Source organism: Mesoplodon mirus, assembly GCF_964341445.2.
Source record: "Mesoplodon mirus genome assembly, chromosome: 7".
In the NCBI taxonomy this organism is placed as follows: domain Eukaryota; kingdom Metazoa; phylum Chordata; class Mammalia; order Artiodactyla; family Ziphiidae; genus Mesoplodon; species Mesoplodon mirus.
In genome coordinates, this window is record NC_138983.1 from 22,653,671 (window position 1) to 22,725,759 (window position 72,089).

A 72,089-nucleotide genomic window follows, 5' to 3' on the forward strand; every position below is an offset into this window, starting at 1 on the left:
GAAGCTTGGCTTGGCTCAAAACTGGTACACTCACTCTCTCCTTCCACATTCCATTGACCAAAGTAAGCCCCTAGCCAAGACAAATATCGGTGGGGTGAACTGACCCATGAAAATGGATGAGAAAAAAGAAAGAATCGTGAGCAAATAATTCACCCCATCACTTGTGCAGGGACAAGAGCTGTTTTAGTGGAATGGTGGAAGCAAATGCCAGATTTGAGTGTGTCTTAGAAAGAATGGGAGGAGAGAAAGTAGAAAATGTTTTCAAGGAGTTTGTCTTAAAAGACAGCAAAGAAAGAGGGTAGGAGCAGGAACAGGTAGTAGTTTTGTTTGGAGGAGTGTCTTATTGTTTTATAAAGTGGAAAAAAATCAGCTTCTTCTGTACTGATGGAAATGATCTTAAAGATAGAGAAAACTGATTACTTAGGAGAGATGATGAAGGAATTTCCTGTGTGATGTTCTTGACTAAGCAAGAAAGTAAAAGGACTGGCAGGAAACAGGTTAGCCATAGAAGAAAGGATGAGGATTTTATCTATGATAGTAAGAAGAAAATATGTTCCATTACAGACAGTTGATTCAAAGTGATGATGAAAACTTATGAAAGTTCTCTTCCAATTGCTTCAGTTTTCCTCAGTGAAATTGAAGCAAAGGTCATTAGCTGAAAATAAGGATGAGATACAAAATGTTGAAAGTTTGAGCAGGCAAGAAAGCATACAAAATTTTCATTGTAAAGAATTGGCAAATGAAGGAATAGAGAAATATAATAGGATTGTCAATGTCTTTTGTAAGTGAAGAATCATAAATAACCTAAATATACACCTATAAGTTACTGTTGAAATAAAAATTACGAGGGGTTTTAGCTCTAACATGTAAAGAACCTGGAAGTTGTCACTCTCAGCCTTAACACAAGAAATGATTGCACAAACCAAAATTCAACAAATTTTCTTGGACTCATCAGAGAATTGAGGTCATATGGAAAACTGAACCCCAATATCTGGAGAGACAGGCAAATACAGAGAAACATAGTATTCTATAAACATACAGTGTTCATAAACTAAGCCAGAGCTATACACTGACAGGAACACTTAAATGGTAATTTTGACAAACTGCTGGAAGTTGAGTGTAGATTACTTTGAGAACGAGAACTCTTAGGGACTAGTATTACAGATTCCCATACATTTAGAGGTTTATTCCTCAAATGGTTGAAGGAACAAGGGACCTCTCTGGGGCCTCTTTTCTAAGGGCACTAATCCCATTCATGAGGACTCTGCGATCATGATCTAATTACCTCCCAAAAGCCCCATCTCCAAATACCATCACATTGGAGATTGGATCTCAACATGAATTTTGGGAGGACATAAATATTCAGTCTATAAAACACTCCTAATTATACACCCCAAAGAACTGAAAACAGGTTCTCAAGCAGATACATGTACATGCATGTTCACAGCAGCGCTATTCACAATAGTCAAAAGGTAGAAACAACCCAAATGTTCATGGATAAACTGTGATATATACATAAAGTAGAATATCATTCAGCCATAGAAAGGAATTAAGAACTCATATGTGCTACAATGTGGAAGAATCTCAAAAATGTGCAATGTGAAAGAAGCTGGAGACAAATGGATTTTATAATTCCATTTATCCAAAATAGGTAAATCTGTAAATACAGAAAACAGATTGGTGGTTGCCAGAGGACAGGGATATAGGGATAATGATGGAGTAACTGATTAACAGATGGGGTTTCCTTTGTGGTGATGAAAACATTTTGAAACTAGATGGTGGTGGTTGCACAATATTGTGAATGTACTAAATGCCACTGAATTGTTCACATTAAAATGGTTAACTGTATGTTATGTGAATTTCACTTCAATTTTTAAAAAGACACATTTGGAAAAAGAAGTAATTATTTTAGGTGAATTGTTCAGGGAGGAAAGTGCTGGGCTAGGGTAGAGTTGATGACTTAATACTTGGGACTGATGAGCACATCCAGGTGAGGTCCCTGAGTGAGTGCTCTTAAGTAAATTATTCTACTTCATTCAAGTTCTTATCTTCCGGGTGCAAGTACTTCCTGCAGGAAGCAGCTGAGATTTTTTTTCCTGCCTGGTCCCAATATTGTTTCACGTGGGGAAGGTAAAGTATGTCTGGATTCACTGTTGTTTAATGCATGGCTTAGTATAGGAAATGTTCTTGGCTCCTGTACTCTGCAGGTAGGATAGGTAGGCAGATGAGGTTTAAAGAAACCAAAGATAAAATTTTAAGGCAAACTAGACTTCCCAAATGGGGCAGTTTCATGGGCAATTCCTACCCACCCCAAAGTACCCTGAGGGGGCATATCATGCTATCTGTTCATCCTCTGAAAAAGGCCTGTGGCAGGCTGAATATTGATTTCCAAATCTATCTAGGTCGTAAGCCCTGGAACCTTCAAATGCTACCTTATATATGAAAAGAGACTTTGCAAATGTGATTAAGTTGAGAATCTTGAGATGGGGAGATTTTCCTGGATTATCCGAGTGGGTTCTAAATGTAATCACATGTGTCCTTTTAAGAGCAAGGCAGAGGGAGATTGACCAGAAAGATAGAACGCATGATAAGTGAAGCAAGATGTTGTGTGGATGGATTTGAAGATAGAGGAAAGGACCATGAGCCAACTTGCAGCTCTAGATGCTAGAAAAGGCAAGGAAATTGATTCTCCCCTAGAGCCTCTGGAGGGAGCACAGTCTTGCTGACACCTTGACTGTGACCCAGTGAAACTCATCTTGAACTTCTGACCTGCAGATTAAGAGAATCAATGTTGGTTATTTAATGCTACCAAGTTTGTGGTAATTTCCTATAGCAGCAATAGGAAACAAGCACAGAGCCCACTGCTGATAATAGGTGAACTGCAAATATGAAAGACTACTCACCAATCCCAGTCACATGGTCAGCTCTTTCTCTACCATCCCACCTCACCACCCACCTCTTTCTATTCTCTTGGCTCAAAATGAAGACTTGAGAGAGGAAATGTAAAATATATATGTGTATTTTTAGGAATCCAATAAGCCTCAGAGTTTGTTAAATCAAATAGTTTGTTAATACAAAAGAACTCGGTTAATTGACCAGCTTTCTGAAACAGGGGCCAGTAGTTTTTATTAGTAGGGGTAACCAACAGGGCCAATGCCAGAGAATTTAGCCTATTACCTCCAGGAAGGTAGGATGCAAGCTAACTAGTCCTATAAGGCTCATTCCCTGGGGCTAGTTTTAAACTTCAGTGCCTGAATAGGGCATCTGCTCATATAATAAACATCATGCAGGAATTCATTTTTAGGGACAAATATAGAATTTTTTTCAGAATTTAGCCCTATTATGCCTCCCTCTTGCTCCTTTCTCATTGTTTTTGGAGGAAGCCCCTTTCCTCTCAGAGATGCATTTCCAAAAAAACATGGAAAAATTAAAAACAAATAAACATCTTTTCCTTACATCCCTTACATTAAAAAGTTGAGATTTTCCTCTAACAATCACTTACTCTTGAAAATTAATCCACTTATAAGTATAATAAAGTAATTTTTTCTCACATTTATGATGCCAATAATCCAATCTGGTGTTATGTTGGTAGACCAGCTCACTGGAAAAACAGAGGAGGAGGATTTCTGATTTACAGTAATTTTCAGTTTCCATGCTGATGGAAATACTTCTCCCATGGCCAATTTCAACTTATTAATAGTTTAACAGCCAGCTCATGAAATTCCTGAATATTTATTAGCCAGCCCTTATGGGCCAGTCAGTTCTAACACACCACTGCAAAATGTTAAATTATATGTAATTATTAATGGTACTAAGATTGGTCTCTCTCAGTTGCTTTTTGGATATCAGAAGACAAAGAATAAAAATGAGAAAAATATTAGTGAACTATTAAATCCATCTTTATTTTATTTTTGGCTTAGTGTTTTCCAATATAAACAGAAAAGGAGAGAGCAGAGACAAGATACCAGATTAGGTCTCTAAATAAAACTTGAGAATGAAAGAACAACTTTAACTACCCTTATTAGGCTAATCTCTACCTACGATCCAAGAACCAAATGCATCACCTATCCTAACAAGAAATTAAAGAACTAGAAGAGAGAATGAAATATAAATAACTGAGAGGAGCTGATGAAGTTGGGTCCTAATTCATCACACAGAGAAAAAAAGAGTCCTCTTAGGGTATATTGAGAAAGAACTCAGATGGTACAAACTGCTGTTTAAACTATTTCATTTTTAGTATGAAGAGTTTATAATTCTTGAAAAAACCTATAGCTACCTTGGACAGAATCAAATCCTTATCCTCCAAGGATGGCAATTTAGAAAAGATCTTCAGATGGCAAGGGGCAGTTAGATCTTACAGTCCCTACTCTTGCCTAGGGACAAGATTGTTATCTCCGGTGTTCACCTTCCCCTGCGTTAATTGATCCTTTACCTAAATCCCAGTGTCATAGTTGGCTGAGCTTTCGCATTTAAACCAGACTTTACTAATGAGTTAGGCTAATGGAAACAATTTCAGAAAGGCAAATATACCTAACTGATCTGACCACAAGATGGTCCTTCCCCCAGGAGCCCACTCAGCCCAGCCCACTCTCATGAGGTCCAGCTGAGAGCAAACTTTATATGGCAGAGACCATCTTTTCCCCACCACCAGAGTCCATTCTTGAACATACAATAAATCCTTAGAGTCCAAATCCAAGAAAGGATTGCTCTCAAAGTACTCCTTCTCTTTCCTGTTTGAGACTTTCCTTCCAAATCTGTATTTTTTGTTGTAGGATGTGCCTCTTCCCAAGATGACTGACATCAGAAATATCTCCTGCTCTCTGGCAAGGCTTCCCACTATCCACAGGGATGTGGCCCAGACCTGGTTTTTACCATAGCAACCACATCAGAAAGCTGTAAGATGTCATTTTACTGTGCATCTCAATGATTGCATCAATGATTTTGAGATCCTCTTTGTTCTTTGTGGCTACTTCCTTTTGGAGATTCCTGTCCTTGTTTTGGATTATCTCCAAATCCTTTAAAAGACACTTACTTAATGTGTTCTCTAAGAAACCTTTCTCACCCAGACGGCTGTTTGAGAAATACAGGATAACACCTTGGTCTCATTACTGTCGAAGAAGATTGACGTTCTATTAGTAGTACTGAAAGCCAGAAACAGGTATGGGGTAGATGGAGGGCTCCTGTAAAGATTCATAGAAAGCTCTGCATTCTCAATTTCTATTTCAAAGAGAAAATGACTGGAAATTGGTTTAGGGTTGGGGAAGAGGATTATAGATTCAGTTTGTTTGTTTTTTTAATTATAAGCTCTTTCGGGGGTGCTCTCCTCTTAAAGTAATACTAAGTAAGTTAGTTTGATATTATTTTTCTCTGATACCTTATAAACAGTAAAATATCAATTCTGACTTCAACTAAAGGAACAACATTAGAATCACACCATGAAGACATTTACAGAAGGATAGAAGAAGCATAAGAACCATAAGAAAAAATTAAGTCTTTTCAAAGCTAAGGGGAAAAAAGGTAATGCCAGGGCCAAGGAAGATAAATAATATATAAACTCGGGAACCCTAATGGTAAATTGAGGAGTAAAATATGACTATTCCAACACAGGCATCATTTCTTATATTTGCCTTGTAGGACAGAGTGGAGAAACAGCTTACCTCATCGATATGAAACTGCTCAGAATCTCAAAAGCCACAACCAAAATGAATATTTTTATGGAATGTAAAAATCCTTACTGCCTACACTATCAAGGCTACAGCTGCACTTGGCATCACCAACTGCCAATTTGCATGGAAACCTACTCCTCTGCTGTTGAAAAAGAAGCCCTGTTTATTTTCCATCTGTATCTGGGCTATCTCCTTGCAGTCAATCAAATTAAAATAAGTATATGGACCACAATCCAAAAATATACAGCTTTTAAATGATTTTGCAATATGGTGACATGCAATACTTGGTAAGTTCTTAGTGACAGCATTCCCAAGGAACTTTGTTAGAAGATCTGGATGGGCTCACTACTATTTAAAATCAACATCCACTTTTATACAGATACCTAAAACCTGTCTTTTTATGATTAAAACCTCCTTCAGTCATTAAATGCATTGATCTATACAATACATCCATTGTTGAACTGACCTCATAGTAAGTGTTGACTAAATGCCAGCACCTCTTATGTGGACTTTGGGAGTAGATGCTGGGATGTCTTGGGATAAATGATGTGCTGAGACAGGAATCCTAAACTTTTCAAATAAAGTTCATTTTACTCTAAGTTTCTTACAAGGGAAGTTACAGGGAAAATATCTTGGCAGAACTGAGCAGTGATACACTTGCATTTCCTAATAGCAGTTCTAGAACATTAGGTAGGAAGTCTCATCCTCATTATGAGCACAACCTCCTATAATCTTTTATCAGCCTAAGAAACCTACACTAGTGTGATGGCTGAATAATGTAATGCTACATCCTTTTGGCCAGTGAAACTCATTCTCGTGGCTCTTAAATATTCATTTTACACTCTATACTTAAAAACCAAAGTTAAAGTTTGATTTGAAAGTTAACAGAAAGCTCTGTGAGTGTATGTGTGTGTGTTTTCGATGGATATATAGAGACAGATAGTTAGATATATGTGATTGATTGATAGATATATACATACAAACATACGTACATAGGCATGCAAATATTTATCAGAGCAACCTTACAAGGTTATCTGACCCAGCACCATGACTTTGAATTGGTTAGATATTATCACCTGTTTTCAGAGTTGAAACACCTAAAATTTATAGATTTTAACTGTTTGCTCAAGGTAATAATGCTAGTAGAGAGATGCAGAAGAGCAGTAGGAACTCAGATCTCCTGCTTCTTGATACAGTTTGACACAATTTGTTTTCATTATTAATAAATTTTATTTTCTGTATTTTAAACATTTAAAAAATTTTAAATGTTATATGTACAGAAAAGTTGCAAAAATGGTACAGAGAGTTCGCATATACCCTTCACCAAGCTTTTGTTAACGTTAACATCTTTCATAACCACCACACAATTATCAAAACTATGAATTAGCATTGGAGCAATTCTATGAAATAAACTATGGATATCATCAACTTTCCACTAATGTCTTTTTCTGCTCCTGAACCTAACCAAGATTCCACACTGTATTTGGTTCTCACTTCTACGTCTTTTTTTTTTTTTTTTGGTGTTTGATTGATATTTTATTTGATATATAAATATGTTTTGTATAGATGTTTTTTATTAGAGTATAGTTGATTTACAATATTATCTTAGTTTCAGGTATACAGCACAGTGATTCAATATTTTTATAGATTATACTCTTTTAAATTATTATGAAATATTGCCTATATTCCCGCTCCTGGGTCTTTTCAATCTGTGTGATGCCGGAACTACTTAGTAAAGGAAATCTGATTTCTTGCAAGGAATGATTACCAAACGTAGTGCCCCAAGAAGCATCAATTAGTGATAATATTGTGAAGTCTTCATACTCATTTGCATCTTATACTTCATAATGGCCATTATATCTTTTTTTTCTTTCTATATCCTGAACCAGGAGTATCTGAAACTTACTTGTCCCTTTTCCTTCCATAATTTGTCCATTTTTACAACTGCAAATGTAAGATGCAGAAGCTCTCTCTCTATGTCAAAAGAAGGATCAGAATGGACAACATAGTAAAGAAGAAAAAGTTGATCATTTACTATCCACATAACTGTAGGGAAATCACTTAAGCTCTCTGGATCTCCATTTCTTCATCTGTAAAACTGAAACCAGTAATGCCCGCTTCTTACGGTTATTTTAAGGAGTGAATGTAAAGCTCCAAGCCCAGCATATAGGATATAATTATGCTCCCCTTCCCACCCAGGGGATATTTGACAGGGTCTAGAGACATTTTGGGCTCTCACAACTTTGAGGAGGTGCTACTGGCATCTGGTTGGATAGAGACCATGGATGACATCCAACAATGCACAGCTCAGTCCCCCCAGATCAAATGATTATACAGCCCCAAATTTCTGTAGTGCCAAGGTTGAGAAACTGTGTTCTAAATGATGAGATCCATTTTTGTCATCCGGACCCTGGAACATAGGTAAATTGAAATTCATAGTGGAGCAAAACAGATTTCATAAAGTCCAATCCTTTCAAATATCAATGAACCAAAGGTTTATCTTTACATTTTAAAAGTGATGTAAAGAATGGAAGCCAAAAGCTAAAAACACTGTCTCTGGAAACCAAGGTCTTAACAGTCAATATTGCTCTGTCACAAATGTCTTCTACCCCTGGCTTTACCTAATCTCAGAAAACAACCCAAAGAGAGTGAATGAAAACAACACATACTAACATTTCCTTAAATTAAGGGCAGGAAATGTTTGTTTTCAATCTCACTTAACTGCATCAGAGAGCTGAGGGTAGAGGTTGGCCAACACTTTCATACTTCCATCATACTTTTCATTTAAGAAACTCTTAACACTATTATTACCTTTTCCAGCTACCTTTCTTCAGGAATATCTGTTTGGAGCTCAATTCAGTTTTCTCCTTGTTAAAAAGCTACATCCTTGATAATTGGTTCAAGATGGCAGAGTGGAAGGACGTGCTCTCACTCCCACTTGAAAGAACACTGGAATCACAACTAACTGCTAAACAATCATCAATAGGAAGACACTGGAACTCACCAAAAAAGATACCCCACACCCAAAGAAAAAGGAGAATCCACAATGAGATGGTAGGAGGTGTGAAAACACAATAAAATCAAATCCCATAACTGCTGGGTGGGTGACTCACAAACTTGAGAACACTTATACCACAGGAGTCCACCCACTGGAATGAAGGTTCTGAGCCCCACATCAGGCTTCCCATGTCAGGACCTGGGGGTCTGGCAATGGGAGGAGGAATTCCTAGAGAATCAGACTGTGAAGGCTACTGGGATTTGATTGCAGGACTTAGACAGGACTGGGGGAAACAGAGACTCCATTCTTGGAGGGCACACACAAAGTTGTGTGTGCATCAGGACCCAGGGGAAGGAGCAGTGACCCCATGGGAGGCTGAACCAGATCTACCTGCTAGTGTTGGAGGGTCTCCTGCAGAGGCAGGAGGTGGCTGTGTCTCATGGTGAGGACAAGGACACTGGCAAGAGAAGTTCTGGGAAGTACTCCTTGGCGTGACCACTCCCAGAGTCCGCCATTAGCCTCACCAAAGAGCCCAGGTAGCCTCCAGTGTTGGGTCACCTCAGGCTAAACAGCCAACAGGGAGGGAACCCAGCCCCACCCATCAGCAGACAAGTGCATTAAAGTTTTAAGACCTCTGCCCACCAAAGCAACAGCCAGCTCTACCCACCACCAGTCCCTCCCATCAGGAAACTTGCACAAGCCTCTTAGATAGCCTCATCCACCAGAGGGCAGACAGCAGAAGCAAGAAGAACTACAATCCTGCAGCCTGTGGAACAAAAACCACATTCACAGAAAGAGAGACAAGATGAAAAGGCAGAGGGCTATGTACCAGATGAAGGAACAAGATAAAACCCCAGAAAAACAACTAAATGAAGTGCAGATAGGCAACCTTCCAGAAAAAGAATTCACAATAATGATAGTGAAGATAATCCAGGACCTCACAAAAAGAATGGAGGCAAAGATCGAGAAGATGCAAGAAATGTTTAACAAAGATCTAGAAGAATTAAAGAACAAACAAACAGATGAACAACACAATAACTGAAATGAAAAGTACACCAGAAGGAATCAATAGCAGAATAACTGAAGCAGAACAACGGATAAGTCACCTGGAAGACCAAATGGTGGAATTCACTGCTGCAGAACAGAATAAAGAAAAAAGAATGAAAAGAAATGCAGACAACCTAAGAGACCTCTGGGACAACATTAAACATGACGGCATTTGCATTATAGGGGTCCCAGAAGGAGAAGAGAGAGAAAGGACCCGAGAAAATATTTGATGAGACTAGTCGAAAACTTCCCTAAAATGGGAAAGGAAATAGCCACCCAAGTCCAGGAAGTGCAGAGAGTACCATACAGGATAAACCCAAGGAGAAACACACCAAGCCACATAGTAATCAAATTGGGAAAAATTAAAGACAAAGAAAAATTATTGAAAGCAGCAAGGGATAAATGACAAACAACATACAAGGGAAGGCCCATAAGGTTAACAGCTGATTTCTCAGCAGAAACTCTACAAGCCAGAAGGGAGTGGCATGATATACTTAAAGTGATGAAAGGGAAGAACCTACAACCAAGATGACTCTACCCAGCAAGAATCTGATTCAGATTTGATGGAGAAATCAAAAGCTTTACACACAAGCAATAGCTAAGAGAATTCAGCACCAACAAACCAGCTCTACAACAAATGCTAAAGGAACTTCTCTAAGTGGGAAACACAAGAGGAGAAAAGGACCTACAAAAACAAACACAAACCAATTAATAAAATGGTTATAGGAACATACATATCGATAATTACCTTACACATGAACGGATTAAACACTCCAATCAAAAGACACAGGCTTGGGGCCTCCCTGGTGGCGCAGTGGTTGAGAGTCCGCCTGCCGATGCAGGGGATACGGGTTCGTGCCCCGGTCTGGGAGGATCCCATATGCCGCGGAGCGGCTGGGCCCGTGAGCCATGGCCGCTGGGCCTGCGCGTCCGGAGCCTGTGCTCCGCAACGGGAGAGGCCACAACAGTGAGAGGCCCGCATACCGCAAAAAGAAAAAAAAAAAAAAAGACACAGGCTTGCTGAATGGATACAAAAACAAGACCCATATATATGCTGTCTACAAGAGACCCACTGCAGACTTGGGAAAAATACAGACTGAAAGTGAGGGGATGGAGAAAGATATTCCATGCAAATGGAAATCAAAAGAAAGCTGGAGTAGCAACACTCATATCAGATAAAATAGACTTTAAAATAAAGAACGTTATAAGCGACAAGGGAGGATACTATGGAATGATCAAGGATCAATCCAAGAAGAAGATATAACAATTATAAATATATATGCACCCAACATAGGAGCACCTCAATACAGAAGGTAACTGCTAACAGCTATAAAAGAGGAAACTGACAGTAACACAATAATAGTGGGGGACTTTAACACCTCACACCAATGGAAAGATTATCCAAACAGAAAATTACTAAGGAAACAGAAGCTTTAAATGACACAATAGACAAAATAGATTTAATTGATATTTATAGGACATTCCATCCAAAAACAGCAGATTACACTTTCTTCTCAAGTGAGCACGGAACATTCTCTAGGATAGATCACATCTTGGGTCACAAATCAGGCCTCAGTAAATATAAGAAAACTGAAATCATATCAAGCATCTTTTCTGACCGTAATGTTATGAGATTAGAAATCAATTACAGAAAAAAAAACATAAAAAACACAAACACATGGAGGCTAAACAATACGTTACTAAATAACCAAGAGATCACTGAAGAAATCAAAGAGGAAATAAAAAAATACCTAGAGACAAATGACAATGAAAACACAATGATCCAAAACCTATAGGATGCAGCAAAAGCAGTTCTAAGCGGGAAGTTTATCGCTATACAAGCCTACCTCAAGAAACAAGAAAAATCTCAAATAAACAATCTAACCTTACACCTAAAGGAACTAGAGAAAGAAGAACAAACAAAACCCAAAGTTAGCAGAAGAAGAGAAATCATAAAGATCAGAACAGACATAAATGAAATAGAAACAAAGAAATCAATAGCAAAGATCAATAAAACTAAAAGCTGGTTCTTTGAGAAGATAAACAAAATTGATAAACCATTAGCCAGACTCATCAAGAAAAAGAGGGAGAGGACTCAAATCAATAAAATTAGAAATGAAAAAGAAGTTACAACAGATACCGCAGAAATAGAAAGCATCCTAAGAGACTACTACAAGCAACTCTATGCCAATAAAATGGACAACCTGGAAGAAATGGACAAATTTTTAGAAAGGTATAACCTTCCAAGACTGAACCAGGAAGAAAGAGAAAGTATGAACAGACCAATCACACATAAAGAAATTGAAACTGTGATTAAAAATCTTCCAACAAACAAAAGTCCAGGACCAGATGGCTTCACAGGTGAATTCTATCAAATATTTAGAAAAGAGCTAACACCCATCCTTCTCAAACTCTTCCAAAAAAATGCAAAGGAAGGAACACTCCCAAACTCATTCTATGAGGCCACCATCACCCTGATACCAAAACCAGACAAAGATACTACAAAAAAAGAAAACTACAGACCAATATCACTGATGAATACAGATGCAAAAATCCTCAACAAAATACTAGCAAAGAGAATCCAACAACACATTAAAAGGATCATACACCATGATCAAGTGGGATTTACCCCAGGGAGGCAAGGATTCTTCAATATTTGCAAATCAATCAATGTGATACACCATATTAACAAATTGAAGAATAAAAACCATATTATCATCTCAATAGATGCAGAAAGAGCTTTTGACAAAATTCAACACCCATTTATGATAAAAACTCTCCAGAAGGTGGGCATAGAGGGAACCTACTTCAACATAATAAAGGCCATATACAACAAACCACAGCAAACATCGTTTTCAATGGTGAAAAACTGAAACCATTTCCACTAAGATCAGGAACAAGACAAGGTTGCCCACTCTCACCACTATTATTCAACATAGTTTGGAAGTTTTAGCCACAGCAATCAGAGACGAAAAAGAAATAAAAGGAATCCAAATTGGAAAAGAAGAAGTAAAGCTGTCACTGTTTGCTGATGACATGATACTATATATAGAGAATCCTAAAGATTCTACCAGAAAACTACTAGAGCTAATCAATGAATTTGGTAAAGTTGCAGGATACAAAATTAATGCACAGAAATCTCTTGCATTCCTATACACTAATGATGAAAAATGTGAAAGAGAGATTAAGGAAACACTCCATTTACCATTGCAACAAAAAGAATAAAATACCTAGGAATAATCCTACCTAAGGAGACAAAAGACCTGTATGCTGAAAACTATAAGACATTGATGAAAGAAATTAAAGATGATACCAACAGATGGAGATATATATCATGTTCTTGGATTGGAAGAATCAATATTCTGAAAATGACTATACTATCCAAAGCAATCTACATATTCAGTGCACTCCCTATCAAATTACCAGTGGCATTTTTTACAGGACTAGAACAAAAAATCTTAAAATTTGTATGGAGCCACAAAAGACCCCAAATAGCCAAAGCAGTCTTTAGTGAAAAAAAAAATGGAGCTGGAGGAATCAGACTCCCTGACTTCAGACTATACTACAAAGCTACAGTAATCAAGACAATATGGTACTGGCACAAAAACAGAAATATAGATCAATGGAACAGGATAGAAAGCTCAGAGATAAACCCACGCACCTATGTCAATTAATCTATGACAAAAGAGGCGAGGATATACAATGGAGAAAAAAGGCAGTTTCTTCAATAAGAGTGCTGGGAAAGGTGGACAGCTACATGTAAAAGAATGAAATTAGAACACTCCCTTCACCATACACAAAAATAAACTCATAATGGATTAGAGACCTAAATGTAAGACCCGACACTATAACACTCTTAGAGGAAAACATAGGAAAAACATTCTTTGAAATAAATCACAGCAAGATCTTTTTTGATCCACTACCTAGAGTAATGGAAATACAAATAAAAATAAACAAATGGGACCTAATGAAACTTAAAAGCTTTTGTAAAACAAAGGAAGCTACAAACAAGATGAAAAGACAACCCTCAGAATGGGAAAAAAATATTTGCAAATGAATCAATGGACAAAAGATTATTCTCCAAAATATATAAACAGCCCATGCAGCTCAATATTAAAAAAACAAACAACCTAATCAAAAAATGGCCAGAAGACCTAAATAGGCATTTCTCCAAAGAGGACATACAGATGGCCAAGAAGCACATGAAAAGCTGCTCAACATCACTAATTATTAGAGAAATGCAAATCAAAACTACAGTGAGGTATCACCTCACACCAGTTAGAATGGGCATCATCAGAAAATCTACAAACAACAAATGCTGGACAGGGTGTGGAGAAAAGGGAACCCTCTTCCTCTATTGGTGGGAATGTAAATTGGTACAGCCACTATGGAGAACAGTATGGAGGTTCCTTAAAAGCTAAAAATAGAATTACCATATGATCCAGCAATCCCACTACTGGGCATATACCCAGAGAAAACCATAATTCAAAAAGACACATGTACCCCAATGTTCATTGCAGCACTATTTACAATAGTCAGGTCATGGAAGCAACCTAAATGCCCATCGACAGATGAATGGATAAAGAAGATGTGGCACATATATACAATGGAATATTACTCAGCCATAAAAAGGAACGAAATTGGGTCATTTGTAGAGACATGGATGAATCTGGAGTCTGTCATACAGAGCAAAGTAAGCCAGAAAGAGAAAAACAAATATCGTATATTAATGCATTTATGGTGAACCTAGAAAACGGTACAGATGTACCAGTTTGTAGGGCAGAAACTGAGACACAGAAGTAGAAAAAAAACATATGGACACCAAGGAGGAAAAGCAGCGGGGGGTGTTGGTGGTGGTGGTGTGATGAACTGGGAGATTGAGATTGACATGTATACACTAATGTGTATAAAATGGAAGACTAATAAGAACCTGTTGTATAAAAAAAAATAGAAGAAAATTTAAAAAAAATAAAAAGCTACATCCTTTTAACTCTCTGGAAAAGAAATAACAAACAGGAGATTTGGTAATCAGAACAGAAAAGGCAGTTTTCTCAGATTTAACAAAAGTGAAAGATGAAATATTTTCTATGATTATTTTCCAGTATAGAAGAACATTATGGGGAATGGGATCACAAAGAAAGCTATTTACCTTATTTTCACTGCAGAATCATGTGGCAGCCCGAACACTGCAGTGAATATTAAACCTGACAAATTGTGTTGTAACCAGGATTCCAGGTGCCTTCAAATAACTTAAATATATAAAGATATTTGTCTTTGTATTCCCTGGATGGCAAGGAAAGCTTATAACATTGTAACTTGCAAAAACAGATAATCTTGCTTCTTCATGGGAGTTGGCAAGAGAGGGGCTTGAATATAAGTCAAAGCCTCTGACAGTTATACTAACAGCAATAATAACAGCAACTAATAAAAATAATAGCAGTACTAAGAATTTTTGAGAATTAAATATGTACTGGGCATTAGGCTCAGGCTTTGTGGACCTTACCCCATTCCATTTGAATAATAACAGGCTCAGTTACTTATAAGCTATCACTATCTGTAATTTAACAACAGGGAAACTGAGGCACAGTGTCACAGTGCTAATAAGTGGTGGATTCAGGACTCAAAACTGTATCTATTAGTCAGTACACCATACTGTACACTTACAATTAAAACCTGTGTGCAGAAACTAACACACCATTGTAAAGCAATTATACTCCAATAAAGATGTTTAAAATAATAATAATAATTTAAAAAAAACGGGCTTCCCTGGTGGCACAGTGGTTGAGAGTCTGCCTGCCGATGCAGGGGACACGGGTTCATGCCCCGGTCCAGGAAGATCCCACATGTCGCGGAGCAGCTGGGCCCGTGAGCCATGGCCTCTGAGCCTGAGCTTCCAGAGCCTGTGCTTCACAATGGGAGAGGCCACAACAGTGAGAGGACCGCATACCGTAAAAAAACAAAACAAACAAAAAAAAACCTGTGTGTAATCAAACCACATTTATCTTTATTTTATTAATTTGAACAAAGCAAGAAAAAGGTTGGGGCTAAGATTATTTGTGTTTAGCAAACTATTGAATACTTCCTCATAAGGAGTGCAAGGTAATCTACTCTTTCAGTAAGCATTTTCAAGTGATTAGTATATATAAGGCACTGTCTAGGAAATAGAGATACAAAGATAAATCAAATAACAGATTATGGTATCAAAGAACTTATAGTGTATTATGAGATATTAAAAAAGAGAGATGTTTCAGGAAGTTGAAGAGAGGGATGCTCCCTCTTTTAGTGCAGTATCCCTACTGTCTAGAACTGTGCATGGTTCATAATAAGCAATGAATGAATGGGTACATGTGTAAATGGATAAGTGATCAAAGGCAGCATTCAAAATGGTCCTCAAAACACAGCTAGGATTCATGTGCAAAATGGAAAGATGAAAACATTAAGATAGAGCTAATAAAAGGAATTCACAATATAAACAATACTGAGTGTATTAATCAATTGTACAGTACTGAGTGTATTAATGAATTGTGTATAAATGAAAGTCTACAAAAATACACGTTTTTTGCAGAATTTTCAAGTAGAGTAAGATATGAAGAAACTGAAGAAGTCACAGGGGCCCATCTGTGAGTAATAAGTGTACCAGTAAGTCTGAGCTAATCAATTTTCCTCATCCAACGCCCATTCATTAAAAACTAGGCACAGTTTCATTGCTCTGTTGTCACTGTTTTTTTTCAGGGAGACACTCATGTTTATTATACAGATGAGAACAAAGATATTTGTTGGATCTCAGACCGTACAATAAACTACTAAGACAAACAAAAAAATGAAAGAGCCAATGTTTGGGAAAATGTTATGTGGGGTCTTCAATGAAAAAAAAAATTTTTAATTTATGATCATTTGCTCAGGAATAAAAAAATGGCCTAAAAAATTAGATCTGTGGCTGTGGTTAGACTGCGTTCTTCCATTTGCGTTTTAAACCAAGACTAATCAGAAAAAAAATTTACCTTTCCTTCATATAGAGATAGGAATGCTGAAAAAAAGTCATGTGTCTTAAACTCTTCATATATTGTTCCAAAAAATATGGATCTATTTTTTATCCTGCTCATCCACACTCAGTTTCAACTTCAACAAGCTTTGATAGAGACACAAGGATTTGGCAGTTTAATAATTGGATTATGCTTTTTTAGTCATCCTTATACTAAAAATTAAATTTAAACCTGTCTAAATGTTTAAATTAAAAAGTTACAGCATAAAATATTTTCAAACAAAACTGAAAGGGCGATGATACAGGCAGAGATTACAGTTATGGCTGTCTAAAACACCAGTTGGTTGACCTATTTGCAAGTGGCAAATTTAGTATCTTGACCACAACTGTCAAACTGGTTTGAGGGATTGGTTCCAGGATAAACATCCACTCTGCATCCCTAGGGTCTGTTTAGTGCTATAAGTTTCTTCAACAAGTGTATGAAAAGCAATACCTTCTTGTCCTTCTGGGAGTGTTCAAAAGGATTTGCCATCACTTTTAGTGTTTAAAATGACACCACAGTCAAGAAACCAGTGTGACACATGAAAAAAATGAGATTCCATTAGACCCACACTGCACACAATTGTCACATTCCCCTTGATGAAACCCACTGACAATAAGATGGTTAACAGAGAAGTGTGTGTACCTTTACCATCAATTCATCTAAACCCATATCTAATCAGAATATCCACTTGTAGCATTACTTGAACTCCACATCCTCTCACTGCCCCTATTTTCCTAACACCCTGAAGGACTAAGAACAGATGCTGAAGTTATATATAAGCCAATGGGTATTATAAATTAAAATAAATAGAATTCATGGTTAAAATTAAACAGTCTATGGCAAGGCTCTTGTGTAAATAAAACCATTGTTCCTTTGTATATTAAGATTGTATTTATCAAACACACAAAAGAGAACGAACACAAATCGCATGAAAAAGGCAACTCATTTAGGACAAAATGATGGTGTGTAATAAAAAGATTTATTGTGTGACTAAAATGAAAATTAAATTCCTGTTAAAATATTTATGTAGATGTGACTGAAACATTCTGCTGAGAGATAAATCAGAGCAGCCCTTGGCATTTCACAGACATAATTCCTCTATTCTTCTGCTGCAAATTTAGAGCTTACAAGATGATAATGGCATTGTGGTTTCCAGGACAGTCTCTGAAGACTACTTTTGCTCAGCAGGTGGTAAGAATTTGCATCCATATTTCAATATACTTCTATCTCATTACTGGCTTCTTATTTCTTTGTGATTTATATCTCTATAAAATCCCAGCTAGTGCAGTGGGGAATGGGATTTCAAAAAGGCAAATTCTGCATAACATGGACATTTATCACTTTCTTCCTTCTTTATTTTTTTTCTTCATCTCCAGGGAGAAGGGAAGAATGACACATTGCCCTTAAAGTGGGGGTGTATTTTTCTTAAAATAATGCCATTTGAAAGCTTTCAGAATTAGGAATAATGCTGTAAATGACACTTTCTATTAAGTGGCCATATTACTTGCACTGTTGCCTACATTTAGCTGAACTGTGATCTTTCAATAATATATGTACCTTCAGAAAGTAAACTCACTTGGTAGCTATTAATTTGTAAGAGTCTTAATTATTTAAAATTCAGAAAGTGCTTTTTGTAATAAGTCTGAACATAACGAATTTGGTATTCACGCAGGTGTCACGAGCAATTTCAGAGCTGTTACAATATAATTCTGTGCTACTTAATAGATATTAGGGTGGTAGCAGTTGTGTCACTGTAGATAAGACTCTTTTACAGTTCCCATGTCAAATTAACCTCTTACAGGTGTTTAGAATTTAGCTAAAATAAAATTACACACTTGTGGAACCTGACAGTTTCAGGGATTTAGAGGCATTTTCCAGGGGCAAGAAAGAGCGAGCAGTAGTGAAATAGAACACAGCAGGGAAGCATGCAGGCAAGGGAGATGAATATTACTAAAATGAAACTTAGATATGTCAATTTTTAATTCATATGGTAAATTAAAGAATGTAAATCCTTGTATTTCCTTCCAGGTGTTCTCTTTTTAGTATTCCATTCCAGAAGAGAAATTAAAGCTGTTAGTGAAATTTTATAGGCCATATGCTATCATATTTTAAAAATTCATTGATATTTTAAATAATTTTCTCAGTTAAATTCAAAACTTTTTGCCATATGAATAAAAATTTAATTCTTACACTTAATGAATAGTTATTATGTATTTAGAGATTCAAAAATTTTTTAATTGGATATAACAAAAACTGAAATTAAGGACAGCCACACACTATGGGGCAGGGTCACACAGGCACAAGTGATACATACATTTAAAAAACTATTTAGTTGTAATAGCCGAGCCTCAAGACAAGACCTTCCTCCCCACAAATACATCAGAAACACATCTACATGTGGAACAACTCCTACAGAACACCTACTGAACGCTGGAGGAAAACCTCAGATCTCCGACCTCCCAAAAGGCAAGAAACTCCCCACATACCTGGGTAGGGCAAAAGAAAAAAGAAAAAACAGACACAAAGGAATAGGGATGGGACCTGCACCAGTGGGAGGGAGCCATGAAGGAGGAAAGGTTTCCACACACTAGAAGCCACTTTGCGGGCGGAGACTGTGGGTGGCAGAGGGGGAAGCTTCAGAGCCACGGAGGAGAGCACAGCAACAGGGGTGCAGAGGGGCAAAGCGAAGAGATTCCCGCACAGAGGATCGGTGCCGGCCAGCACTCACCAGCCCGAGAGGCTTGTCTGCTCACCCGCCGGGGCGGGTAGGGGCTGGGAGCTGAGGCTCGGGCTTCAGTTGGAGCGCAGGGAGAGGACTGGGGTTGGCGGCGTGAACACAGCCTGAAGGGGGCTAGTGCACTACAGGTAGCCTGGAGGGAGTCCGGAAAAAGTCTGGAGCTGCCGAAGAGGCAAGAGACCATTGTTTCGGGGTGCACGAGGAGAGGGGATTCAGAGCACTGCCTTAAATGAGCTCCAGAGATGGGCGCTAGCCGCAGCTGTCAGCGCACACCCCAGAGACGGGCATGAGATGCTAAGGCTGCTGCTGCTGCTGCCACCAAGAAGCCTGTGTGTGAGCACAGGTCACTATCCACACCTCCCCTCCCGGGAGCCTGTGCAGCCCGCCACTGCCAGGGTCCCGTGATCCAGGGACAACTTCCCCGGGAGAACGCACGGCACACCTCAGGCTGGTGCAACGTCACGCTGGCCTCTGCCACCACAGGCTCGCCCCGCATCTGTACCCCTCTCTCTCCCTGGCCTGAGTGAGCCAGAGCCCCTGAATCAGCTGCTCCTTTGACCCCACCCCGTCTGAGCAAAGAACAGACCCTCAGGCAACCTACACGCAGAGGTGGGTCCAAATCCAAAGCTGAACCCCGGGAGCTGTGAGAACAAAGAAGAGAAAGGGAAATTTCTCAGTGCAGCCTCAGGAGGAGCGGATTAAATCTCCACAATCAACTTGATGTACACTGCATCTGTGGAATACCTGAATAGACAACGAATCATCCCAAATTCAGGCAGTGGACTTTGGAAGCAACGATATATATATTTTTTTCCTTTTTTGCTTTTTGTGAGTGTGTATGTGTATGCTTTTTTGTATGATTTTGTCTGTATAGCTTTGCTTTTACATTTGTCCTAGGGTTCTGTCTGTCCGCTTTGGGGCTTTTTTTGTTTGTTTGTTTTTTCTTTTTTTTTTGTTTAGTATAGTTTCTATCGCTTGTTGTCACTGGTGGATTTGTTTTCTGGTTTGGTTGCTCTCTTCTTTCTTTTTTTATTCTTTTTAAATTAATTTTTAATTTTTTTTAATTTTCAATAATTATTTATTTTAATAACTTTACTTTATTATTTTCTTTCTTTCTTTCCTTTTTTCTCCCTTTTCTTCTGAGCCGTGTGGCTGACAGGGTCTTGGTGCTCCAGCCGGATGTAAGGCCTGTGCCTTTAAGGTGGGAGAGCTGAGCTCAGGACATTGTTCCACCAGAGGCATCCTGGCTCCATATAATATCAAAAGGTGAAAGCACTCCCAGATATCTCCGTCTCAACGCTAATACCCAGTTCCACTCAACAAGCAGTAAGCTACAGTGCTGACACACTATGCCAAACAAGTAGCAAGACAGGAACACAACCCCACCCATTAGAAGAGAGGCTTACTAAAATGATAATAACGTAACAGACACCCCAAAACACACCACCGCATGCGGTCCTGCCCACCGGAAAAACAATATCCAGCCTCATCCACCAGAACACAGGCACTGGTCACTTCCAAAAGGAAGCCTACACAACCCTCTGAAGCAACATTAGCCACTGGAGGCAGACACCAAAACAACAGGAACTACGAATATGCAGCCTGTGAAAAGGAGACCCCAAACACAGTAAGTTAAGCAAAATAAGAAGACAGAGAAACACACAGCAGATGAAGGAGCAAGGTAAAAGTCTACCAGAACAAACAAATGAAGAGGAAATAGGCAGTCTACCTGAAAAAGAATTCAGAGTAATGATAGTAAAGATGATCCAAAATCTTGGAAATAAATGGAGAAAATATAAGAAACGTTTAACAAGGACCTAGAAGAAAACAATGATGAACAACATAATAAATAAAATTAAAAATTCTCTAGAAGGAATCAATAGCAGAATAACTGATGCAGAAGAATGGATAAGTGACCTGGAAGATAAAAGAGTGGAAATAACTACTGCAGAGCAGAATAAAGAAAAAAGAAAGAAAAGAATTGAGGACAGTCCCAGAGACCTCTGGGAAAACATTAAATGCACCAACATTCAAATTGTAGGGGTCCAAGAAGAAGAAGAGAAAAAGAAAAGGACTGAGAAAATATTTGAAGACATTATAGTTAAAAAACGTCCCTAATATGGGAAAGGAAATAGTTAATCAACTCCAGGAAGTGCAGAGTCCCACACAGGATAAATCCAAGAAGAAACATGCATATTAATTGAACTATCAAAAATTAAATACAAAGAAAAAATATTAAAAGCAGCAAGGGAAAACAACAAATAACATACAAGGAAATCCCCATAAGGTTAACAACTGATCTTTCAGCAGAAACTCTGCAAGCCAGAAGGGAATGGCAGGACCTATTTAAAGTGATGAAAGGGAAAAACCTACAACAAAGGTTACACTACCCAGCAAGGATCTCATTCAGATTTGACAGAAATTAAAAGCTTTACAGACAAGCAAAAGCTAAGAGAATTCAGCACCACCAAACCAGCTTTACAACAAACGCTAAAGGAATTTCTCTAGGCAGGGAACACAAGAGAAGGAAAAGATCTACAATAACAAACCCAAAGCAATTAAGAAAATGGTAGTAGGAACATATATATTGATAATTACCTTAAATGTAAATGGATTGAATGCTCCAACCAAAAGACATAGACTGGCTGAATGGATACAAAAACAAGACCCATATATATGCTGTCTACAAGAGACCCACTTCAGACCTAGGGACACATACACACTGAAAGTGAGGGGATGGAAAAAGATATTCTGTGCAAATGGAAATCAAAACAAAGCTGGAGTAGCAATTCTCATATCAGAAAAAATAAACTTTAAAAGAATGATTATTACAAGAGGCAAAGAAGGACACTACATAATGATCAAGGGATCAATCCAAGAAGAAGATATAACAATTGTAAATATTTATGCACCCAACATAGGAGCACCTAAATTCATAAGGCAAATACTAACAGCAATAAAAGGGGAAAACGACAGTAACACAATCAGAGTAGGGGACTTTAACACTCCACTTTCACCAATGGACAGATCATCCAAAATGAAAATAAATAAGAAAACACAAGTTTTAAATGATACATTAAACAAGATGGACTTAATTGATTTTTTTTTTTTTTTTTTTTTGTGGTACGCGGGCCTCTCACTGCTGTGGCCTCTCCCATTCCAGAGCACAGGCCCCGGACGCGCAGGCTCAGCTGCCATGGCTCACAGGCCCAGCCACTCTGCGGCATGTGGGATCTTCCCGGACCGGGGCACGAACCTGTGTCCCCTGCATCGGCAGGCGGACTCTCAACCACTGCGCCACCAGGGAAGCCCCGACTTAATTGATATTTATAGGACATTCCATTTAAAAACAACAGAATACACTTTCTTCTCAAATGCTCATGGAACATTCTCCAGGACAGATCATATCTTGCATCACAAATCAAGCCTTGGTAAATTTAAGAAAACTGAAATCATAACAAGTATCTATTCCGACCACAATGCTATGAGACTAGATATCAATTACAGGAAAAGATCTGTAAAAAATACAAACACATGGAGGCTAAAAAATACGCTACTTAATAAACAAGAGATCACTGAAGAAGTCAAAGAGGAAGTCAAAAAATACGTAAAACAAATGACAATGAAAACACGATGACCCAAAACCTATGAGATGCAGCAAAAGCAGTTCTAAGAGGGAAGTTTACAGCAATACAATCCTACCTCAAGAAACAAGAAACATCTCAAATAAACAACCTAACCTTACACCTAAAACAATTAGAGAAAGAAGAACAAAAAAACCCCAAAGTTAGCAGAAGGAAGGAAATCATAAAGATCAAATCAGAAATAAATGAAAAAGAAGGAAGGAAACGATAGCAAAGATCAATAAAACTAAAAGCTGGTTCTTTGAGAAGATAAAGAAAACTGATAAACCATCAGCCGGACTCATCAAAAAAAAAAGGGAGAAGACTCAAATCAATAGAATTAGAAATGAACAAGGAGAAGTAACAACTGACATTGTAGAACTGCAAAGGGTCATGAGAGATTAACACAAGCAACTATATGCAAATAAAATGGACAACCTGGAAGAAATGAACAAATTCCTAGAAAGCACAATGTTCTGAGACTGAACCAGGAAGAAACAGAAAATATAAGCAGACCAATCACAAGCATTGAAAATGAGACTGTGATTAAAAATAATCCAACAAACAAAAGCCCAGAACCAGATAGCTTCACAGGCAAATTCTATCAAACATTTAGAGAAGAGCTAATACCTATCCTTCTCAAATTTTTCCAACATATAGCAGAGGGAGGAACACTCCCAAACTCATTGTATGAGGTCACCATCACACTGATATCAAAACCAGACAAAGATGTCACAAAGAAGGAAAACTACAGGCCAATATCACTGATGAACATAGATGCAAAAATCCTCAACAAAATACTAGCAAACAGAATACAACAGCACATTACAAGGATCATACACCATGATCAAGTGGGGTTTATCCCAGGAATGCAAGGATTCTTCAGTATATGCAAATCTATCAATGTGATACACCATGTTAACAAACTGAAGGATAAAATCCATATGATCATTTCAATAGATGCAGAAAAAGCTTTTGACAAAATTCAGCACCCATTTATGATAAAAACTTTCCAGAAATGGGCATAGAGGGAACCTAGCTCAACATAATAAAGGCCATATACAACAAACCACAGCGAACATCGTTTTCAATGGTGAAAAACTGAAACCATTTCCACTAAGATCAGGAATAAGACAAGGTTGTCCACTCTCATCACTATTATTCAACATAGATTTGGAAGTTTTAGCCACAGCAACCAAAGAAGAAAAAGAAATAAAAGGAATCCAAATCGGAAAAGAAGAAGTAAAGCTGTCACTGTTTGGAGATGATTAGATACTATACATAGAGAATCCTAAAGATGCTACCAGAAAACTACTAGAGCTAATCAATGAATTTGGTAAAGTACCAGGATACAAAATTAATGCACAGAAATCTCTGGCATTCTTATACATTAATGATGAAAATTCTGAAAGAGAAATTAAGGAAACACTCCCATTTACCACTGCAACAAGAAGAATAAAATACCTAGGAATAAACCTACCAAAGGAGACAAAAGACCTGTATGCAGAAAATTATAAGACACTGATGAAAGAAATTAAAGATGATACAAATAGATGGAGAGATATACCATGTTTTTGGATTGGAAGAATCAACATTGTGAAAATGACTCTACTACCCAAAGCCATCTACAGATTCAGTGCAATCCCTATCAAAGTACCAATGGCATTTTTCACAGAACTAGAACAAAAAATTTCACAATTTGTATGGAGACACAAAAGACCCCAAATAGCCAAAGCAATCTTTGACAGAAAAACGGAGCTGGAGGAAACAGGCTACCTGACTTCAGAGTATAATACAAAGCTACAGTAATCAAGACAGTATGGTACTGGCACAAAAACAGAAATATAGATCAATGGAACAGGATACAAAGCCCAGAGATAACCCCACGCACATATGTTCACCTTATTTTTGATAAAGGAGGCAAGAACATAAAATGGAGAAAAGACAGCCTCTTCAATAAGTGCTGCTGGGAAAACTGGACAGCTACATGTAAAAGAATGAAATCAGAGCATTCCCTAACACCATACACAAAAATAAACACAAAATGGATTAAAGACCTAATGTAAGGCCAGACATTATCAAACTCTTAGAGGAAAACATAGGCAGAACACTCTATGACATAAATCACAGCAAGATCCCTCTTGACCCACCTCCTAGAGAAATAGAAATAAAAACAAAAATAAACAAGTGGCACCTGATGAAACTTAAAAGTTTTTGCACAGAAAAGGAAACTATAAACAAGACGAAAAGACAACCCTCAGAATGGGATAAAATATTTGCAAATGAAGCAACTGACAAAGGATTAATCTCCAAAATTTATAAGCAGCTCATGCAGCTCAATATTAAAAAAACAAACAACCCATTACAAAATTGGGCAGAAGAAGTAAATAGAAATGTCTCCAAAGAAGATATACAGACTGCCAACAAACACATGAAAGGCTGCTCAACATCACTCATCATTAGAGAAATGCAAATCAAAACTACAGTGTGGTATCACCTCACACTGGTCAGAATGGCCATCATCAAAAAATCTGGAAACGATAAATGCTGGAGAGGGTGTGGAGAAAAGGGAACCCTCTTGCACCATTGGTGGGAATGGAAATTGATACAGCCACTATGGAGAACAGTATGGAGGTTCCTTAAAAAACTAAAAGTCGAACTACAATACGACCCAGCAATCCCACTACTGGGCATATACCCTGAGAAAACCATAATTCAAAAAGAGTCATGTACCACAATGTTCACTGCAGCTCTATTTACAAGAGCCAGGGCATGGAAATAACCTAGGTGCCCATTTGCAGATGAATGGATAAAGAAGACGTGGCACATATATACAATGGAATATTACTCAGCCATAAGAGGGAACAAAACTGAGTTATTTGTAGTGAGGTGGATGGACCTAGAATCTGTCATACAGAGTGAAGTAAGTCAGAAAGAGAAAAACAAATACCGTATGTTAACACATATATATGGAAACTAAAAAAAGAAAAAAAAAAAAAAAAAAAAAAGGTTCCGAAGAACCTAAGGGCAGGACAGGAATAAAGATGCAGATGTAGAAAATGGACTTGAGGACCCAGGGAGGGGGAAGGGTAAGCTGGGATGAAGTGAGAGAGTGTTTGGTAACATGATTCAATAACATCTCCAAAGACTGAACTCTATTCTTCTTCTCCTACTGTCCCATTGAGTCTCATTGTCCAAAACTTAGTTAAGTGCCATCTTTAAATCAATATCTTTATCTACAAAAATGAGATGCTCCGAGTAGCTTAAACTATCCAGGGCCAAATTCTGACCCTGGAAATAGATGTCAAATTTATCAAAAGAGCATCCCTGGAAATTCATGGGGGCCTTGTTCAGAGTGGGAACGCATGAAATGAATTCTGGTGAGGTTATGAATAGTGTGTGCTCTGGGCACCAGGCATGTATTTTTAACATATTTATTGGAGTATAAGTGCCTTACAATGTTGTGTTAGTTTCTGCTGTATAACAAAGTGAATCAGCTATATGTATACATATATCCCCATATCCCCTCTCTCTTGCATCTCACTCCCACCCTCCCTATCCTACCTCTCTAGGTGCTCACACAGCACTGAGCTGATCTCCCTTGGGCACCAGGCATTTTAAATCCAAGATTTCCTTTATTCGTCAGAGCAATCCTATGTGCTGAACGTTGGAGACTCCAAATTTCTAAGGCATAAAGAAGTTGAAAAACATTTCGGAACTCACTGTGATATTAAGAATAGAAGAAGGCTCAAACCATGTTGTTAATATCCAGCTACTATGACTTAACCATCTTATTAATTGTGAGCTTTTATGGCTTGATCATGCTGCTTTCTGCTAGAAACTTTATAAGTGAAATTAGAAATAACATAGAAGACATAGGAATCATTTATTTATCCATTTAGGAACTAATTATCTAAGTTTAGGTGTGGAACCAGGAAGAGGTTTTGCTCTTTAGATTTTTTCCCCTTTATTTCTTTGTTTCTATGTAAAATTGCCTTTTACATAGACACAGAAAGTAAGCTTCAGTGCTGCCTTCTGTCTTCCTCAGATGCAGGGGGAATAACGTGAAGGATCCTTGATAGCTATATAAGCTCCATGGAGGCAGGAATTTTTGTCTGTATTTTTCCTCTGATCTATGGACTCCTACTTCTAAGAACAATGCCCAAGACAAAGTAGGCACTTGATAAATATGTTAAATGAATAAATGAAAGAGAGAATGAATGAATGAAAAGAGAGCAGTTAAAAGTCAGGATCTCTCATGATTCAAGGTAACATTTGATGATCATTGAGGGTGGGGAAAGGAGATCATAGGACTGAAAATTTTCAATAGCCTGAAAGGTCTTTCTTTGTTCAACTGGGGAGGAACGAGACTTCGGTCAGTGGGTCTCACAGGTGCAACCAAAGAAGCACAGACCAGCTGTGTGTTCTGTAGCCCTGAGCTGTTTGAGTCAGCCATGTGTCCTCCCACTATAAGCCAGTAAGAGCACAATCCTGACTCTGATCAGGGAAAGCCACATTTAGAACCTGGACCTCCTGGGGACAGTAAGGACAGCCACACACTATGGGGCAGGGTCACCTAGGCCTAAGTGATACATACATCTTAAAATATACTTAGTTAAAAGCCAATCAGAAGCCAATGTTTTGAACAAACCATTTCCACTCATATTTGATAGCATGAACCAGCTTTATATTTAAGACTCAAGGCTTTATTTCTTGAAGAGACTGTCTAGGACTAAAGAAAAATTAGTTTCAGGGTGGTTTATACTTGAGGAGGTCTTGATCCATTGATTTTCCTAGGGATATACACATCAAAATAGATGGGTTTCAGAAAATCTCTTAAAGGCATGCAACCCAGTTAAATTTGGGACTCTTAGTCCTTCCTTAAACAGAGTCACATTTTAAAAGTATAGTCCCACAATCAAAGGTAGTCAAAAATATCTCAGTATAGAAATAGAAATATTCACCCTCCAGAAGCCCCTGTTGTGTTCTAAATTGATTATAACTTTTTTCCTCTAAAAATAACCAGTATCCTGAAATGTATGTTAATCAGTTACTTTTCTTTATGGCTTTAAACCTATGTATACATTCCTAAAAGAACCATTTATTTTTTGCCTATGATGAATTGCACACATGTACATATCTATCTAGCTATCTATTTTTTATTACATATATTCTTCAGTGTTTTGCTTCTTTCCTTCAGATATAGATGCATAGATATACAGAGGTATGTATGATTCATCCATGGCATGGCATGTAAAACTACAGGTCATTCATTTTCACTTTTATTATTTATGTCTGCATTTGATTGTCTGACTTTACCATGATTTACTCATATTTACTCAAATAATATATGTGCAATATTCATATATTGCACACATATAATACTGATGGATATTTAGATTTATTTAGGTTTTTCCAGTATGGGGCTCTTACCAATCATACTGCTATGAACATTCTCATACATGATCCTTATGCAAATATATACAAGTTTCTCTAAGGAATATCATTAAGATTACAAAGTATTAAAGTATTAAGTTTGCTGGAACATAAATATACTTCTCTTCAACTTGAGTAGATGTTGCACATCAGTTTCTCCATAAAACAGACTCTGCAACAGAGATTTACATGCAGGAAGTTGATTAGGGAGGGCTTGCAAAGTCAAAACCCATGGAAGACAAGAAGGAAGCAAGATTGAGCAAAATAAGGCAAAACTTGAGATATGGTGCTCAGCCATTGTATACCCCCCATTGACCAGCCATTAGGCTCAGGCTTTCCCCAGGAAGGAGTGACATTGTGGGACAAGTCTCTCTTCACCTGATGGCAGCTCCTGGAAAGCATTGAGGGCTGGGGGATACCCACCATCATCCCTTCCAGCAACTGGGAAAATAAGTCTTTCAGTCCAGAATAAGGATCTGGGCCAGCAGCAGTGTCCAACCAGAATACCAACCAGCTTTCCAAAGAGGCCAGCAGTTCAAATCTTTACTACATCTCTTAAAGAATATCAAAGGGAAGGAAACAGCTTTTTAAGGCCAACATCCTAAATTTCCTCTTCACATTCCACTGTCACCAGCCATATAGAGAGTGGGGGTACTTCCCCCAAACTCTTCCACTTATCAAATCAAATGAGGGCTTTTGTGAAAGAACAAGAAGAGTACAGAGTTTAAGAAGAGTGACAGGGCACTTCTGATACATGGAGAGATGTGTAGCAGTTTTCTCCACTAACAGAGAGGTTTGGTGAGGAGTATGGGAGTTTAGCAGAAGTTGGACCTGAGAGGCAGAAGACCCACTAACAAAGAACTAGTGAGAGATCGCTGTGAGCAGCATTACTTTAGTACCTGCTCCCTCTCTGTGCTCAGTCATTGTTTACCGAGCCCCTCCCTCCACTTTTACTCAAGGACAAACTTCCAACCACATGAGTCTAGAGCCTGTTACAGATATCTCCCCATCAGCTTTCAGCATCTCACTTGTTGATAACCCAGCCAGAGTGAGGTATGTTTGTACCAGATTTTGTTCTGATTTCCCCTTCACACCTGTCATCCCAAGAAAATGATTTGGCACCTATACACCTTGCAGAATAATAGCAGGAAAGCCCCGGCATTTGGGAAGAGGAACCTGATCTTAACAAGTTAAAAATCTTTGAACTGTGAAAGTAATGAATGACACTCCTCTTTATATCATTATTTTATTCTTCAGTGCCTTCTAAATGTTGGTTTCATGCCCTTATTTAAGCATTACTTTGATGTCAAAAATAAACCCTATTTACCCCTTGCAAGGACAAAGAGAATTATGCAAGTGTATGGTCGTTGTCATGCTGTAAATGCAGATAACTCTGATTTTCAAGTTTGATGTTTTTAAATGTATGTATCAAAGTGCCTCTTTCCAAGTAATCTGTTAATTAAGGGATTACTGTACCTCTGATATCCCCATAAGTTATCCATGAGGCAGGCAACTGATACTCATTTCTTCATTTTCTTTCCCAATTAAGAAAGAGCAAGTGAGTTCAGATGACTTGCCTAAGGTCACAGAGCAAGTCAGTGAAGAGAACCTGAGTCTATTAATTCTAGTCGAGCAGGATGTATTGAACATTGCTAGGAAGCTCTGCTCACTCTCTGACCACAGAAAAGATAGAAGTCAGATATTTGTTGCTGAAATGTTCTCAGAGCGAGCCCCACTGACCTGCAGAGGACTGACTAAGACTTCAACATTGCCAAGCCCAATGTGGGTAGTTCACCAGTGAATTAAACCTTGGTTTATGGTTTGTCCTTCAGTTCACAGTAACATCTTAGGAAGAATCAGGAAGATAGCATGTTTTTAAATACAATAAGTGACTAGCACAAATATTTCATTAGTCCATATTTTGTTCAGTTTCCACAACCAAGAAGTGGGCTGAAAGCTATGCCCATAGTGTATTTTATAAATCACGGAAATGCCTACAATCTACAATCACATAACTCTGAAGGCTTTGCATATCCTGTTCAAAATTGATTTACCCAAGAACTCGAAGTTAAGTGGGGTGTTCTTCTACTGATTGCGAAGAAATGGATAAACACAAGTGGGTGGTAAATAATTCTATCAAAATGTTAGGATACAGAATAAAATAATGACAGTCCATCCTCACCTCTCCATAATATACCTCCTAGAAGTAACTACTTCAATCAAGGTGGCATATGTCATTTTGCTATGAATTTTCATAACATATGTGTGTATGCACATGTACATTATTTAAAAATAAGACTATACTATACTTACTTCTCAGCAACTTCTTCCTTCAGGCATCCTTATTTTCATATAAGGGAACTCTACCTTTTCTGTGCTTAGATCAAAAAAAACTTTTTAGGCCATGCTTGACTCTTCTCATACCCACACTGGTCTATCATCAAATCATATTGATTCTACTTTCAATATATGCTCAGAAGTCATCCCCATGCCACCACTCTGGTGTAAACTACCATTGTATCTTACCTGAATTATTTCAGTAGACTCTCAAATCCTGTTCAGCTACATCCCTTACTGCCTTCAGACCGTTTTCAGTACAGCAATATAAGAGATTCTATTATAACGTAAAGTAGAGCCTGCCACTCTTTTTGCTCAAAATTCCCAAGTCGCTTCACATCTCAAAGTAAAAGCCAAAAAGTCCTAATCAGGAGCTACAAGACCCTATATGACACAGTGCCCTCCCCATTATTTCTATGCCCTCATCTGTTGCTCTTCCCTCACTCCACTCTAGTCTCAAAGCCTCCTTTATGTCCCACCAACACATGAGGCACAAGCCCACCTGAGAGCCTTTGTCCTTGTTCCCTCCTCCAAGAATACCTCTCTATTCACTAGTCACTATCACAAGGAAGCTTTCTCTGGCTACCATATCCAAAATCTCAACATCTGCTATGTGTTACAGTCTATTCCACACTTCATTTTATTTCTCCTTAACATGTTTCACTATTTAATATATTATAGTTTTGTTTTAATTTATTTTATTATGCTTCCTTCAGGAGGGCATAAGCTATAAGAACAGAATTGTTTTTTTCACTACTGTAGCTTTAGTGCCTCCCAGCTACATTCAATATATGAATGAATAAACAATGAAGTTAATAAGTAAACCAGATTTTCTTTCCACTTGATTACTTTATGTCTGTCTTTCCATGACATTCTATACAGAACTTTCTATGCCTACATGATGTGGGCATGCCATTTTTAATTAACAATATCCTTATTTATGAATTTTTATTTCCAGTGTTTTATAATAGGAATAATAATAAGCATCTTTACATATATCCTTCTGCCACACACAATTGTATGCCCTCTACGCATGCTTTACAGAGAAAGAACAGAAACACAAAGATACCACGAGGGTTGCTTACAGTCAAGAAGTAAAAAAGTGGCAGAGTTTCTACCTTGTTTTCAGACCTTGATCTAACACTTGCTTTTTTATATTTGGAGCTGCATTTCACCATTTATGTTCATTTTGAGGATTTCTAATGCCATACTCTTATAAATTTTATTTAAAAACTGGATCATTGCAGCCTTCATCAATGACTTAGTGGCAAAGAATATTGCAAGACTGGTCAGAAGAAAAGAGAAAAAAAAAAGAAGATCAATAATAGAGCTAGTAATGAAAAGCAAGAAGAAAGAGGGGAAACTGATATGAAATAGTCTTCATGAACTCAGGAAAGAATGAGAAGTGCTCAATACTTCACGGAATGTGGAAGTACAATGGATGTGTAAGGAGCACACAGACGGCAAGTGGCTATAAAGTTGATTTCCTCAATTAGATACTTTTTATTCATCTTGATGAAACTGTCTTAAAAATCCTCAAGATCTAGAGACATTTGTCAGTCTGAGAGGTACCAAACATTTGTTCATCTTTCTAGTAATACCAAATTTCCCTAAGAGAAACTCTGTCTACCTCATTGGGTACAGAGTAGGTAGAATGGGAAATGCAGGTGCCTGACACAGGTGCCTTGTTTTCCTTGCAGTAGTGAGAAAAGCCTGATTTTTCTCCTCACCACACAGGAAGAGCACATTCACTTAGTCAATGAAGCATGCTATTCTGTAACTTTGAGCCTCATGCAAATAAAGCAAGAAAAAAAGAAACATGTAGTATTTATCCACAGCAGACTGTTATATCTATGAGATGCTGCTGACAGAACTGCTCTCTAGCTTTCTGGAATTATTCTGACCTTTCACCATTTTACAAGCCCAAGCACTACCCCTTTTCAATGTAATTATCCCACTGTTTCTTTCTGGCATATTTTTTGTTGCTTAAATTATCCAGTGTTGGTTTCCACTTCTCAAAACCAAGAAATTCTAAAAGCAGCAGAAATTTGATGAAAGATGAGTTAATCTGTTACTTTGGTAAGTCTCAGGAAAAGATGTTAAATTATGTGTCCAATATGGTAACCATGAACCACATGTGATTATTTAAATTTAAATTCAAATTTATTGTTTAGGGTAGGATGGGCATTTTAACAATAGAAATTCTTCCAATCCATGAACATAGGCTATCTTTCCATTTCTTTGTATCTTCTTCAATTTTGTAATAAATATTTTATAGTTTCCATGTATAGGTCTTTCACCTCCTTGGTTAAATTTATTCCCATTTTATTGTTATTGATGCTATTGTGAGTGGGATCTCTTAATTTCTCTTTCAGATACTTTTTAGTTAGTATATAGAAACGTTACTGATTTGGGTATGTTGATTTTCTTCTTTCAACTTTACTAAATCTGTTTATTGGTTCTAACTTTTGATGGAGTCTTTAGAGTTTTACATATATATATATATAAATATATCATATATATATATGATCATGTCATCTACAGAGACAATTTTACTTCTTCCTTTCTGATTTGAATTCCTTTTAATTATTTTTCTTGCCTAATTGTTCTGGATGGGATTTCCACTATTATACTGACTAGAAGTGGCATACTTGTCTTGTTCCTGATGTTAAAGGAAAAGCTTTCTATAGGTTCAATGCAAACCCTATCAAAACCCCAATGGAATTTTTCACAGAAATGGAAAACAATCCTAAAATTTATATAGAACTGTCCAAGACATCTAATAGCCAAGGCAATCTTGAGAAAGGAACAAAACTGGAGGCAACACATTGCCTGATCTTCAAATATATTAATATAGTATATAGTAATCAAAACAGTATGACACCACCATAAAAACACACATATAGACCAATGAAACAGAATATAGAGTCAAGAAATAAATACATGCATATAAGATCAACTGATTTTTCAACAAAGATGCCAAGAATACACAATAGGGAAATGGTAATATCTTCTATAAATTGTGAGAAAACCGGATATTCACATGCAGAAGAGTTAAATTGGACTGTGCTCTCACACCACATACAAAAATCAGGCAATACCAGTTCAAGATGGCTACATAGGAAATTCCTGAACTCCCCCCTCCCATAGACACACCAAGTCTACAGTTACATACAGAACAATTCCCTCTGAAAGACATCCAGAAACTAGCTGAGCAACTTGTACACATCAAGCAAATGAGAAAAACATACTGAAACAGGAGAGGCTGAGACACAGTCTTGTCATAAACGTCCCCCAGCACTCCAGCATCACACAACCAGGAGGGAACCCATAACACCCAGCTTCTCCTTGAAGAGTGAAGGGTTTGGACCCCATATATTAACCTTGACTTCTTTTTTGAAGATGTTTGGGGTAGGAGTTTATTAATTAATTTATTTTTGCTGTGTTGGGTCTTTGTTTCTGTGCAAGGGCTTTCTCCAGTTGTGGCAAGTGGGGGCCACTCTTCATCATGGTGTGCGGGCCTCTCACTATCATAGCCTCTCTTGTTGCGGAGCACAGGCTCCGGACACACAGGCTCAGTAGTTGTGGCTCACGGGCCCAGTTGCTCTGTAGTATGTGGGATCCTCCCAGATCAGGGCTCGAACCCATTTCCCCCACATTAGCAGGCAGGTTCTCAACCACTGCACCACCAGGGAAGCCCCTAACCTTGACTTTTAAGACTTCCACCTGAGAGATGGGACCCCAAAACATCTAGCTCTGAAAGCCAATGAGGCTTGCACCCATGAGACCCACAAGACTAGAATGAACTTAGAAACGGTTCAAATAGAAACATATAACATACCAAGACTTATTCATGAAGAAATGGAAATTTTGAACAGAACAATTACTAGTAAGGAGATTGAATCAGTAATCAAAGCCTTCCAACAAGCAAAAGTTAGGACTTCACTGACAATTTCTACCAAACATTCAAAGAATTAACATAATCTTTCTCAAACTCTTCCAAAAAATAGAAGAGGAAGGAACACTTCTAAATTCACTTTACAAAGCTAGCATTACCCTGATACCAAAACCAGACAAGGACAACATAAGAAAATTATACGCAAATATTCCTGATGAACATAGTTGCAAAAATCATTATCAAAGTATTAGCAAACTTAAGTCAACAATACATTAAAAGGATCATGATCAAATGAGGTTTATTCAAGGGATGCAAAGATGGTTCAACATCCACAATCAATTAACATGATATACCATATTAACAAAATGAAGGTACAAATCATACAATCATCTAAATAGATGCAGAAAAAGGAGCTGACAAAACTTCAACATCCCTTCATGATAAAAACTCTCAACAGTCTGGGTATAGAGAGAATGTATCTCAACATAACAAATGGTATATATGACAAGTCCATGGCCAACATAACATTCAGTGGTTAGAAGCCAAAAACTTTTCCTCTAAGATCAGGAACAAGAGAGAATGCTCACTCTCTCCACTTTAATTCAACATAGTAGTGGAGGTCCTAGCCAGGGAAATAGGCAAAAAATAAATAAAAGACATCCAAATCAGAAAGGAAGAAGGGAAACTATCTCTATTGCAGATGACATTATATTATATATAGAAAACCCTAAAGACTCCACAAAAAAACTATTAGAACTAATAAATGAATAGAGTAAAATGGCAGATTACAAAATCAATATACAAATTTCAAGTTGTGTTTCTATACACTAATAACAAGCTATCAGAAAGAGAAATTAAGAAAATAATCCAATGTACAACTGTATCCAAAAAAATTTATGAATAAATTTAACAAAGAAAATGAAAGACTTGTACACTGAAAACTATAAGACACTGATAAAAGAAATTGAAGAAGATACAAATAAATGGAAAGATATTCTGTGTTCATGAATTGGGAGAATTAATATTGTCCATACTACCCAAAGCAATCCACAGATTCAGTGCAATCCTTATCAAAATTCCAATGGTATTTTTCACAGATATAGTGCAAACAATCCTAAATTTCATATGGAACCACAAAACATCTCAAATAATCAAAGCAAACACAGCTGGAGGCATTACACTTCCTGATTTCAAACTATTTGCAAATCTATAGTAACCAAATAGTATTGTATTGGGATAAAAATAGACACATAGATCAATGGGACAGAAATAAACCCAAGCATATACAGTCAATTAATTTATATCATAGTAGCTGGGAATATACAATGTGAAAAGGATAATCTCTTCAATAAAGGAGGTTGGGAAACATGGACAGGCCACATGCAAAAGAACTGAGCTGGACCACTGTCTCACACCATACACAAAAATCAGCTAAAAACGGATTAACTATTTGATTGTAAGACTTGAAGCCATAAAACTCTTAGAAGAAAATATAGGAGTTAACATCCTTGATGATAGTGTTGGCAAAGATTCTTTTGGATACAACACTAAAGGCAAAGGCAATGAAAGCAAAAATAAACAGTGGGACTACATCAAACTAAAAATCTCTGTATAGCAAAGAAGCCATCAACAAAATGAAAAGGCAAACTACGGAATTGAAGAAACTATCTGAAAATCATATATCTGATAAGGAGTTAATATCCAAAATATATAAAGAACTCATAGAACTCAACAGGAAAAAAAACCCAACAATTGAATTTAAAAATAGGCAGATTACATGAATAGACATTTTTCCAAAGACATGAAAATGGCTAAGAGACACATGAAAAGGTACTCAACATCACAAATCATCAGGGAAATGCAAAGCAAAACCACAATGAGATATCACTCACATCTGTTAGAATTGCTATTATCAAACAGACAAGAAACAAGGTTGGTGAGGGTGTGGAGAAAAGAGAACTTTTTTATACTGTTAGTGGCTATGTAAATTGGTAATGTCATTATGAAAAACAGAATAAAGCTTCCTCAAAATATTGAAAATAGAACTATCATATGATCCAGCAACCCCACTTCTGGGTATACAACCAAAGGAAATGAAATTAATATATTGAAGAGATATCTGAACACCCATATTCATTGTAGCATTATTCACAATAGCCAGGATATGGAAATAATATAAGTGTCAGTCTATGGATGAATGAATAAAGAAAATGTGATTGAGATATAGGTATCTATATCTAAATAAAATGTGATATAGATATAGATATCTATATATACAGAGGAATATTATTCAGTCTTAAAAAAAAGGACATTTTGTCATCTGTAAATCTGTAACAACATGGATGAACTTGGAGGATATTATGCTAAGTGAAATAAGCCAGTCACAGAAAGATAAATACTGCATGATTCCACTTACATGTGGAATCTAAAAAAAGTAGAATTCATAGAAGCCGAGAGGAGAATAATGGGCGCCATGGTTTTGGGGAGGGGAATGGAGAGATGTTGGTCAAAGCACGCAAAGTTTCAGTTATGCAGGATGAATAAGTTCTGGAGATATAATGGTCAACGTGGTGCCTATAGTTAGTAATACTGTACTGTAACTTGAAATTTGCTAAGAGAGTAGATCTTAAATATTCATACACACACACACACACACAAATGGTAGCTATGTGAGGTGACAAATATGTTAATTAGCTTGATGTAATCATTTCACAGTGTATATGTGTATCAAAACAACATGTTGTACACTTTGAATAACTTTTATTTGTCAATTATATTTCAATAAAGCTAGGGAAAATTTAAATTGAATTCAATTAAAGTGACACACAAACAAAAATCCAGCCCCTCAGTTGCCCTGGATACATTTTAAGTGCTCAATAGCCATATGTAACTAGCGGCTCACATATTGGATAGCACAGACAGTACATTTCCATCATCACAGAAAGTTATACTGGATAGTGCTGTTCTAAAATACTCATGATCCATGATGGAAAAAGGGAAGTAGAATCAAGAAATCCTCAGAGAAAAATAAAAATTGCCTTGTGAGAATAGGATCTTTCTATTCCAAGATTTGCTAACTATGATGAAATCTCTGGTATAAATGGGTATGTGGCTATTACAGCACCTGGCACACGGTAATGCCCAATCAATATGCATTGATTAATTAATAGTTGTTGTGTCAGAGCTTCCTGAGCTGTGATAACTAATTAACCTTCAACCTTTGCTGTTTCTGACCCTTTTGTTATTTACCTTCCCCGGGTCACTGGGAAGAAATTAAGGAAACAGATAACACCTCTTAGATTTCTGTTACAGGAAAAAACCTGAAATGAGATTACAAATGAGTGCTTTGAAAAGCATAATGCTCTAAAGTAGCGCAGCTTATAATGGGTTTCACAGGTGGTGGAAGGTGTTCATTTATTTTTAATAGGTTAAGGATAGTAATAAGTTAGGGAAACAAAGTTAATGTTAAACAAATGTAGGAAGATAACATTTTGGAGATAGGAACCAGTATCTTTTTCTCCATATGCTTGGCTTTCTTCTGCCCAGTCCTGCACTGCTCCAGTTAAAGCCGCTGTTCTTTTCTGTGTGCAGTGCCTTAGGGTGGGATGAGGAAAGCAGAGAAAATAGCTGCCATCCTACAGCTGGTTTCCAAAAGTCTAAGTCCTTAGGGGAAAGACAGGACTGGAGGCAGAGACAAGTGATTTGGGGGAAATAACAGTAGCAAAAGCAGTGCCTAAAACCTTCCTTCTACCCACTCAAAAAACATGATCCTCTGGACTGGGGGAAAGAGAGGGGAAAAAAAGAAAAATAAATTGGTGATAGTACAGACATTGGTGGTTTCTGGAAAGAGGGACTCTAAGCTTCACCCTGGAAGGCGCAATCCCTGTAGACAAAATGTATAGTTTGCATAGTAAGTCTATCTCTGCAGAGAGGTGCTTAGGCAGCCTAAGAGAGTTCTCTGTCCCAGAGCAGTAAAATGGCATCAGCCAAACCCAGCCTAGAGGGGGGAAGTGGGAGCATGGAACCCAAAAGGGCCAAGAAGGCAGGAGGAAACATTGGTCTGCCTTGACTGGAACACGCAGGGCTAGGCAGGATGAAGGACAAGTCAGAAGACATTTTGCATGAACAGATTTCTAATAGAGCAGTTGGCCCTACTGCTCTCAAAGGACTCTCAAGCAAAGTAGAGAGTGACCCACGCTGGGTGTCACTGTACAATGAAGGGCTTGGGAAGACATCACTTGCTGCAAACTGGAACTAACAGGTATTTGGCAGGTGCAGGAAACAAGTGACTTCCCCATGTTTTTCAGTATCGCATGGAGAATTGTGCTTAGGCAAGCACAGCTGGACACATCATGGTTCATGATCCTGGAGAGGGATCCCCAGCTTGCAGCTGAGCCTTTATGTAGAACTTTCATGTGAGCAGCCTTGCAGTTTGGGTGCCAGTGGCTTAGGGAAGAATCATGAGAGTGCTGTTTCCTTGGAGCATCTTGGAACACACTCATAAAAACGCTTGTTCCATCAAAGGGTTTTCTCCTATCAACTAGCTTAAATCAAGTTATGAATGGAACACATTTCTAAGTGGACTGGAGGCAAAAAGTAGACAGGGGTGATTTTGGAACAGGGGCCACTGCTGCAGGTATGGGCCACACAGGCCAGTACATCAGTGCAGTATTGAGCAGTCAGAGCGGGGCTTGACGCTTCTTAGATCCCATGCATATGGGAGTAAATTAGCCCAGAGTAAGGGGGGTACAAAAGAACAGGACCAAAAGGGAAAAAAAGGAAACAGGAAAGACTCAAGGGAATGAGGTTCTAAAGCAATTTAGAACCATAAAGATTTTGACGTATACCTGTGCTCTGATCAACAAGCAGGAAAATGGAGCTAAATTTTAATTTTTAAAATAATTACATACTTAATATAAATAAGAGAAACAATTCATGCCTACAGAAGTCATCACATAATAGAATGTTATTAAAATTAAAGCCATCATGTAAAATGATGTTTAAGAAAAATCTTAAAATAAAATGGAGATTGTTATATTAAAAAAATAAAGTAGATGTAAGACAGGCATAGTATGATCACAGTTATATAAAATTATTATATGTATACATATATATGAAGAATAAAAGAATATATTGGAAATTAATGTGCTATCTCTGAATAGGGCTAGTGTTTCAATCTTTCTACTCTCCTAAATGTTCCTAATTTTCTATAATAATTAGACATTATTTTTATAATGCAAAATGAACTTTACTTAAAATACGATCTGCAACTTTAATGATTTTCAAATTAGGATATTAATTAAATAAAACTTAACTAGGTCTGCCATGATTAAAGTTTAATTTTTGAATAATGATCCATTTACTATCCAGGTTATATATTAATTACATTCATTTCATTCACTTTTTCATTTAGCCATCCATTTCTCACTTATTCTTTCATTCAACTACTTATTTTTAAGAATGCTTCAAGACAGAGATCAGCAAACTATAGCCCAAGGACCAAACCCAGCACACTATCTGGTTCTGTATGGCTTGCTAGCTGAGAATGGTTTTAAAATTTCTATAGTTGAAAAAAAAGCAAAAGTAAAATAACATTTTGTGATACATGAAAATTATATGAAATTCAAATTGCCTCTCCAGGTCAGTTTCCTCATCTCTAAAAGGCAGTAGTTGGTTGAAAATTTTTTGTTTGTTTGTTTCTCTCTCTTGATCCCAGTTTAAGAGAACACGAAGGCACAAATGCAGACAGCACAGGGGAGTCCTAGAATTAACTGCATTGCATAGTATGGTAACAGCTTTCATGGCCATCTCAAGGGAAATAAAATACTCTATCTTTAATTCTAAACTCCACCCCTGAAATCATCTAGCTAGTGATCTGATACAACTGAAACATCCCTGGTTTGCTGTATCAAATCAAATCAAGGGCATAACTGAAGGTATATTTATAACTTTCAGACATGGTGCCCCAAATCTTAATGAACCCACCTACAGGTACATTTAACTCAGAACTTTAAATATCTAGAAACAGACCAGGCTAATGATCCTTCAGGCAAATTCCGTATTCTCGGCTATTTAGAACAATGACTAAGAATAAATGCCTCCAGCTGCCTAAAATATTAAGAAGAAGGTTGTCTGGCATGTTTTAATGACTAAATTGAAACTTTAAACACAAGACTTTATGACAGTTTCTGTAGTTTCCAACTGTATTATCTGTAATAGTACATTGGGAACAATGATAAAAGGAGATCTTAGATGACAAAATTGAATGCTAAAAGGAATTTGATAGGTTGGTGGTAGATGCCAGCTAACACAATTGCATTTATTAAAGATATGTGTGGAAATATGTATTTAGCTCTAAATAATCAATCATACAGGTCAGGTAGAAAGCACATACTTTAATAGTGGTCCTTAGTTTAAAAAAAGACATATATTTCAGGAACATCAAGTCAAATATGTGTCAACTTTTAGACCTCCTTGCATTGTACTAGAAGTGGGGATATAATGTATGCCCTACCAGGGACAGGTTCTAGGACATGTGATCAGGGCAGTCACACAGGGCGGACATTTGGAAGCTCAGAAAGGCCCTATATTTGATGTAATGTCCTGCTGCCACCCTCCAGAAATGCTTAACAATTGTGGAACAAGGGGCCTTGCATTTTAATTTTGCACTGGGTTGCACTAATTATGTAACTGGTCCTGATCCCTACTCGCATGAAGCTTAAGTCCTAAGACTCTATTAATAGGAGCTTATTATCTAGAATGTTGGAGTTTCTAAATCCATGTGCAGGTTATTTTCTACTTGCCCCACTTCCCACTAAACCCATTCTTACCCACCCTGAACTGTGCCCTAGAAGGCATATGGTTAGGGTGGGGGGGATATATGTATGTATATATATATATATATATATATATATATATATATATTTTTTTTTTTTTTTTTTTTTTTGTGGTACGTGGGCCTCTCACTGTTGTGGCCTCTCCCGTTGCGGCGCACAGGCTCCAGACGCACAGGCTCAGCGGCCATGGCTCACGGGCCCAGCCGCTCTGCAGCATGTGGGATCTTCCCGGACCTGGGCACAAACCCGTGTCCCCTGCATCGGCAGGCGGACTCTCAACCACTGCGCTACCAGGGAAGCCCTATATATTTATTTAAGAAAATACTGAATATACAGTTTTGTATTTCTTATTCAGCATTATATCATGAGCATTTCTACACATATTTAAGTGTTCTTTAGAACATGATTCTTTAATGAGTATATAAAATTTTAAATGATGGAAGTAGTATAATTTATTTAATCATATCCCTATGTTGGGCACACAAGATGTTTTCAATACTTTAAAAAATATAAATATAAATGCACTTATTTATAAGCTTTTCCTCTGATCTTTTAAAATTCCTAGAATTGAAATTACAGGGTCAAATAGTATGAAATTTTAAGACAGTTAATACGCATTGCCAAATCCAGAAAATCTATAACCATTTGACTCCCACTTGGGGGTCAACTTCACCAACACTGCCTATCTATGATCATCAACTGATTAATGAAAATGGCATTTTTTTGTTTTAAATTGAATTTATTTGAATAATATTAACATTAAACATTTTTATATGTATATCGGCATATGGATTACATTCTCTTTGAACTATCTACTCATGTAATTTATCTATTTTTCTATGGGGACAGTAGCACTTTATTTGGTACAAGATTTTATACGTGAGTAATGATTTATCTATCATATTTGTTTCAGGTTATCACTTTTAGGTAATCACTTTAGGTAATATGATGTGGCATGTAATTCAAAAGATAGTGATTTATCTACAGTGGAAACATAATTATTTGAATAAATGGAACAGGATAGAATTGTTTTAAAATCACTCCTTTTTAAACCTCCTCCCTTGCTCGGTCCCTTATTGACATTCAGAAGAAGCAGCATAAAGAAAACATTATACATCATGAACATGGCCAGGAAGCAAAGAAGTACTCGTTTAAATAGAAAGGGTTGTTTGAGGAGAGTGTAGGTGGGGTGCCCTTTCTATTCATAAAAGAACACCTTCATTGCAGCACATCCGCTGTTCACAGCAGAACACACTGACCTCTGTACTAACTCTCTCTTAACCTGGCATCTTTGCCTTTCAGGAATGTTCAGAAACTGTTAAATAAATTCCAAACGTTTAACTCTGACTAAAAATCAAGGTCACAGGGCTTCCCTGGTGGCGCAGTGGTTAAGAATCTGCCTGGCAATGCAGGGGATACGGGTTTGAGCCCTGGTCCAGGAAGATCCCACATGCCACGGAACAACTAAGCCCATGCACCAAAACTACTGAGCCTGTGTTCTAGAGCCCATGGGCCACAACTACTGAAGCCCATGCATCTAGAGTCCATGCTCTGCAACGAGAAGCCACCGCAGTGAGAAGCCTGTGCACCACAGTGAAGGGTAGCCCCCACTCACCGCAACTAGAGAAAGCCTGTGCGCAGCAACGAAAACCCAATGCAGCCATTAATTAATTAATTAATTGATTAATTATACTTAAAAAATTTGAAATTGTACTTAAATATACGTAATTTTCTACACCCTCTAACCCAAGCTGCCAATCTTTTTAAAGTGAAAGCCTCCCAAGATGGGGCAGGGGGAGGGCCAGGGTCCTAAGTCAATGAAGGAAAAAGACTCACCAGTTTCCCATCTGACCATCACCCAGAATCTTACTTTATGTATATACTGAGTTGGCCCAAAAGTTCGTTTGGGTTTTTCTGTTACATCTTATGGAAAAATTCTAATGAACTTTTGCGCCAACCCAATTCTCACAGGGGATATCTGGAAGATATTGCAAAATAAGAAAATAATGATTAGTCCTATAGGACAGTTAATTTAATTAATGAAATGGCCTACTGATCCAGTTTGAACAACAGGAAGATTATATAAGCATATAAAAAAGCATCCTGAAAAAAACGTGGTTTTTTTTTTGGTCGCTTAAAGAGAAATACTGATTTAAGGCAGCACGATTGACTGCCAAAAAAAAAAAAAAATTCTGGTTGAGGGGTCAGGGTCACAGGGGAAGGAGGGCCTGGACAAAGATGGTAGGGTTTTTAATTTTCCTAAATACCAGTCTCTTTGTTTGTTAAATAGGATCAGTCAAAAGTCTGGCAGAAAACAGCATGTTCTAAATCATTTCAAACACATCTACATCTTGCCCATCTTTTCAGGGAAAATTTATATGTGTAACCAATTGCCCTTTACACTATAAGAGCAAAGAGAAGATTATTTTATTAATAAGAAACCTTCTCTTAATTCTGAGATTAAGATTTGTTTAAGCTGAATGCATAAACTGATATTTTTCAGTTAATGGAAAATTTCCTGCTTTTTTCAATTCATGGTGGAATACACAAAAGTTCATAGGCAATAGTACCTTTCTTCTAATTAATATTGGTGGGTAGATGATTACAAGTTATCATATAAGATACAACCACAGTACTATGCAAAGAGGTCACAAAAAGCTAATAACCTTCTAATACTGGGTAATTCAGAACCCCTGCAGTCTGATATAATATGGGAAATCATAGAACGATAGTATTTAGCAGCTGGTTGTGACCTTTGCAATCATCTGGGACAATTACCCCATGGAACAAATGAGAAAAAACTATAACCCAAATATGTTAAGTGACTAAGTCATGGTCATGCAGTTAATTAGCAGCAAAGATTGAAATTGAACTTGGGTCTTCTAATAATAACACCCAGTCTCCTCTCCACTGTATCTGCTGGCAAACCTCCAAAGATGAGAATAAGTCAAAATTTATCCATATATTTGAGATCTGTTTTGATGGAATAAGGAAGTCATTCTAATATTAAGTGGAAAAAAGAATGGAAAAAAAGTATGCATACACAGTATAATCTCAACAAGAAAAGAAATATGTAAAATGATAATAGTAATCACTTTTAGATGGGAAGATTAGAGACATTTTTTACTATCTTTATAATCTTCTATATTTTCTATACTTCATAATCATAATATAATAATATTCATTATACACATAAACAATGTCTCATTGTTATATATTAGAAGAGGATTATACATTATATATTAAGGAGTGAATATAATATAACATAATATTGTATAAGATATATGTTATTATAAGATATATATTATACACATGTAAATAATTATAATATATATTCTTACATTTTAGGAAACTTTTATCACTCTTTCCCAAAATATTATTAGTTTAACACAAGTTCATTAGGATGACATTCACAAAAGGATCTCGGTGGAGAAATCAGTTTTGGAAATACTGCATACTTGATCTCTGATTCACTGATTCACAATTTACACTAGCGTATTAATAGTTCTGAGACACGTTGCAGTAACGAAAGCAACTTAAGTCTGTGTAAGCCATCATTTCCCTACTTATTTGCCCACAGCACTGTTAAGAGATATATGGAACACTTACTAAATTAGATTTCATAAAACACACTTGGGGAAACCTCACAACTCTAAAATTCCAAATCATCCACTCACAGGAAGGTCAATAATTTAAGGCTCATAGCTGAGCATTGCTACAAATATTTTTATGGTACACATATAAAATGACCTGTAAGTTTAAAATGTATAAATAATTGGACCTATGTCTAAAAGTTTTCTTTTTTAACCTGAGTACGTAGTGAATTAGGCAAAAAGAAGGTGATTTCTGTGTTATTACTAAAAGTTTTCACATTTTTGCTCATTGATTTTAATGTTCAAGATGATTAATTTTAATTTTGCTTCTTCCCCAAGGCTTTCTTACAAAAGATCAATAATATTATAATTTAAAACATTATCTAAAGTTGGCCAGAGCCATGCCCCTTTCTTTATCTTGGTCTGGACCCTAGTGCTTAAAAAGGAATTAGTTCAATGAGTTCATTTTCATACCCAGGGCCTCAATCCAGGATGCCAACTTCAGAAATCCATATGAATAAATTAAAACATAACTTGAATATGTATACCTCCTTCATGTCTCTTCCTTCTAAAAAATTCATCCCATACTTAAACTATTTCCCCTCAAGTGTTTCCATTGACCACAACTATATATGTTTCTTAGTCTCTCTGTGCCTCAGCTTCTTTTTCATCTTTCTATGTATTAAAATAGGAAGGAGAATGGCCCCTACCGTCAGATTTATGTACAAATTAAATAAGGTACTACATAACATATGCTTAGAACAGCAGCTGACACACAGTACATTTTCATAATGAGTGTTAGGTATTAATCTGAAATGAGATATAATTTTTTCTTTCCTTTGTTTCTGTTATTGGAAATGCTATCTTCTCTCAGTTATGCAACATAAAAAACTATAGTGTCATCTTTCCTTTCTCTTTTATCTTCTCAACTCTATAACTACACACACACATTATACAAAATTCACCTTCATCATTCCCACACTACACACAGGCACACACACACACCACAAAACATGCATACTATACAACCTATCTTAAAGTCCTTTCAGTTCTTCCTTTGAAATCACTGTTATATATATCCTTTTAATTCCATCTTGTATTCTCACTAAGATATCAGGACTCATTCCCTTACTTCTGAACTAGTATAATAACAAAGCACCTGATTTCTGTACTTGAAAATGATTTCTCCCCCAATCTATCCTGTAAGCAATATGCTCTAAAATTTTATTTTGATCCAGTAGTTCACAGCTTACAAACTATCACTAATTTCCTATTTCTTACAGGATAAAATCTAAACTCCAAAGGCCATTCCAGGCATTCTATAGATGGGCCACAAGTTCTATTCCACACTCCCTAAGTGAAATCTCCACTCCAGCTTTCACTTGGCCAATGGAACTCTCAGGCAGGGAATGCTATCCACAGATGGAATTTCTTTATCAAGGAAGCCTCAATACTTTTAAAGTTGTGGAAATGATTGGATTGGGCCCACTCAGTTCATCTAGGACAGCCTTCCTTACTTATCTTTGATTATGGACTTTAATCACATCTACAAAATACCTTCACAGCAACACAGATTAGTATTTATATTTGATTGAATAATGGGGGGGGTGTAGCAAAATTGAGGGAGGAACTGAATAGATAAAAAGGTTCAGAGATTGGTTTCTAGACATGCTAAGTTTGAGAAGCCTATTAGAAACCCAAGTGAATATATCAAGTAGGTAGTTGGATATATATGTCTTGATTTGAAGGAGCTGAAGAAATCCATTTGAGAGCCATCAGCTATTTAAAACCATGAGACTGGATGAGATCACTGAGGGATGAGCCCTGGGGCACGTTATTGCTCACAGGTTTGAGACATGAATGATGAACCTACAAAGAAGACTAAGAAAGAAAAAGCAGTTGAAGCAAATGAAGGAAAATGTAGCGTCCTGGAGTCCAAGTGAAGAAAATATTCTAAGAAGGAATAAATGGTTAAATGCATTCAAAACTGCAGACTGTTCAGATGAAACGAGGAATGATGTTTGGACATTGAATTTAAAAATGTAAATGCTATTTGGTGATCTTGTAAGAGCTAATGTTAAAGATGGGATGGGATTAGTTCTAATAGACTCATAATAGGTGGTCTCATCAAGGCTATGAATGTTAGGGCATTGGCAGTGGGTTGAGATGAGAGAGGGTGAGATCTGAGATGCCACTTCTGCTAATGGTCAAGTAGAGGGAGGGATGATCTTATCATGAATACATGGAACTTGGGGACTCCTTCTGAACTCCAGCGGAAGCCTGGGAGCCAGGAAAAGCCGAGGTGATTTATACTTGATATCCTGTAAAGTGCTAAATGGCCTATATGTATATCTAATAGAGAAATAACACTCACTTGAAATTACTTGTTTTAATAATTACTCAACAGAACTATTACTTTTAATAATTACATTACCTATCATAAAATTACAGAAATTCTTGGGTACTACTACATCAAACATCAATTATCAAGTATGTTGTAGAATGCCTCTAAAATAATTTTCTTTTTTACTAAAAAAAACAAAAAACAAAAAACTAGTATCTTAGCAATAGAAATTCTGTATTTATTCACAAGTAAAAATAGTTCCGTGAACTTTTTTATCACCCAGCTTAATACAATGCTTCAAGATAACAAACCCATCCAGGGCCTGGAGCAGAATTAAATAGGAGTACAAGATAAAGGCAAATTGTGTGTGTGTGTGTGTGTGTGTGTGTGTGCGCGTGCACGCTTATGCTGTCTGTGCGCTTGTTTTTTCTTCTTTAGAACTAGGTGTTAATTCAAGTACAGATAATTTAAGGTATGAAAGACCTTGAAATAATTTGGAGAAAAGATAAGATGTCCTGAATTTTCTCTAAGGCTTTAGACTTTGATGTCTTATAAGAATTGTATATATTTTTTTATTTGAAATTAGACTTCTTGCAAAACGAAACTGCCTATTCAACACAATTAGGAAAAATAAACTAACCTTAGATGGCCCCAGAAAAATTTTATTGAGCTGAAAGGGTGATTTATATTCTACTTTGACCAGCGTATGGTTATCACCTAAGCCAGCTGAGCGATAACTATCCATGTTTCCTAAAGGAGCCCTGGGTCTGCTTCCTCCCTGCCTGAAATGACACAGAGGGATGTAGCTCAAGCACCAGCAATGCCATCACAGTCTCCAAAGAGTAGAGCTCAGAAGATGAGACTGGTTTGAAGATTAGTAAGGTTAGTAACCATAGAGTAAGAAATCTGTCACTTTCTCACTTTCTCTCCTGCTCATCTGCACTAAGACGTCTACACCCTCGCATGGACGCGCATACACACACACACACACACACACACACACACACACACGGGATGCGTGAATGTACCTGTCAACCTTCCTTACTAGCCTGTGAGGTAGCGTGAACTGCCAAGTTGACGTCCTCTCGCTCCTCGTCAGTTTCAGTGTGATGACTAATCATTCTCTTGGCATGCACCTTCAACCCCTTTGCCCCTCTCATTTCAGCACAAATTCTTGGCAAAGCAACAACCTCCGTTAATCCCTGCCTACTCCCTAACCACAGCCATGCAGTTGAACTAGCCTGTTGAAATGAGACTGGTGAAGCACTCCACCACACACGTTGGTATTCCTTTACCTTAATGACAGTGAACTCCAGCAGGGCACTTGATGCTGCCAGGTAATTACAGTTGGCCCTCCATGTCTACGGGTTTCACAACCAACTGAAGACAAAAAAAAAAAAATTTTTTTTAATTCCAGAAAGTTCCACATTAATAATTTTTAAAAAATTTTATTGAAGTATAGTTGATTTACAAGGTTGTTAATTTCTGATGTACATATAGTAAAGTTATTCAGTTATACATATATACATTCTTTTTCATATTCTTTTCCATTATGGTTTATCACAGGATATTGAATATAGTTCTCTGTTCTATAAGTAGGACCTTGTTGTTTATCCATCCTCCATATAATAATTTGCATCTGCTAATCACAAACTCCCAATCCTTCCCTCCTGCCCCCCCCACCTCCCCCTTGACAACTACAAGTCTGTTCTCTATGTCTGTGAGTCTGTTTCTGTTTCATAGATAGGTTTATTTGTATCATATTTTAGATTCCACATATAAGTGATATCATATGGCATTTCTGTCTTTCTCTTTTTGACTTCCTTCACTTAGTATGATCATCTCTAGGTCCATTCATCCACAAAGTTCCAAAAAGCAAAACTTGAATTACTGCTGGGCACTGGCAACTATTTACATAACATATTATACATTGTATTTACAACTAATTTGCACAGTGTTTATATTGTATTAGGTATTATAAGTAATCTAGAGATGATTTAAGTATACAGAAGGATGTGTAGGTTAGTGCAAATACGTAAGGGACTTAAGCTTGAGCATCCTTGAATTCTGGCATCCACGGGAGTCCTGGAACCAATCCCCCACAGATACCCAGGGACAACTGTACACAATTTTTACATAGTCCAATCACTCTCTCACTCTCCTATTTAATACATTCTCCTCCCTCTTCAAACCCTCAACAACTCCTCTCTCAGCATCATTCTCAGCTGATAACCTTGCTTCCCACTAGACTGGAAAAAATGGAATCCATCAGAACAACATCTTCACATACTCCCACCACCACATCTAAGCACCTGCCAGCATCAGGAATCCCACAGCTTATCCCCCAACCCAACCCCACAGATGAACCATCCATGCTCCTATATAAAGTTGATGCCTCCACTTATGTACAAGCTCCCACTCACTCATTCACTCACTCACTCAAGGACATCTCTCCAGCAGTTCTCCTGGTCTCTCCTTTATCATCAGATTTTCACAGTCTACTGGATTATTCCCATCTGTATACAAACATGGTACTGTAATGGCTCCTGCCTTAAGTTTCTCTGTACCTCACAAACTACTGCACCATTTCTTAGCAACACTTCAGGAAGCACTGAAGGAAATATCTCTTTGATATTTGAAGGGAAATGTCTATACTTGCTCTTCCAATGATTACTCTCCCATTCACTCTTCAGCCCAGTTTATTTCAGCTTTCACCCCATCGCTGCACTAAAATTGCTGAGTCAAATCCCCAGTGGCCTCGTTCCCTCTTACTTGATGTACATTCTTCAGAAAAGAGACCTGGCACATACTAAGTACTCAATATGTGTTGCTCAATTAAACTGATAAGACAATAAGGAAACAGCTTTCCTCATCTCTCCTTCTCTCCCAGTTGATCACTCCTTTCTCTGGACCATCTCTGTCCAGAGATGAAATGGCATATGTTTTATTAATGCATTCCATTCACAATGTTGTTATTATTTGTTTAACTGTCTGCTTTCTTCTCAGACTGTGAGCCCCTCCAGGATAGGACCTGTGTCCCATTCCTCCCTGGACCTCAGCACAGGGCCTGCTGGCACCCCTGTGCATTCAATTAATATTTGTCAAACCACAATTTTTAAGAAGCATTTTTTTTCTTTTAGAAACTTTATAAGTACATAATAGAAATTTGGCAAAATTCAAAGAAGTGGAGGAAAGGGTGAAAACCCCATATCCCCATTATCAAAAAGGTCAGCATTTTGGGGTCTATCCTTCCAGTTGTTTTTCCATGCAAATTTTTGAATGTTTGTTTAAAAAAGGCTTTTTATTAAGGAAAATCATACATATACACACTTTTGTACCCTGATCCTTAGACTTATAATGAGCATGAATGTGGAAATTTTATACTTTTAAAAGGATACATTGTATTTCATCAACTGAGTAAAACAGAATGCTCATCCACTGCATTATGGTTGAAGGTTTGGATTATTTCCTTTTTTTTTTTTTAAAGAATTTTTAAAGGGCTCCACTCAAGCTATTCAACAGAGATAGGCAACCTTCTTGACTATGATGGACTAAACTAGGGAGTTGCCAAATTGTCCAGTTAATTTAATAGATGGACTCTCCCTGTCTTCCAGTGTGAGAATATGGATTTAATTGCCAAATGAACCAAGGGAGAAGGTGAAAAAAGTTTTACTTTAAAACTACAGAGCCTGTTTTCAATAAAAATGTCCACATTTCCTTTAGTAAATTTCCACCTGCCATCAAAAAATACCTGATAGGGCTTCCCTGGTGACGCAGTGGTTGAGAGCCCGCCTGCCGATGCAGGGGACATGGGTTCGTGCCCCAGTCCGGGAAGATCCCACATGCCGCAGAGTGGCTGGGCCCATGAGCCATGGCCACTGAGCCTGCGCATCCGGAGCCTGTACTCCGCAACGGGAGAAGCCACAGTAGTGAGAGGCCTGCGTACCGCAAAAAACAAACAAACAAACAAAAACCCCTGATAATCGCAAAGGTACAGGTTGCTTTACACGTTAAGAATATATGCTTCTCGGGGCCCTATCTCCCTTCTGCCAGGTCTTTCTATGCCAGGAGAAGTAAGTGATTTGTGACCTTTACTTTTTGACCCAGGGGTCATATTTATAACAGAGTCAGACTCTTGGGGTAGCTGTTAACTGAAGTTTCTGCAGAAATACTGCTGACGTACCCAGTGCCTGAGGCTGTTGCATCTGTGTGCCTGGGCAGGAAGGAGAGAGCTCAGTGACATTTCTTTCTACTTTGTTACCCTCAGGTTCTATCCTATAAATTCTGCAACCAGAAGTTCAATCTGAAGTGCAGATTCAATACTGTATTCTGGTACTTTTGCTTAATTTAACTTTCTTACAGAAGTATGTAGTAAAAACTGAATACAATTAAATTTCTCTTAACACTGCCAAAAATCACTGATCAAATTAGCTAATACAGGGCTTCCCTGGTGGCGCAGTGGTTGACAGTCCGCCTGCCGATGCAGGGGACACGGGTTCGTGCCCCGGTCCGGGAGGATCCCACATGCCGCGGAGCGGCTGGGCCCGTGAGCCATGGCCGCTGAGCCTGCACGTCCAGAGCCTGTGCTCCGCAACGGGAGAGGCCACAACGGTGAGAGGCCCGTGTACCGCAAAAAAAAAAAAAAAAAAAAAATTAGCTAATACAATAAGAATGTGAATTACTGGTTTGAAAACATACAGATTGGTTTTTTGTTTTTTTTTTTTTTTTTTTTCTTTTTGCGGTATGCGGGCCTCTCACTGTTGTGGCCTCTCCCGTTGCGGAGCACAGGCTCCGGATGCGCAGGCCCAGCGGCCATGGCTCACGGGCCCAGCCGCTCCGCGGCATATGGGATCCTCCCAGACCGGGGCACGAACCCGTATCCCCTGCATCGGCAGGCGGACTCTCAACCACTGCGCCACCAGGGAGGCCCCAGATTGGTTTTTATACTAAATTGCAGGTAGTATCCCTGAGTTAAACATGGGAAAAGTTGTTCTGATCTCCTGGCAATGAGACATGCATGCTCTTTTATCCTCACTTTCAGGATAACTCTTAAGAGCTGATAATCTAATTTATGCCTGGCATTGAAAGAAAGGTAACCCAAGTTTAAAAGACTTTTGACACAAAATTCAAAACAGCTACAAAACTGCAGGTGTTAGGCAATGAAGGTCTTGCTCTCTTTCCAAATGACTTATCTTTACTTTTCTCTGTATGTGATTGTTTAACAGTAATAGCTACTACTTAGTTAAAACTTTCTATATGCCTAGCACCATGATCAGCACCTTAAAAACATTAGATAATTAATTTTCCTAATAACACCTTGAGGTAGGCATTATTTTACCCGTTCTACAGATCAAAAAATTCACACTAAGAATTTAACCTGTCCCATATTACATTTTGTGAAATAAAATTCATATTTTATGACAAGAAAAATTTAAACATAAAAATTCTTCTCTTCCCTTTGGCCTCCTCTCTGCCCCACTGTGCATTGTGTATCTGCCTTATGCATCGACCAGACCTCCCCCTTCAGCGGGAACACCTGCTCAACCATAAAGAGCAACATTCTCCTAGCACCAAGACAACTCCTTAAAAGATAACATGCCTTCCTGATCTTGTAAGGGGTCACATGACCCACCATGATGACTCTTAGATCTGGATTATATAAACTGTCAATAATATGTCATTTGATGTATAGCCCCTCTGTCTCAAGAAACTTATATAAGCTGTGTCAATTTCTAACGGGCTGAACAGTTCTCAGAACTTTCTGAGATGCTCTTCCCAGGTTATAATCCTCAAATTGGGCTGGAATAAAATTTTCCATTTCTTTCTTAGATTGATTGACTATTTTTTTGTCAACAATAAGAGCCCACATAACTAGCCACAGTGCTGTTCTCCTTGCTTCTATCTCTGTGTCGCTCTGCCTCTTGTTCTATCCTTATGTGCCTTTTTCCTGAACATGTATCTCTCTATAACACCTTGTAACTTTTCCTTCCCTTTTACACTTCCCTGTTTCTTGTTCTTTAAACTGACCATAAAATAGAACAAAAATCTACCTTAAACATAATTTTTATTTATGTGATTGAGTTTTATGTTCTAAGTTTCAGCATATGATTGAAATGTTTTAGAATACTTTTATAACTTGAAACAACACAGCTTCCCTCTGACACTCTTAGGTGAGACAAGGAGGCTAGAGGAGATGGAGGAGGAACACGGCTCTTACCCTAAATGCCATAATACTCCGGTCAAGTGTTTCCCTTGAGGACTAGGTCTTTGTTGTGGAAAAAGCTCTGGGATTATTTCAAAATGATTCATCTTCCCCTTCCCCTGCCAGAGCGACTAAGGGATCTTTCTCAGATTCACCATGAGATCCTCGTGGGGTTCCTTGAGAAAGCCCATGAAAGTGTGCCCCCTTCCAATACTGAGGCCCCAGGAGTTTCTCCCTGTCCTGTGAGTCCACACTCAGCCTCCAGCAACTCCTCAAAAATATTATTTATATGTTTCTATGAATTTCTGGTTGGCAGCTTCTGCCCCAGGGAATCAGATCTCAGCTATGACTCTCTGGATTCACGGGTTTCTTTAGGTTTCTGGGTGGTGGAGTGCTCTGCAACCTCCATTCTCTAATGCGTCCACAAAAGTGGTTGATTTTGTTTGTCCACCTTTTTCTGGTAGGAAGGACGAGAGCCATGACCTCTAGTTCCTTACATGTTGGAACTAAAACCAAAGCCCTTCATTTAAATTTTTAAAATAGCTTTTTATTTTATTCAACTGAACTTTTTGCAATGGAAATAGTGATTAATAGAAGAAACAATTATTTTTTATTCTTGCTCCATTTAGCTATTGTTTGAAATACTGATAACACTCAAATCTATCACAAATAAATGAAGCTTCCAGGGAGGGCAGCATCTAAATAGTCTGGAATCCACAAAGCCATTAAATAATTTTCATATCTTCTATGAAGAAAATACATGTAAACCACTCACTGCATTAAATCTCTCGTATTCTCATGGCTTTATGTTCTTTGGCTGATAGAGGGAGTTAGATTAATTTTATTGGAAACCCTAATACTAGTCTCTCTTAAATTATCCTCAAAGTTATAAATATGCCCCTCCGCCAACAATCCATTTTGGGGATATTTATTTTCTCTTCATTGCTGATGAAAAATCTGCATATCTGCTAATTTCCTGATTTTCCTTAGAGACAATTTCTGTTTGAGAAAATAGTTACTAGGGAAACTGTATTGTGGACTAAATTCTTATCAACAATGATGACTTAACTGGAAAACAGAAGTCATGGGAATTTTACAGGAAAGTTGTTGTATGCTTACCATGTTTTAAAGTCAGGATGGAGAAGGCTTTGCAGAAATAGATGTTTATACGGAACTAGAGAAAAATAAACTGTAAAAGGTTTAGAGAAGGAGTGGGCTAGATTACATGGCACAGTATTCGGGAGGGGGTTGAACTGAGATGCTCTAAGACGGCAAATGACGAGTTTAGAAAATGGCCACCAGGATTGTGAAAAGACCTGACCTCATTTTATGAAAACATTTAAGGAACAGAGATAGTTTAGTCTAGAGAAGAGAAATTCAAGTAACAGAAGAGCTGTCTTCCAGTATTAAAGGACTGAAAGATTGAGATGCACAAGAGAGCTTCAACACACTTAGTATGACCCCAAGTGGTAGCAAAAGTATCAATACTTAGAAGTTACAGGAAGAAGTGAAGAAGACCATCTTAATCATCACAAAAGTTCACAGATGGAATAGGTCATCTCTAGATTCAATGAATGCCTTATCATAAGAGGTATTACAGTCAAAGCAAATAATTATATGTTTAATTGGGTTTTAATTTATTGATACTTTAAATCCTTCCTGAAAAAGTAAGGCCAAGTACTAATAAATAAATATAATTTTACCTATGGACTAGTACATTGCCTAGAACATGGTGGGTGCTAAAAATTACATTGGTTGACCCAATTCAATTAATAGACAAATGACCACTTGGGGAAGGGAAGCAAAGTTGCAGAGTGGACTCAAGCTTTGGAAGGATGGTTAGACTGATAAACTTCCAAGTCCCTCTGACTAAAAGATTCCATGATTGTGTTTATTTAGGCAAATAGTCTTTAGTAATTAAGTTCAGTGGCTACTCTGTATTTTTGTATAATGTTTTTAGAGTTAACCAAGCTCTTTTACATGTATATCCTACTTCATCCCCATATTAGCTCTCTAAGGCATAGAAGGTGGGGCAGCTGAGATCAGACTGTTGAGTGTTTTGTCAATGTTACATCAGGTAAACAGCAGAGGCAGGATTCCAACCTATGGTTTAAAAGATATTCAACTTCCTCTTTAACAGGTAAAATAATTCCAATTTTATCAGTCCTTTCCCAAGGGTCCTGGTTTTAAATCCTTCCCACAGCTACCTTAAAGAGCACAATTAGCCAACTATGGAAAGCAGAAAGAATAATACTTTTTAGATTTTTCATCTCATTTGCACTGATTATTAATTAATTTTCTCATGTGGTTATATACCTTCCAGGGACATGGTGTTCTGAATAATTAAAAGAGTTGCTAAAACTTGTTGAAAATGTGTATGTGTCTGATGTGGTTAGGCCTTTTACCTGACTTATCTGAGTTTATCCTCACACAGTCATATGAAAAAGGTACAATTATTACCCTAATTTTACTCCTGCTGCCAAGAAAATAGAGGGTAATTTGCACAAAATTACATAATTAAATGTCAGAGCAGGGATTTCAACTCAGGCAGTCTTACCCTAGAAACCGTGCGAAAAACTTTTTTTCCCCCAGGTTTACTGAGATATAATTGACACATTGTGTAAGCTTAAGGTGTACAACATGTTTATTTGATAAACTTATATATTGCAAAATGATTACCACCATAGCTTTAGCTAACACCTGCATCATATCACATAATTACCATTTCTTCTTTTTTTGTGGTGAGCATATTTAAGATCTACTTTCTGAGCAACTTTCAAGTATATAATATGGTATTATTAACTTAATCACTATGCTGTACATTGGATCCTCAGAACTTATTCATCCTAAGTTTGTATTCTTTCACCAACATCTAGAAACTGTACTCTTAAACCCTACATAATTTTAAGCTGCTGTGACAATCCCTCCCAAATCTCCCATCAAATAAGTCACTGATTAACTGGAACACTGAATCTCCAGATTTTAAGTGTGGCCTAGTGTAATCACTGGACATGTACTGGACAGGATATGGACAGTAGTATCACTGTCTGGTTCTATTACTCGCTGCTTCAAGTTTGATTTATCTTCCCTGGCTTTTCAAAACATGGAACAGACAACAAATATTGCAAAAGTAACTTGCAAATTCAATTTGCCTAGTTCATTTAGGTATTGGGTATTATCCCATGAGCCCTGCTGGGTCTTGGAACCAAATCTAGTTAATGGAGGCGTGTCACTGGTCTATTACCACATCTTATATATAAGAACGGCAACTAAAGTAACGTGGAGAAAATAGCTGATGTCTAATAACATCTTGGAAAACATAGCTTTCTGATTTTCCTTTGCACCTGAACTAAAGAATCCTTCTGAAGTTAAAATCCGAGAAGGAGAATCTTGTCAGCGTTTATCCTCTAATGAAAACAGTATTGACACTACTTAGGCTTGACTTAAAGAACATCCTCCCTCCCAAAATATATTTCTAGATAATGGCCTTGCCAGAGGTCTTTGAAGAAAGCATATGAGCTTATAAATGCAAAGGTAAAGTTATACACTACAATTTTAGCTGCTGTTATTTCTGGCTTGTGAAATTATGTTTATTATTTTCTCCTTAATACTCCTCTGTATGTTTTAAGTTTGTCAGTGATTCAACATTACCCTTGTAGTCACACGTATGTTATTAAAACAAGAAAGTGCTTACCCTAACCATGCACTGAATTGTACAAACCAATAGAAGACTATTCTTTGACACTGGAAATGGTAGAATAAAACACATAATGAGAGCATAGCATGGATTTAGGTGCTACTAGGATCTAAAGATAAAAAGCTGAAGACATAGTCTCTGAAAAAAACAAGTCTAAATTCTCATTCAATTTTCCTCCTACCTTTTCTTCTGTTGCTATTAATATTGCATCATTCACTAAAATTTGTCAATCTAAGCTACAATCATTTCTGTTATTTCTTTCAACACTTTCCACAAATGTTATCAGGGATAATATCATACTTATTCTACCTTTATAATTTTCCAAATACTCCTTCTCTACTTTATTCCTAGTTCACTGGTACCCCATTAATTACTGCTATAATTATCTAATCATATAATATTTTAACTAAAAAATAACTAGGGTAATTTTAAATATAGATTCTAATGTCTTTCTGGAAAAAGTAGAACTCACCAAAATTAACCTTCTTGACTCTAACTAATAAGTGGAAATACCATGCCTTGAACAATTTCTTGTGACTCCAGCTTTAGTGATCTCTTCACCACACCGTAATATATGGTATATAGAATAATTATAGATTTACAGTTTTGCTCTGTGTTATACTCAGATGATACTATTTTTTCAAAGCATACCCCATGTTTTCCTGTTTTTATAATTTGCTTAGACTGTTCTCTAATTGGAATATCTTTATAGTCACCCTATTATCTTCAATTGTAGAGCTATGACTCACCCTTCAAGATTCGGACTACATAACACCTCATCCTTGGAGCTTTCATTGTTTTTTCTCCTAGCTGGAAATAAGTTATTTTCTGAACTTCCATAAAAAATTTTTCTTACCTCTCTTACAGCACTTTTAAGATCCTACCTGGTTCAAGGTATTTTTGTATCTCTTCTATCAGTATTCTTTTCTGTGTTTTGATGCTAGATCTGTATCTCACTAACCTTATATCTTCCAAGCCCCCTCATAAAAGGGAAGCATTATAAAGCCAGATAGTTCTGTTTTAAAGCTTAAAACAGTGTGAACTACTTAATTTAAGGGCCCTACAGTTTAAAACAATTGTCAGAAACATCTTTATGCTGATTATTCTCAGCTGGGTGAAATAAATGCCTAACAAACACTTGGAGACACATGACAAAAGTGAGGAAATCAAAAGAGAAAAAGAGGTGCCCAGGGTGAGTAGGGATGGCTTGTTAACAATGACTGTCACCCAATAATACCTGAGTCATGCATACTCTGAAATTCAGCAGGCAACACATCGGCCTTTATTCTCTCCTGCTGTAACTGACAATGCTGCAGATTCTCCAGCTTCCATCCATCCACGTGAATCCAAATAGGACTCCTACTGCTGCTCCTTGTCCTACAGCTTAAAGCATCACTGATGATAATTTAGGGTCACCTGGGCACTCCTGCACTGCTCCTTGGGAACAAATGCCATGAGTGACAGATGGTCTGCACTTTTCAGAGATGGAAGTAGACCTCTGAGGCCACCACTGCAGCAGCACATACACTAATTTTACAGGACAGTTTCCCCCCCTCTTGAAATAAGCAAGTGTGAGAACTATCAATATTTTTTATTTCAGAGAAATTACACAGAGAAAATTTTATGTAACAGACAGCAAACTAAGCCCAAGTTATTCTCATCAAAACCGTCTAATGAAGGCTTCCCTGGTGGCGCAGTGGTTGAGAGTCCGCCTGCCGATGCAGGGGACACGGGTTCATGCCCCGGTCCGGGAAGATCCCACATGCCGCAGAGCGGCTGGGCCCGTGAGCCATGGCCGCTGAGCCTCCGTGTCCGGAGCCTGTGCTCCGCAGCGGGAGAGGCCATAACAGTGAGAGGCCCGCGTACCGCAAAAACAAAAAAAAAAAACAAAAAAAACGTCTAATGGAATCTACCGATACAAACATCAGGAGCTGAAGAATATCCACTGGAAACCCTGAGAGCTATTACATGCGAAACTCGGAAAATGTGTTGTGGTTGTTACAGGGAGGTTCAGCAGGAATGAACATTCTGAATAGATTTTTAACATCTTATTTATCTATGCTATGAAAATTCTGAATAGATTTTTAACATCTTATTTATCTATGCTAAAAATAGATTTTAACATAAGTATCTAGATTGCAGCATTATATCTATATCTATATCTATCTATATCTGTCTAGATATAGATATGTAGGGGGGAGGGGAGAAAGTCTAATATAGGCTGTGTGAATCTGTCATTTTGCTGAAATGGGAAGTACTGACAGTACTCAGCCTTGGTTGTTTCCAAGGAACTGTATTTTTGGTTTTTTTGGGTTTTTTTTGCGGTACGCGAGCAGGCTCAGCAGCCATGGCTCACGGGCCCAGCTGCTCCGCAGCATGTGGGATCTTCCCGGACCGGGGCACGAACCCGTGTCCCCCGAATCGGCATGCGGACTCCCAACCACTGTGCCACCAGGGAAGCCCAGGAATTGTATTTATAATCTACCACCTACCTACCATACAGATTCCATGAAGACTTTATCCAAGGGTCTGGCATGGGCTCTCGAAGCCCCTTTTAGAAGCCATGAAGAATAAGGTGCTTCTCTTTCTCTCCACACATCTTCCCATTAGGATTTGTTCACAGATAGGTTGAAGATATGACAAAGCAGAATTATTTAACTATAAAATTTCTTCCAGATAAAATACGTTCTAAACATATGCGGGTAAAAAAAACATAATTCTTTGTACAGAAGAAGGCTTTGCAGTTCAAGAGTCCCCTGACTTGAAATGTACATGAAACAACAACTCCAAAATCTCAATTGACCTTTCCTTCCCACACCAGAATGAATCTAGTCTTCTGCAAGGAAGAAATTTTTAAGTTTGGATTTCATCTGTTTCTGTTAATCAGGTTAAGGTGACCTAAGTGTTACAAATGCCCCTTCCCACTCTTAGTTTTCATCCCTGCAAACAACTCTGTTATTGGAAGTTTCTGTGGGTGGCTGGAAGTGGGGACCTAGAAAAACAGGCTCCAGAAGATCTTAGTGAGCTAACTCTGATTGCTTCACAAAAGTCAGGCTCAGTAGCAGGAAACGAAAATCCAGTTTTGTGGCAAGATAACACAGAAGGTGCTGAAGACTTTAAAGTTCGTGGCATAATTTAATTTAATATGGTAATGAGAAGTGTGAGAATTAAAAAGAAAAAAGAGCCAATTATACATAGGAGAGGAAAAAAAACCCTTTAAATACAGAAAGTTGCTTATTAGATATTCCTTTTGGTTAAATCTAAAGAACAGATTTGCCTAAAGAACACAGAGCTATGGCTTTGGGGCCATTATATTCTATTTGATAGATTTTGATTAATAAATGGTACTTAAAGGCAGACTCAAAATATCCTACGTTTGAGAAGTACCCCATCAGTTAAACAAAAGGCCTTCAAAGATTTAAATTCACTGGTGGGGATTTTATACAGACTCACCCAAAGCACTGCTTTAATCTTGATTTTTTTTTTTTTTGCTAATAAAATAAAATAATCCTTCCTGTGATCAGAGACACAGATCAAATCCCAAGGATTAAGATTTAAATGAGTGAGCAATCAAAATAGGCACTGTGACAAAGGTTTAAGATGGTAAAGGAATAGGACACATTAGCACTGAAATAGACTGAATGTAAGCTTTTAGAAATATTATTGATTTTCCTCCAAAATAATAATGGTTCTGAACTTATAAAGCTATAAAAATCTCTGTGAGAATAAAGCGATCACTGGGACAGCTGAGGCCCCTATTTAAATTTCAGTGAGTGTACATTATGCACCGTCACTCTTGGTTTAATTTCACACATTTTATTACAAGCACGATTTTCAGAATACCATAAAACTGCTACAAATTGGCATGTATGAGGACATTGGTACTAGTTAATTGAATTCCATGGCTAATGCAGGACTCACTGACTAAGGTGTCTGAGTTTTATTTTTTTACATTAAACACTGCAAATTTTTAAAAATTAGCTTCTTTTCCAGCCTTAGTAGAAGAATATAAAAATACTAGTGATGATGATGATAAGGCTAATTATCCTTAATAGAGACATATCATAGCATCTTTACTTTTTGTGATTCAGATATATAATTTTTGATATATTAACCATAGAATAGTGATCTTTTCCCAATATTCAAGGTATTCCTGTAGATGTCTTTTGTAAACCAAATTTCTTATATCAGTCTATTTTCTTGTTATTTTCCAAAGTAGAACTTAGTAATTAAAAGTTCTAGTTAGCTGGCTTCCAATTGGATAAAGGCTTACTATATGATCCCCTGGAACTGATAAAGATAATCATACAATGAGTGGCATAAGCAAATAAATTAGGAACTTTATCAGAGAGTGCTTTACATCAAATGACCTAAAGCTAACCTTGAGTCCAATCCTTCTGCTGTTATCAGGGATGAATTTAGATTAGGTACAAAGTAGGTCCTGAAAGTTTAATTCCATTGTTGCTAGGTTTTAGAAAGTGAGGAGGGAATATGGAATAAAATTCAAATATTTGATATCTTCCATGAAAAATTATGTGCATAAAAGTCAAACAAAATGGGAGGTCACGTTTGTAGTATTACAATCCTAGACTGTGTAAGACAATGCAGATCTAAACTGTCAGTTTATGTTGCCAGTTATGTCAAATGGAAGCCAGGATAGATGAGAAGGCAGAGGAGAAATATTCTCTGTAGTTTCCTGACAGAGGCAAAAGGGCAGCCTTAACACAAGAGTGTGTCAGGATAGGGGTGGGAGCTGAAAGCAGAGCATAAAGTGGACCTCTTCATACCTGCCTATTTACCTTTGTTCAGGAACAGCTCCCCACATCTCTCTTCTTTTCAACTCATGTTGTGCTAACTTCACCCCAAGCCTTCAGGGATGAAGATATGACTAGGCTGTGCCAATGACAGCATCACAGTTTGTGCTGAAGGCAAGGAATGATTCTAAGAGGGTAACTGTGTATAATACGAGCTTGTGATTACTGAGGGGCTTGCAGGGGCTGCTCCTCCACCAGCTTTTGCAGAGCTAGTATTTAGTGCTATATCACGTAGGTATCTATCTATTTGATTTGTCTGGTCTTCCTTAGCATTACTGCTGGAGAAGAAATCTTGAAGTCAGGAATGCTGGACTGGGGAAAAAGATGTTCTCTCCTGATGCTTTAAGTAGGGGTTCTGAGAAATCCGGGAGGTTTGGTGTTTAATGTGCCCCTGCCTTCATCCTGGGAGATGGGATCCACCAAGAGGGAATAGTACGACATGTAGTCGACAAGTACAGCAAAGCAGTCTATCAAGGAATGGGTAACATCTTGAGAAGTCTTCACTTTTGTATCAGGAGCCATAAAAAGGTGTCTACTGTGTTAGTACTTGAGGTACTGACCAATATAGCACCACAAGAAAAAATGAAGAACACATATGTTTGGAAAGGAAGAAATGAAACTGACATTTATCCCAGGTCACAATTGTCTACATAGAAAATCCAAAAGTAAGATTGCTGAATATAAATTCAGTACACAAAAGTCAATGGAATTCATATACACCAATAACTAGAAATGTATAACTTTAAAATGTCAGTTATTGTAACAGAGAAAACTATAAAATACCCAGCAACTAACAAAAGATATGTTAAGACCTTTGCAGAAATATACGTATAAGCTCTATTAAAAGACATAAAATAAGACCTAAATAACTAGAGAGATACACCACACAGACAGGCTGAAAAACACAAAATCATGAAGATATATTGATTCTTGACAAATTAATCCATAAATTCAAGGAAATAAAATCAAAATGCCTGCACAATTCCTCATGGAAATGACAAAGGGTTTCTAAAATTCACATGGAAAAGAAAATGATTATAGACAAAACACTCCTAGAGAAGATTGATATAGGTAGCTTGCCTTCTCAGCAATCAAGAGTCATTATGGAACCATAGTAATTAAGGTCAGTGTACTGCTGGGCCAAGGACAGGTAAACAGAACAATGGAACAGAAGAGGGAACACAGAATCGATGGTGCTGAGCAAGTGATTATTCAAATGTACGAAAATAACATCATGTTTCCTACCTTTTGCCATATACAAAAGTAAATTCCACATTAGTTAAGAACTCAAATTTGAAATCTGACTTTTAGAAGGAAATATTTAGTTCTAGAGAAGAAAAGGACCTCCTTACTAAAGATACAAAAAAAAAAAAAAAAAAAAAAAAAAAAAGCAGGGCTTCCCTGGTGGCGCAGTGGTTAAGAGTCCGCCTGCCGATACAGGGGACATGGGTTCGTGCCCGGTCCGGGAAGATCCCACATGCCGCAGAGCGGCTAGGCCCGTGAGTCATGGCCGCTGAGTCTGCGTGTCCAGAGCCTGTGCTCCACAACAGGAGAGGCCACAACAGTGAGAGGTCTGCATAGCGCAAAAAAAAAAAACTGCAATCCTTAAGAAAAATAAATAAAGAAATAAATAAATTTACTACTTTGGAATTCAAAAATATCTGTATAAAAACATCATAAGAGCATTAAACTGAAGTGGATGGGGAGAAGATGTTTACAATACTTACTAACAATCAAAAGCAAAGAGTCTCTGGAATATACTAAAAATTTTTTAAATCTGTAAAAAATAATAGAAAGATGGATAAAGGATATGATCGGGTAAGTTAACAAAAAGGACAGCTGGGCTTCCCTGGTGGCGCAGTGGTTGAGAATCTGCCTGCTAATGCAGGGGACACAGGTTCAAGCCCTGGTCTGGGAAGATCCCACACGCCGCAGAGCAAGGCCCGTGAGCCACAACTACTGAGCCTGCACGTCTGGAGCCTGTGCTCCGCAACAAGAGAGGCCGCGATAGTGAGAGGCCCGCGCACCGCGATGAAGAGTGGCCCCCGCTTGCCACAACTAGAGAAAGCCCTCACACAGAAATGAAGACCCAACACAGCCATAAATAAATAAATAAATAAATAAATAAATAAATAAAATGCCAAACATTTGAAGCCCTTTAAAAAAAAAAAAAAAAAAAAAAACGAAAGCTAAAATTGCCAAATTATAAAAAGGTACTCCATCTGACTAATAAATAGGAAAACTCAAATTTTTAAAAAGATGGCAATTAGCAAGCGAGTTTTGACCTGCTGTATTTCTGACCTGGGCCAGTTAATCTTTTCTTAGGCAACATGGTAGTCCTCCAGTCTGGGAGGTCACATGTTCATACAGAAATTAGTGTGGATACCCAATCAGCATTGTGCACTATAGCCCAGAACTCATGGGCTCAAGAAATCCTCCTGTCTCAACCTCTCACGTAGCTGGGAGTACCGACAGGTACCACCCAGAAAAGGAAAAATTATGGAGTAAGTACCAAAATCAGTGGTTCCAAGGGATGGGGTGGAAGGAGGGATGAACAGGCAGATCAGAGAGGATTTTTAGGGCAGTGAAAATACTCTGTATGATACTGTAATGATGGATAAATGTCTTTCTACACTTGCCCAAACCCATAGAATGTACAACTCCAAGACTGAACCCTGATGTAAACCATGGAATTTCGGTGATAGTGATGTGGCAATGTAGGTTCATTATGGAGGGGGATGATGTTGATAATGGAGGAGGCTATGCATGTATGAGGGGAGGAGCTTATGGGAAATATCTATCTTTCTCTCAATTTTACTGTGAACCAGAACCTGTTCTAAAGAAAACAGTCTTAAAAAGTCAAAGATTGAAAATCATTACAGTTCCAAACTAGGAAGCAAAGATACTAAATTTTATTATAAAATGCTGGAAACATGTTCTAATGTCTAAATATATGTCATTATTAGATATATTCCTAATAATGGACCTTTAAAACCTGTAACTTGATATGTGCTTAATATTTTTGAAGAAAACATTAAATATCAAAACAAAAACATGGTGATACTATTCACTAATACTACCCATTACATTGGAAAAGAAAAAAAGTCTGTTGACACCAATGTTGACAAAGATGATGCAAAGCAAGAACACATATAATGTGTTCTTGTATAAATGGCAGTATAATTATAGAAAGTAATTTGGAAATTGCCAGTAAAGTTGAAGAAGAATATAATGTGTGACTCAGCACTTCTCCTTCTTTTACCCTAAAGAAACATGAACTCATTTTCAGAGGGAGACACATACAGAAGAGATAATTACAGAGCTGTTTGTGATTCTGAAAAAAAAAAGTGAAAAAATGGCTGCACCACCCCTCTGAGCAAAATAGAATACCTTAGTAAACAAGAAGGAGAAAATAAAATATTGGGTAGGCAAATAACAATGTCTGATACAAAATGTGTTGATAAAAATTATAAATTTGTATGTTTAAAATTGTATATAAATTATATCATTCTGAATCTATCTTTTGAAACATGCTTTTCCACTCAACATTAGGTTTTTAAGATTTATCTATGTTTATACATGGAAATGTAGCTCATTTAGGGACTTCCCTGGTGGTGCAGTGGTTAAGAATCCGCCTGCTGGGCTTCCCTGGTGGTGCAGTGGTTGAGAGTCCGCCTGCCTATGCAGGGGACACGGGTTCGTGCACTGGTCTGGGAAGATCCCACATGCCACAGAGCGGCTGGGCCCATGAGCCATGGCCACTGAGCCTGCGCGTCCGGAGCCTGTGCTCCGCAACGGGAGAGGCCACAACAGTGAGAGGCCCGCGTACCGCAAAAAAAAAAAAAAAAAAAAAAAAAAGAATCCGCCTGCTAATGCAAGTGACACGGGTTCGAGCCCTGGTCTGGGAAGATCCCACATGCCGAGGAGCAGCTAAGCCGGTGGGGCACAACTACTGAGCCTGCACTCTAGAGCCTGCGAGCCACAACTACTTCAGCCCACGTGCTACAACTACTGATGCCCGCGTGCTACAACTACTGATGCCCGCGCACCTAGAAGCCCACGCTCCACGAGAGAAGCCACTGCAATGAGGAGCCCGCACACTGTAATGAAGAGTAGACCCCCGCTCGCCACAGCTAGAGAAAGCCCACACTCAGCAACGAAGACCCAACGCAGCCAAAAATAAATAAATAAATAAATAAATAAATTTATTATAAAAAAAGAAATGTAGCTCATTTATTTTCATTGTTGATGGTATTCCATAAAGCTATTACAACAAATTCTGACTTCTATTAGAGGATTTGACATTCTGTACATTTAAAATCGTAGAATTAGAAAACAATAATGATGATAATAAAACAACAATAATGGCTGCCATTTATTAAGCCTTCACTACATGCCTGGCATTATGCTAAACAGTCTATGCCATTACATTTTATCCTCAGGACCCTCCTACACAGTATTATCAACCTCATTTCACAGACGACAATATGAATATTGCAGTGGTAGGACAGTTAACAAAGGTCACACACTTAATACCTTAAAGAGACAGAACTTAAACACAGTCCTGGTTCCAGAACCTGCACTGGTAACTAACATACCATCCTAGGAGTGCATTTCCCTTCTTGACAGCAGGACATTTTCATATAAGCTTCTAAGTTATTTTAAAAGACTTCCATGAAACTGCAATATCAAAGATAAACAAAATCTGTATTTTAAACCCATCATGGTTTTTATACTGTGACGATTCAATTCTTCTCAGCATATTTGAGGCAATCTGTTATGCTGAGCAGGCAATTGTTGCACTTTCTCTTTTTATCTCACCCCTGGCAAGCATTTTATAGAGAGAAGTTTGATTAAAAATGCATCTATATGCTGACCATTAATTCTGTAAAAGACTGCATGTTAAGAATCTCAGCTGGCAAAGCAAAGCATCTCCCATCATCAGGTATAACTGCTGATGGAAGAGGTGTTCTTTGTAGCTTGGCCCCCTTCCTGAAGCCTCTGTCATAATTCCTGTTTCCTGCTTTCTTTCTGTTACAGTGAATATCCTTGGGATTGTATCTGGCTTCAAATGACTTCCTCTATTCAAAGATGTGATCTACTAGCAACCATGCTAAACTCCAACACCCTGTGACTCTGAACTTGGTGGATGGAACCAGGATGATATTGTTTCAAGCTAAACTAATCAGATTCTGGCTCCCCTGAACTTAGAAATTCTAAATAGAGGAGAGTCAGAGACTGATAGATGTTAGTAGCTGAGTCACATTAAACAAACTAGTTGAAACAATCTAGGAAAAAGGCCCACAGATTCATACTATCAAGGTTAGAGATCCAATCTGGTTTTGGTCCTTTCTGAGATGCTGGGTCAATGTTTCCCTATACGTATTCAATCTAAGTGAAACAATCCCTAATCCTTCCTTTCTATCCTTCATCTATCTTCAAAAACATGAGACAAGGACTAAAAACATTTTCATATACATTATCTTAATTGATCCTTAAAACAAGTCAAGGAGGTTGGAACATTGGATGGGTTATACAGATTATACAGATGAGTAAACTGAGGTTGGAGAGGTACCCCTTTCACAGAGGGGAAGCAGGAATCTGGCTAAAAATTCACTATGGACAATCTGCAAACAGGATGTTGGCTATTCTTAGAAAGAACCAGGCTTAACTCTTCCTGAAATGACTGCTGATCTGCCAGCAACGCTTAGCAAAGATTTATGTTTCTTTGGGCCCTTTAAAGATTCTTCTACCAAATATCAAGAGACCTGGCTTTAACAATAAACACTTAGTAGTTAACAGATTTTATTATCATCACACAATCTTCTCCCCTCTATTCTCTTTGTATCAAAGTGAAGCCTCAGGCATCCTTTCAACCTTTTTCTGACAGGGTTAGTATTTACCTTTCATGAATGTCCTTGGAAAAACATGTTGGATACAGGAGAGAGACTGGATCTCCCTGTTACCACTTACCACCCTCAAGACTCCTTCAGCCCTACAGTTGAGAAGAGATAGCTGGGTCAAATAGGAATCACTTCTCTAGCAAGAGTTTCTAAATACCGAGTAGACTCTAAATGTCAAAAGAGCAGAATTTTTTTTTCTTTTGCACCCAATGCTATACTCTGAGCCCCTAGCACATAATAGGAGTCAATGAATATTCAATGGCTGAATAAGTGAATTCTAAGTACTGCTGAACCAAGCAAAAGCAGAACAAAATTTGCAAGGAGGTCAGGATTAGAATACCCATTTTTTACTAAATATTTCTGTGTCTTAAGCAAGTAATTAAACCTCACTGAGCTCCAATATCAAAATGGAAAAAAATGCCATCTAATTAACAGGAACATTGTGAGTGTTAAATAAAATATGGGGATGTACCTACTGTATAGTATGTGTTCAATAAATGTATTGAATGAATGAATAAATGTATGCATACACAAATAAATGATTTATCTCAATTTAATCACTCAGAACCAAAATTTTATTTCATAATAATAGAGAGGTAAGATAGAAATATGACCTTAATTGCAAACTTCTACAGACCAGAGCTAACCACATATTTCTCTCTTCAGAATGTCTCATTGGCTATCACAGTAAAACTCAAAATCCTTAGACCTGGTTCTTATTGTCCCTGAGACCCTACACTGAGCTGCACCCAACCACTCCCAGATACCGAAATGCATACTATGCTGTCTCATGTTTCTCTGCTTAAAATACCTTTTGCACACCTCTTCTTTGATTATCTACCTTTTAAAGACTAAACTTGTGTGTCACCTCCTCTAGGAAGCCTTCTCAGATTGCTCCTTCTAGCCTGGATTAGGTCTCTTCTTTCCTGTACCTATAGAGTCCTTACCTCCTTCATTATATTTGCTAACTACAATGGGAAAGGGAGAGAGGGAGAGAGAGAGAAAGAGATAGGGGCAGAGACAGAGAGAAGAAGAGAGAGAGCTCTTACAACAAACAAAATCAAATATTACAACAAAATCAAATATTACATTTTTTCCTTGTCTCTCCTATGAGACTGTGAGTTCATTGAGCCCAAAGACTATACATTATTCAACCTTGAATTCTAAGGATTTACTATTTAACCACAAAATGGAAGATAGGTGTTACGTAAAATTTATTGAAAGGAGAAAAAAAAGTTTCTATTTAATAAACAAAATTATAGGCCAAGTAATGGACTAAATTTAGATATACAGAAATGAACACTGCCGATATAGGCCTCAATCTCATAGAGAACATAAATAATAAACATAAACTGAATGTGATGCTTATCTGGAAAGGGGAGGGACAGGGTACTATGCCACAGTTGTACTATGGCAACAGCTAACCAAGGAAATTAACTTAGTGTATGGAAGTGATTCTCCAACTTCACAGCTCATAACAAATGCCAGGGGCATTTGCTCAAAATGTAGATGCCTAGCCCCTACCTTCTTACTCAATAGGTCTGGAGAGAAGCCCTGAAAGCTAAATTTTAATACACACCCCCAAGTGATATCAATACAGGTGATGTGAAAAACACACTTGAAAGAACACTAATATGGGGGCCAGGGTTTCCTTGCTGAGAAAAGTAATTTTAATTTGAGATTTGAATAGTGAGTATGATTTAGCCAAGCTAGTGAGGATAAGGAATGAACTAGGAGTTTCTGGCAGAGGAAAACTATGTGAAGACCTAAAAGAGAAAGAGGGAAAAATCATCATAATGCCCCAAATAAGAAGTCTTGAATGATAAGTGCGGGACAGAGGAGAATGAATAGGTCATATCAAAGGTCTGAAAGGCTGTGTTAAGAATATTGAACATTAACCTAAAGGCAATAGAAAATCATAGAAAGGCTTGAAGCCTGGCAACCTCTCTGTGACTCAGCTACTTTATCTATAATTATACCATCATCATCGTAGACTCTTTGTAAGGATTACAGTGGAGCAATGTCTGGCATAGAGGAAGCATTTAATAAGTGTTACGTATTATCATCATGATACTGTTTACATTTGGATCATTTTAAAATCTCAGATAAAGCTGTGGATGGGGTTCAAACTAAATGAAATGCTGAATAAATTATATGGCCAAGCAACTTGGTGAGTCTTGAGAAAGTAGGGGCATAAGACAGTAGTGTGAATGTCAAGAAAATAAGCATTACTTAAAGAAACAAAAGGTCTCATAGGATGAGCAGAAATTTCTCAGGCCATGAATTCTTGACAGCAAGACATAGGACCAGAAATTATTTACTATTGAAACTGACACAGTAGGCACTGTTTAATTAGCAGAATGAGGAGAGTACTTAAAGCGGGCTTTGTGAGAAGAGTTTAATTACTGTCTTTGAAACTACAACCCATAAGTCAGTAAGAGGTGGCTCAGCAAGAATGTGGCTCTAAGTCTAGGCCTAATTCTCAGTTAGGCTGAGTTTTACAATGCTGGCTGATCCTTGAACATGTCCTAGGATTTCTCATCACTTTTCTTCAGGTGAATCCCAGGAGAATGCACCTTAGCATTGTTGGCTACTTGCATCTCCTCACTTGTCATCCCATCTTTCTATCTTCCAAGTGCTTAGTATAGACCAAGTGAGCAAAATCACATGTAAGTGAGCAGCATCCAGCATTTGGTGGCTCTTACCTGAAAGCATCTTAAAACACTCCCTTCCAGGTAGCAGCCAGAGATGCTTAGCTTGGAGAAAGCTGGCCTATTGGCATGATTTTTGTGCATCAGAAAAAAAAATGGGTGATACATTCCATGTTTTCTATCTTCAGTTATATCAGTAGTTATTAACCATGGCTATTATCTGGAGAGGTTTGGCTGTTTCTTTTGTTTTGTTTTGTTTTGCTTTGTTTCATTTTAAGATGACAATATTCCAGCCATAAGAGAATCCAGAGATTCCAGATGAGAATGAGAGATAAAGGTTCTTACTTCATAATTATGGAGTCTGGTCCAAGATCTGTTTTTGAAAGTTGGCCAGATAATTGCTAATATCCAGCCAGAGTTATAACCACTGAATTATGTAAAATTTGCTTAAGGGTCTCTTGGTTGCACGTACAGAAATGCACTCAAAGCAGGAAATTGATGCAAATTTGGATTCTCAAAGTGCTCAAGCTAGTGACATTAATAAGTAATGCAGATATGGTTTGGGGGCTCTACAGAAAGCTGGGGAGTGTAAGATCCATGCAGAGGGGTAGCACTTACTCAGCTACAGCCAATTGTCAGGATGTGGAAATGCTTGCCCAGTGTTGTCAGACCTTCTCATTTTTCAAGAGCAGGTAAAATTCTGGAAGTTTATATTATGTAAAAATCCTGACACTTAAATGTTAACAAAGAATTTTTAAGATGTCCCATGGGATTTATGCTGTAACATAACACTTAAAGTCCCGATTCCAAAGTGACTCTGATAGCCCACCTAGCATCAGGTATCCAGCCCTGGTCTTTTGATTATGACCAATGGATATTGTCTCTTAATAAGTGGCTACCACTCCTCTTGGGGAACTAATGGGCAAGCAGTTTTCAGACAAATAGGAGAGGAATTAAATTACTCAAGTGTATCCATTATAAAGACCCAGAAAATTCAATCTTGAGACTAGTCTGGTGTAATTCCTAATCCAGAAAACTAGAGCTCAGTGAGTGAAAGTTACAAAAAGGGAGACTGTGACTCAATAGAGTTCCCCACAAATACAATAGCCTTCCTCAGGAGATGCTGAGTTTTCAGTCACTGCAGCATTCAAGCAGTGGTTGAAAGATCACCTAACGGAGGTGTCCCCATATGTGCCCATCCGATGACTAGTATTGCCCCTCCCACTCTAACGTTCTATGAATATATATCCACTCTGCCTGATCAAACTATGAATATCCCTAA